Source organism: Erigeron canadensis, chromosome 5 (genome assembly GCF_010389155.1).
Source record: "Erigeron canadensis isolate Cc75 chromosome 5, C_canadensis_v1, whole genome shotgun sequence".
Taxonomy (NCBI): domain Eukaryota; kingdom Viridiplantae; phylum Streptophyta; class Magnoliopsida; order Asterales; family Asteraceae; genus Erigeron; species Erigeron canadensis.
The window spans coordinates 1570588-1642676 of NC_057765.1; the positions used below are offsets into that span (position 1 = coordinate 1570588).

A 72089-nucleotide genomic window follows, 5' to 3' on the forward strand; every position below is an offset into this window, starting at 1 on the left:
ATGTTTGGTAAAAATAGCCGGAGCTAAGAGCTAGGGCTACAACTAAGGCTGAAGTTAAGGGTTAGAGCTGTAAAAATAAAGCTTTCAATTATATAAAACTGTTTAATAAACAAGCTGCAAGATATAGCTAAAAATGTAAAATTACATTAACAGGTATAAAATTTTCACAAGGATAAGATGATCAACCTTGTTTGTACAAAGTGATAAGTTGATGTCATTTGGTATTACGGCTCCACATCATTGAACTACGACTCTTTTTTACTAGTCGGTAGTCATTACCAATGTTTTAAAAACCGGTATTTTAGTTATACCGGCGTGGAAAAAATTTCCGGTATTATCGGTAATACCGGGAATACCGGCCGGTACGACTATTTTAAAATTATTATATTTTTTTGTGTAAAAATCTTACAAAACTTGTTACAATTTAACAAAAATAGTCAAAAATAATACCAAATATGTATTTCATGATAAAATATAGATTTTAAAGTTCACAAATAACAAAAAATAACATTAAAATATCATAAAAAAAAAATTTTTTTAAATCAAAATTTAATTTTTGAAAATATAAAAAATCAAAATTTAATTTTTGAAAATACCGGAAATACCGGTATGGTAATACCGGAAAATACCGGGAATACCGGAAATACCGGCCGGTATTGAATAGTGAAAATACCGAAAAAATACCGGACTTAAAATACCGGCGTGGTCTCCGATACCGATAATACCGGCCGGTATTTACCGGTATTTAAAACATTGTTCATTACTTTTATGGTAACATAGATTGAAAAACTTATTTTGTGGGTCCCTAGTAAAAATGTATCTACCAAAAAACACAAAGCAACTAACGTATGTTTTGTTTTATAGAAAGAACTACAAAACCACACCAAGGAGCCGAAACCTTGATACTCGTTCACCATGCAAAGAAAACAAATGTCCAGGAAGCTAAACTTCAAGTCATAAACGTCTATAACTACGAGCAAAGCCACAAGTCAAATCCTTAGCAGTAGGCGGGGTTATATGTTAACCATCATTATAGATGATTATGAGGGTTCAATAAAAAAACATACATAGATGTGTTACATATGATTATGGATACTATTTTAACAAAATATCAATATAAATTTTTAAATTAAAGAATTTAACAAGTTGGAACTTGAAAGCATGATGTAATGCCTTATGTGAGTATACTTTTATTATAGCTGTTGCATCAGCCATAATATTCTTAGAATCTTAGGTAACTATTCCGAGAAATCCCAATTCAACGCCTATATTATACGATTGTTTAAGCATATATATAAACAGAAAAATAACAATCAAATCAACAAAAAGTAAAAAACAATTCATAAAGTTAGAAACACAATAATTAAGTATTAACTTACCGTAAGTGATAAGCCAAAAGTGAATGTTATGAATAGCCACCGAGAGAGAGAGAGAGATGTGTATAAAGATATGATTATTGATCATGCAAAACTCAATATGAAAAAGGAGTTGTTAAAGCGATTTGGATTACTGGAGCATATGGGAAAAAAATTTAACCAGGGTATAGGGTTTTTATTTTAAGACTTTTTATTTCAAGAGTAGCTTTTATTTAGAAGCCTTACGCCCTAGCCACTAAAAAGCCCATAAAAAAGCCTTCATCCAAATAGACCCAATGTAATGTAACCATTAAAGAAAAACTATCTATATTTTACATTTCGACATTTAATTATTATTTTAATAAATTTTTAATCTACAATTAGTACCTGGTACCTAGTATACATTCTCTAAATAATGCATACAATTTTCTAATAATCGTTATCGTTATTATCTAATAAAGTATGGATTCCTAACCAATTATTTAACATCAGCTTTTAGAAAAAGGTTATACTACTTCATATTTAGTATTGCACACATTTGCATATCAAATATATCAAGTCTTTGTTTACTTTACATCCATCGTCTTCCTAACATACAAATAACCTCTAATACATTGCTCACCAACCTCCTATGTTGTAGATAGCCTCAGTTACTTCGGATTAGTACCAGTATTATAATCGATCTCCATTTTACTCTTATCACCATAACAGAAAACCTGTCTAAACTCCGGTCTATTCTTGTGGCAGAAGAGCTATCTCAATTTCTTGAAGTGTTTTTCCTTTTGTTTCCATGATGTTCCTTTTAACAAATGCTACTCCCACCAAGCAAAATGTACCCAACATCGAGTACAATAGCTGAGGGCCCATTAGCTCGAGTAAGCGTAGAAAGAGTAATCCCACCATGAAATTGAACACCTAGTAAATACATACGACATTTACCAAGAATCATTTTGTCAATCAAACTACAAAAACTGGAGGTGGTAATTTTAACAAATGCTACCCCCGCCAAGCAAAATGTACCCAAGATTGAGTACAATGGCTAAGGACCCACAATATAAAAGAAAGTTTTTGTGTTATAGGATTCAAGGAAAAAGGGACAAAGAAAATGATGGGTAACCCTACCCGTCCCGTTTGACCCATACGAAACTTTTATCCATACTGACCCAAACCCATTTTTAAATATTCCTCAATGCGTCTGAACTACCCATCATCCACCCCAAAGAACTGGAGTTACAGATATACGAGGAGTATTACCCAATGAACTGACATGCAAAAGGCCATGGCTTTTGCTCTTATTCTGCTAGGAAAGATTTCTGAGATGAGGAGACCTGGAACAGGCCCGGCTCCAATAGCAAATGAAAACACAAACCTGCATAAAGATAAGCTACGTTTTACATTTATCATATAAAAGAACGGAGCATTTAGGAAAGATGGGGAGAATTCTAAGCTATTCAGGTGAGAACATGTTAATTTGTAATAATGTCAAATGAGTTTAATGGTTCAAACTTCAAAGTATTGTAACTGGTTAAAAAGCTACCATACTGCTTCATTGACAAAATAAATGTTTTGATCCTTGTATTAATCACAGTTTCTTTGATCATTCATTTTTACACCAACTATTAATAACACTTATGAAATAGACAAGCGAAGTTTTTGACCCTATCCGACCTAATCCGCTTGGAACCCCTCAAAATATTTTACTTGTTACAAACCCGACCAGTTTAAATCCCTATTCCTTAACCCGTCTATATTGCTCCAAATTTTAAGAGATGCATTTGAGACAACCAAGTCAGAACTCAATCAATGCTCTGTCTATATAAAAGCTTAGGGTGTTCCGATTTTCGTTTTGATGGTTATCTGAAGCTTGACCTAACTGAAGCTTAGCTCATTAGCCTTTGCAGGGGTGTGAAGCCCTAACATGCTAGGCTTAAACTTGGCTTGGGCTACCAAGTTCTCTGATGAGGCACTTCATCTTTCTTAAACTACCAAAAGAAATTTTAGAAAACTAAATCTTGACATTAAATTGATCATTTATCAAAAATAATGATCATTTGGATTATTTTAAGGAAGTACAAAGTGGTCTTACATTAGCATACCACCGATAGAGAGGTAAAAAGCCCCAGACGTTGATGCAAACAGACCCGCGCCAACTGCTTGGAAGACCGTAGATATTGCCTGAGCAACAACAATAAAACTTTACAAATCTAGTATCGCAACTTCAGTACTTATGCAATTAAAGAAACATTGCCAGTCCTATGAGCAAATAATGACAAGAGAAAAACAGATGATAAAATTGGCCCTTTTAAGATTGTTCATGGGTGAATTTGGATTACAAGTACATCTAACCTTCGTTTTAAAAGACATAACTTACTGGGGGACTTGGATTTATGCTTTGAAAGAGATTATCTGATGATACTCAAATGTTTTGTATAAAGTTGCTTACATTTGCAGTATTCACTTTTCGATACTTGCTGGATAAACAAATTCTTCAAAGTATCATGTTATGTAGAAGTCATATATGGATATAATTTAGAAAAGCTGCAACATAACTGATTGTCTAAGGATAACAAAAAAAAATTACCTATTAGTAATATCCCTTCTTTTAATCTAATTTGTGAAAATTTTACTCCAATTTCACAAGAAATCTAGCCATTATACAAACACTTTTGATAGCTTTTTTTTCCACTTATTCCTTGAATAATCAGAATTTCTGAAGTACTGAAGCATCTGATGTTTAAACTATCCAACTTCAAATAGCAAAATCACACCAAGACATATCTCCTACATGCGGTTCTATTACAGTTGATTATATGATTAATTAATATCACAAAATCACTTCCAAAACACATCCAAACACGCTTTATACTTATATAGTATATAGCAATACATCCATTTATGCAGTAATAATCTCAATGAGGCATCAACAATTAGGCATACAAAAATTACCATGCCGAAGAAACTCCACAGAAGGAGAACCCTCCTCCCAAGTTTATCCATTAAAAGCAATGCAATGAAAGATCCTGTATAAATGTAAATCTGATGTCAGAAACTATGTGGTGGCTGATAGGTAGATCAGGTAGGCTAACAGGTTAACCACGAGATGTCAGATATAGAGTGATTACCAAATAGGTTGACGATCCCCACAAAGGCGTTGGCAAGGTTTGACGGAATTCCCGCACTTCTAAATACAGTTGAAGAGAAGTAAAAGACAGCATTTATGCCTGATAGCTGTTGTAAAGCAAATAGGGTTGATCCAATAAATACAACTGCAAAACGAGAACGTGAATAACAGTGCAATTTGCAGTGGAGTGAAGAAATCCAAGTAGGTCTGATTGCCCAGATCAAAACTAGGTAGGGGGTATATGCATGATGGTAACCCTATATTTTGCCCTTAATAGTTCACAGTTACCTTTAGAATAACGCCCATAAATAAGTTCTGAAATCGTAACGGTATCACTTTCATCTCCTCTATCTGATTTTAGTAACTCTGCCATTGCTGATCTAACATTTGCAGATCCTAGAAGCTTCTGGAACTCCACTTCCGCTTCAGTATTACGTCCCCTCTATTAAGCATAGGAGGAAATTCACATTAGCTCAAGCACTAGCATGTAGTATGCAAGTAACTTACAGGCTATTTGATGCATATTGGAACTTTTTAAGTCATCTAGTAAATTCGTGCTGTAGTAACGAACAAACTTTTTAGCTGGAAGAAACACGTGCTGATATGTCCAGCAGCATATTACACTGGTTAACTGATAGAAAATGTAGTTTAGGTAACTCGACTGATTAAATTGCTTCGACATAATGTTTAACTATAACCTACACCAAAAGATACTAAATTCATATATCGGTTTGCAGTTCAGTCACAAGTTTACCAGTCAACCAAAATTTATTGAGAGAATGTCTTAATTTCAATTACCCAAAGTAAAAAACTTCAAACAAATAATTATTTTATGTTCCAACATCATCAAAATCCAAAAACGTAATGCCATATTGCCAACTCATACATTATTTGATTTATTAAATAAAGACATTGGTCTATTTGTGGTTGGTCCTATATTAAGTACATAGTAACAACTTTGAAATAGTAAATGCTTTTTTAGTATAAGTTCATAAAGAAGTAGAAAAGGACTTATTGTTCTTCAGATTCTCCAATCTAATTTAGCTTTAGTCTATAAGATGTCTAAAAGAATACATAATGCTATTTTAGTTTTTCGGTTCACGTCCAAACCTAAAATCTTGAACACAAACATAAACTGAAAACTAACCAATCCCATTGCATATTGTTAACTAAAACAAAAATAATAAATAAACAGAAAGAGGTTCAGCTAACCAAACATTTGGTTCAAGTATCTACTGGTTTCGTTATAGTTTTGACACACCTTAGATATGCATGCCATGTGTATAGAGAAGTACATAATACACACAAAAATGTATGCACAAGCAAATTCAGATTAACATAAACCATCTCAAGAAAATATTAATATAGACAACAAACCTTGTAAAGCCAGTGTGGACTCTCAGCACAGAAAATCATAGCAAGAGCAAGCAGCGAGGAAGGAATAGTAGATAACCAGAAGCAAATACGCCACCTGAACAAGCAGATTCGAATGTTGAATCCTATATATTACTACATTTTTTAAGACCTGGACAGCATATTATAAAGTGCAGAGAGAAGGTAGCATCCATTTATATCCTTACCAGCCTGAGATACTCTTAACAGGGATCCCTATCAAAAGAGCCCCCATTAACCCTAAACAAGTTGATATTTGAATGAAGCTGCCATAAGTACCACGGACAGAAGGAGGCGAAACCTTCAAGATATCAAAAAAGGAAGTTAGGTGGCCATCTCAGACCAATTACTTAAGGAAAAGCCATTTGTGTGTATGGCATATCTAAAAGGGTCAAAGAGGTATAGATGAAAGTCAATCAGAAAGGATTAAAGGAAACCGGTAGAACACAAAAATCATCCAAAATGCATTTTTAATGCATAAAACCTCCTAAATCATTATAGACTTGTAGTTAAAAGATCAGATCAGATTAGTAAAACACCCCGACTATTCAATCATACTTGACACACTAATATTTATTAATTTATATAAAGAAGACTAAAATTTAGGACCAAAAGTACTTCAAGTTTAGCAGACAGGTTAACCAGTCCGAAAATGACCAATTTTAAACCATTACCCAACCCACCCGATCCACATGCACATCCATATCTGAACAGGTAGTGCTGTTTGACCTCTGTGATATAGAGAGACGCGACAGGAGGACCAATCCCCAGCCCAATTCCAACGATGAACCTTCCAAGTAGCATCCCCGCCAAATTATTTGTTGTTGCACTGCAAAGATTATTAATTGGCATCTCTTGATCAGACTTTATATGCATAAGTGAAAAGTAGTAAGAGAAAGCATGATCTTTCAGCCAAGGGGCTTAACACACCCATCCCCAAGAAACCTATTGAAGTTCATGCTACATGTATATAATTTGCAGGTCATATTATCTAGAACCAAGTAGCATCAAACATAATTTTTTTTATTTTTTTTTTGAAAGGCAGGTGGGAAGGTTGTTCCATCAAGCTGAGCAGTGACATCCAAACGGGCAGTATGCTCAGGGTTCGAGGCGCCTTACACCGCTGGTATCCCCAAAGGGAGCCCATTTTACACTAAAGAGGTAAATGCCCGAGGTCAATGGGGAATACAAGATTCGATCCAATGACCTCCAAGCCAACATCCCCTCTCGCCAAGATACCCAGAAGGTACCCCGGCTGGCCACGCGCCAGAAGCTAGGTGGTTAGCATCAAACATAATATAGATTGAGTGTCACAAATATATATATTATAGTTCTTCATAGTTGATACTAGTTGGTCTTCCCCATTCCTATTTCACTCACTCCAATATGTATTATGCATAACCCATCTCTTGTTATGAAGCCAAATATAACTTACAATCAGTAAACAGATGAATAATTTATTTGGCTACATGTTTCTTTGATTTGCCCTTGGGTAATCAATGCATATAAATAACTTCAATTATGGTCGAAAACATTCTCTAGTATGTCCCTTTTTTCGAACAATCTCTATTTAATCCTTATTTAGAACCACTTTAGGCATTTAAAATGGTCAAAGATCGGCCAAACATTATCGTTCTTGCAGATATTATTACCTACAAGCAGCACCTATGACCATAGGCAAAGCACATAACTGAAAAGTCCTGCGGCGCCCAAATTCATCAGCGATCCAACCACTGAACAAAGATCCGATAAAGGCACCACCAAGGCAGGTACTAACCACCAAACCTTCATTTACAACAAAGAGAAGTAGCACATAAGACACAGTTTAATTGAATATATCAGAGAAATAGAATAATGATCTTTGTGAGAACAAAAGGATACCCTCGGCTAAGCTATCCCCACTAAAACCAAGATCATGGGAAATGCTTTCAAGCGGTTCATTCACCACCCTGCACATAAATGAACAACGTTTAGTGTTTACATGTCACGGACTTTGAAAGTTTCCTACTATGTGGATTAGATGCTCTTAATTTAATGTAATATCTCTTCTGAATTACACCACATAGAGGACATACAATAAGCAAAGTTATCTGCATTTCTTGTAACGGTCTGTCAAGCATGCAGCGGTTGCCACCACCAATATGCTTTGTGTTATGAGGAATTATCTTCGAACAAACTCAACTTTTTTGTTTTTCAGGGAGAGGCAATAAAAATAAGAAATATAAAGATTGAGAACGAACCCAAGATGGTAACCAAATAGAAACGAGACTATAGAGGCCACAAGTACATGAGGCAAAGAATGTCTTGAAGGTGGGTCAGTGGACTCTGGGACCATATCATCCTGCAAAAACTCTACATGCACAAACAAGATTCAGCATCACAAACAGCCATATTGTAATTGTAAATGTTAATGAGACAACAAAGCACTACAAACACCATAAGCTTCCTTAAGTTTAACTCTCTTCTTTTGTCAAACCCACAAATAATTTGTGTTCTAATTACAAATCTCAATTTAAAGGTTCAACCATCTGAAAGATGCTTCTTTATATATTTTCAAATACATTTGCAACTATAATGATTCCCTAAATTGTTCGTCGATATATAAAGAACATAAATACTTAAGTTGAAACATCCTAAAACTATTATTATATAACATTAAGTTCTCAGATATACAACAGTAGTGATGGTGAATAGCATGATAATTATGGTGGAATACTTTTGTGGAAAATTCTATAGTCCTAATATCAAATGTATTATGTATGATCTAGGCATTTGCATTTTTTTAACTTCAAATGACCTTTTTATAAGAAGAAAAAGCATTGGAATCGAAGCTTGAACAAATATGATAAAGAATTTCTGAGCTTTACCTGAACCATCTTCTTCTTCTAAGTCAGCCGAATATGTACCATCCTTAGACGACATTCGCTTGTACATGGAGGCAGAACCGTGTGGGTGCACCCGCATGCCACAACCTAAGAAAACTTAACTTCTGGATTGGCCAGCTCCCAGGACTAAAAGACACTGTCATAAAACCAATCTACCCATCAAACATAGAGTCATCATATACAAAAATAAGATTCATAACACTAAACTTATGAATGCAATAACCAAGCAAAGTCTTGGATTCAACCCACAAAGATTAACACCTTCCAGATGAAGGTTGGCCCATAATTCCAGAAATTTCTGGACCAACCAAGAAGCTTCAAGGACTATCTAGAGAACTCTATAAAGCCTCCGCATAGTTTTAAGCCTATAGTTTGTTTGTACAGAATATTCAAATGTAAACTTTCACATACTTTATATAATATAATTGAAATAAAATAAGAAACTAAATATACTATACACAAGATATATGTGAGAAAGAAGTTGGTTCACTTCTTTTGTAACTGGCAAAACTGATCCACACACCACACTCAGCCCCACGGGCAAAATACAGAAGGCAAATGTAAACTTGCACTCACTCAACGACCCACAAAGTAAAACGTCCGTGCTCATACTAAAAACATGAACGTATTTGCAACGTCTCCATAACCAGCCGAGCTACGAGTTTGGAAATCCAACTCGTGCAGAATCTCAATAACCAACCAATAGGCTGGATGCTAAAATCAGTCTAAACAATGTCCTCCACATTCTATTCTTAGGGCACGTAGATCGGGTACTGGTGTCGGTCAATTATCAATGTTTTACTAATTCAGCTCAATTACATAAAGTTATGAATCCACGTTACATAGTAATCATTTCGCAAAAATCGAAATTTCGTTATCGATTGTAACATCGACACATAACTAAATAGCATCATGATTACAATACAAATCATTATGTCATTAACATCAAACCATATCATACAAATTACTACTAATATTAATTAAATAATTAGTAACTTTAAAGAATCAAATTAAACTAAACAATCAGTAAATGTGTGCAGTAAAAATCAGACTTGAATTTTTACTAATAATAATAATCAATTCGATAGATAAATTAAAAAAAGAATTAACTGTAAAATTGAAAGCTGCTTACCTACCTAAGGAATATTGATATTATTGATTTGATATGAAGAAATGAATCGAAATTGAATTGAAATCTGAAACAGCAAAATCGCAAGGGATTATTACAAAGTTTCGGAAGTTTCTATACAGATATAGAAAGATATAGATACAGATTATACATACAGTAGTTAATGAGTGAGTGAGTATAGAAGTGTAGAATGTAGAATAATTTGCTATGGCTTTATACGTACGCAAATGTTGAAGGCGGTGGGGTGGCTTATATTTTGTGTGGCTAAAAACCATATGATGCGCCAATTTCTATTTCGCTTTGGCTTTCACCACCCTTTAAAAGGGGTAAACCCAATTTTATCAAACCTATTAAAAATTAGCCAATAAAATTCATCGTTTCATTGTAAGGGGCGGTTTAGTTCACAAAATGTTATTAAGAAATTGTAAATAGAATTGGAATATGAAGGAATTGAAATATGAAAGTTCTAATACGCAACATAGAGCACACACACATTTCCTAAAAAAAAAACCCCGTCATGATTCATCTTTTCCGACAAGGCACCAACACGCAACACCATATTTGAAACCCCGTATTCATCTTTCTTCTGTAGCCTAACCTTATTCATCATGATCTAACACACAAATACACACTACACAGCCAGCGGGGATGTCATTTCGGTAAGCATCAACGGTAGTGGCTGTACTCCGCAGCAACGATATTATTACTCGGTTAGCATCAGCGGTGCTGGCGGCTACTGTTACTCTAATAAACAACAATGATGGTGATTCTTAATCCGATACAGCAGCATTCAGTAGTGGCAACGACTGTGCAGGAGAAGTTTTTTTATGAAAATCCATATGAGATGCAACATCTATAGAGAATTTTCTATGAGACAACAGCCTGGAGAAGAAGTAGAAATGATATGTTACGGTAGAAAGGAAAGTGTATGATTGGAGGGCTTTTTTGTCATAATGTTTGAATTCCAATGAAATCACAAACTTTCCATGTATATGTTAGAAGGAATTTTAAATTCCTTATTTTAAAGAATTGGTAAGAAGTTTTATAATTCCAATTTCTTCCTTTTCCAACCAAACAAGTGAAATAATGGAATTCGAAATCCAATTCCTATGAATTCCAAAGGACTCCAACGAACCAAACAGGACCTAACCTTTCAACTCTTCCAACCAACCCTCTAAACCTTATTCATTGACATTCATTAAAATTTTAACCTTCCCAAAACATTTTTTCTTAATTAAAAGAAAACAATTATTTAAACAACTAAAATACTATTTCATTAAATTAAAAGAAAAACATACATATAAAAAGTCCATAACATAAGCCATAAAATTAAAAATACGATAAAGTCCATTACACAATCAAACTACAAATAAAACATGATAAATTTAAAATTGCACGACCATCCATATGTGTTTGCGAATTGGCATTTCTTCTTGAGCACCCATTCCAACAAAACCGGATCATCAATATCGCGTACGACTCCTTGAAGAACTTGTAGTCATCCCGTTCGGTCTTCTCTTTTTGTTGTACGAGTTGGAGGTTCAAAAGAGCTTGCGTCTTCTCGATGATATCCGCCATCATTTTCTTCTTCACTTCGGCATACGATTGGACGGAGTCAACAATAGTAGTCGTCTTCGATGACGTCTCACCAACTGGTTTCTTGCCTTTCCTTGAACGAGTGGGGGGTATCGTCTTCATTCAAATCCGGAATGATTGTAGCTGGATCATTGCAACTCGACTCATAGTTTCCCCCCTCAGATGACTTTCTTCGCTTGTCGGAACTAGTGGATGAACCGTCGGCGACATGTTGTTGAGTAGTTTATTGGTGAGGAAAGTTTTGCCTACTTTAGTGTCATAATCGGGAAAGGCGTTTTCCAACACGTCAAGATCACTACACCCACTTTCCCACAAACGATACTACAAGATTGTTAAAAATAAAATGTGTTACTACAAGAATACAAAATATGATGACCGAAATAAAAGATAATAGTACAAAGTATTACCACAAAGTATTACTGATTGGTGGTAGAGGACGTTAAACACATTCGTGGCTTTGTTCATGGTACTCCACTTTGTATTTAAACTATGATGAGTTCGAGTTGTTCCTCCCAATAGTGTTAAAAAATGCTCCAAAATCCGTTCCCAAAACTTATCTTGCCCTTGTTCATTCCCGACTACTTTACAAGTCGAGACGTGAATCCATGCCTTGGCCAAAGCCATCTTCTCCTTTTGAGTCCAAGGTTTTTTATCCGCCCGTTTCTTGTATTTCTTCGATGGAACATCTTGCACATTAACTTCTTGAACATCATCATCTACAAATGCAAACAAAAAAAAAGCATTCAGCTTTAAGAACAACAAAAAAAAGAAAAAAAAATAAAATTTCAAGAGTGCGGAATTTTTTTAAACATAAAACCACACTGACTTGCTACTGCCCCTTTCTCAATAACTTGCACATAACTGAATTTCAATATTCTATTGCCACTTTCTTGTATACACATTACCAATTTCAATAACAAAAAATTTGCCGTCTTTATAAAGATTACCAATTTTGCTAGTACCCATTTTTTTAATCTCGAGAATTTTATATATATATATAACATTTAAAGTCTTGCTTAGCTACAAGAAAGTTTTAAAATTTTATTGCGGATTTAATATAAATAAAATCAATACTGTTTGGAAGTTCTTGTTTTACGGGAACAACGTCTTCATCATTGTCGCTCGGCAACTTGTCACGATAGATAAGGAAAGGCTCGAAATCCGCCGTTTGAACAAAACCATAATCCCTGGGATGCACTTGTGGAGCTTCCATATAATGGTTGCGAATTAGCCGGTTGAGGGTAGTATGGTTAAGGAGTCGGCTGTGGTTGAGGAGTCGAGTGATATAAGGATGGTTGAGGCATCATTTGTTGAGGCGTCAAGCGATACAAGGATGGTTGAGACATCGTTTGTTGAGGCACATAACCACGCCCACGACTAGACCCAATTAATCCACGCCCTCGACTAGACCCGACAGTTCCATGCCCTCGATTAAACCTGGGTGCAACTTTCTTTTGTTTGGTAGGATCCATGATGATAGGGGTTAATATTTTGTTGATGCAAGATTAATATGTGTTGTGTGTGAATTTGAAAAGGAAGAAGATGAAGGAGATGTATATATATACAAAAAATATAGGAAAAGGTTTTTTTTATTTAAATAGCCAACGGCTATTTTTGGTCAAACATTCCAAGTTTCAACGGCTAATTTCGCATGTGGGTCCCTTCTTTCCGATTTTATGAGTGGCGGTTTCACAGCCTTTCCTCCATACCGTCGGGGCATAAAGTTACCGCCGGTATGGGATCATAATTTCCTCAACCCGGCCAACACTCCTTACCCCCTTATACGTACGTTAATGGTTAGAAGAAACATATTTTTATCCAAAAATGTGGATTCCCTTAACTCTTTTTCGTAATTTTATTTCTTGATTTTGTCACATATCATGACCTTGCAATTAGGAGGATTTTTAGGAGGCCTTTAGTGACCATCATTTGTTTCAGTTTTTGTTTTCCAAGAAAAATCAAGAAAAACAAAATACCCGATCAAATCATAGTTCTCCAAAAAATAGTTTACAATGGTTTTAACTTTTCAATGGAAAATTAAAAAACACTTTTTTATTTAGTCAACACATTCTATAACCAATTTGTATTTCTTTTTGTTTTTGTATGTATTAAGTTATTCCGTTGGAGTAGATAAAACATTGTATACTTATAGGTGTTTTTTTTTCTCAGTTTGATTAACTGTGTGTTTTGGATTGAGTTTAGCTTATTGTGTTGGCTTATGGGCTTACCGAGTTTTTGGAAAGCTGAAAAGCTCGATATGTACAACTGATTAGCTTATCAACTTAAGCTTATTGTTTGGTTTATCTCTAAAGCTAGTGAATTTGAGCTTATTGATTGTTGGAGATTTTGATAGGTAGATAAAAAAAAAAAATAATTTAAAACAGGTACAATAAACAAGATATTAATCAAGATCTTTTGTGTCGGAAGTCGAAAAGAAGTTGCTACTACGCTGCTTTGATTAAGCGTTCTCGGCTTACTGCATGAGTATGTACAAACATATATGTAGTACCATTTGGCTAATTGATTTCTCAAATGTATGTTGATAGAGTATGACTTGGAATAGTATAACATGGCATTATAAAGATACCCACATTGGAATTTCGAAAGCCTGAAGTAGAACTTAAAGGGATAAATCGTTTGCACTTCGTACCCATTTTGGTTTTTTTGTTGTATAAGTTGTATGGTTATAAATATTTAGAGTTAGTGTTTTAGTTCTGTGTTTTTAGGAAGCATAAAATGACGTTTTCCTAAATGAGATTCCTCAAAGTGTCCTTATTTATTGAATTGAGGGGGGGGGGGGGATATGAGTTATAAAGGCGATTTAAATTTGGTACGTCAATCCATAGGTAGTGTGTTATGTTGCAAATGTGGAACTCTTATGGCCTAAATGCCGCCAATATGTGTGTCAAATGTATACATCCTGAAGTAGTTATAACAGAGGGTCTTCTGAAGTGTATATATATGCATACACATTTCGATATAAATGGCAAATAAAAGAAGAAAAACTAGCAATTTGTAGTACTTTTGTGTCGTCCAAAATCTATTAAATTTATCCGTGACTATTACCTTATTTTTGTACACAAAAATTCGGACATATGGCCCCACACTACAACACAATTCTACAATTTTATTAGGGCACTATCGGAGGCACACCTCCTTCTAACATAATGTAAGTATGGGACCATGTATAAATGTATAATACCATTAGAAATTGAAAAAATATTGTCATTATACATTTTTTTTTATCTTCCATCAATGACATTACCACAATCACACATGATGGTAATCACATGTGAACAATTCTGAGTACAATTTCCTCTAAGAAATTCAACATTCTTTCAAAACTATATACAAAATCTTATTTTCTCTCAAAGAAATTGTAAATCCATGTATAAAATTCAATAATCTTTCAAAACTATATATGATTTTGACCAAAATTAAAAGAAAAATAACATTTTATCTTATTTCTCTTTCTCTTTTCTTTATAATATGTACATGATATATTAAGCCAAAAGTAAACTATATGTTTCAATTATCTAAATAATTTTATATTTAGTCTATATATATTGTTCGAAGACCATCACCACTTCCTCCGTACCCACCAGAGCACCATCGCGTACCCATCGTCGTTCACCAACATGAAGTCCAACAAGCAACCATGGTTGATTTGATCGGATGGTTGTTGTTGTCGATCAGATCGGAAAAAACGTAGATTTATGATTGATCTGATAAAAAGTAGATTTGCTCAAAAAACATCATCTGAAAACGTTGACCTGATCGGAAACATCTCCGTCTTGTATCTAATTGAAAAAGAAGTGATGATTTCTACCATCGATCTGGTTCGAAAAAGGCTCTTGGAATCTTTGTCGGTGATTGGTTAGATATGCCGGAATGTGTTCATAACCAATGTTGATGAGAAAAATGTTAGGGGAGGGGGGAAGTAGGTGGGGGAACGGGGAGAAAATGAAAGGTGGAAGTGAGATAAATTAAAAGGTGAGTGAGATAAGAAAGAGAGAGTAAAACCATGACCGTGTGTACAAAGAAAAAAAAAAGAGGACCACCCTAGTTATAAACAATGGGGATGTGCATGGAGGATGACCCTTTTATTAAGGTACTTAAAAAACAAATTTATAATGGATAAGCCATAATTTTTCTTTTCTTTTTTTTGTGGTACGAATGATAAGAGATAAACAAAACAAAAGTCCACACCCCTATTTCATGCCATAAATAATAAACAAACTCAAGTCCACACTAGTTTCTACTCACTAATCAAACATGTGATAAAATTAAAAGTGATAATCTTTCAATTATAAGATGGTTTGAGAAACAAGGAAAACAAAATATTTTGTCAAATACTTGAGCTTGAAGGACAAGGTTATTAACCCCCCCCCCTTTTTAAAACAATGTCTACCTCACATACAACATAATAATACTACCTTAACTCTCAAGTATTTCTAGCCTATAAATAGCAAGTATTCTTTTTTTCCAATTCACAAATCTCATATAGGTTTCCCGGGAAAATGATCAAGAAAGTGGGTTTTGATATCCAAATTCTAGTGTTCCTCATCAAAGGTCGTTGTAATCTTCAACTGGTCATCAAAAAGAGTGTTCTTAACATTTTCTTGAAATATTAAACTTCATCATATAATCTTCTTCCACCATTTATTATTTCGGATTCTTCTTTTAAGATCATTTTGATCTTAAATTATATAAAGCCCTCTATCATTGTTAGTTTCCATAAAAACCTTGTTCAATACACTCTTTAAATATTTATATAATTATATTAAAATGCTTGTCAACATTGTTTTATACTCAAAATCTAGCTAGCTAAAGAACCCTGGTTGTTTAATACAAATTTTGAATACTGAGAAATGATAATGGTTATATATTATCTATGAAATAATGAAATGTGAATTAATTGATTCAATTTTGTGATGTAGATTGAATAATATATACTTAAAGAATATGTATAAAGATATTTATTAAATTTAATGATAAAAATTTAGAAAGTATATAATAGATTAGATTAATTTAGTTTTATTTGTTATAATGATGAATTATTTAGTGAAAAAGGAAAGAATTTTTTGAAAAACTTTAGAGTTGCCAAATAATATATTTAGACAAAGTGATGATATAATCAAAAATGTATTTTTTATTATAAATAGAAATAGAGATAATACGTGCTTTAGTTATATTTTAGTTAGTTTAATTAAGGAATCGTGACAACCTAAAACCGCCATAGAATTACACACATTGCTAGATTTAGGTATTGCAAGCGTCTCTGTCAACATTTCTGGACTTACCGACTAACTATCCCCAAAAGAACGATTCTTAGCTCCTAAGATTGTATTGGTTAAGAGGTATTCCTTGTACTTTTACAAAATTTGTCAAATACGATCATTTTTATTGAAAAATTAAACGCATCAATGATGAAGGGTTCGACCAGATTGATATGGTTTTCGAGGCAAACAATTTAAGAAGATAAAACTCAAGAGGTAGAAGACAAGGTGGTTCCAAGTTTTACAAATTGAGCCGAGAACAAGGCATGGTCGCCTAAAGAGAAGGAGGCGTTAGCTAATAGGGGCGGAGCCAGGATTTCTAGTTAACGGGGCCGGATGACGAAAAGTCGCATAACTAATTAACTACAATTTTATTATATGATTTTTATTATACACATTGAAACTTATATCCAAAAACAATAACATTAAAAAAGAAAGGGTTATACTGAAGTTCTTAAAATATTGAAAGGTTGAAAATGGAAAAGTAAAATAAAAACATTTATGTACTGGGTAGGGCCCACCTAGCATCTGTCATCACCAATTCACATATACTTCATCTTCAACCTAACTTTCAGCCGACAAACAATTCTGATTTCCAACTTTTTTTTTTAATTGCTAAGATTCCCACCATTTTTTACTCAATACAGAAGCATATATACTATATAAACCTTAAAAAATTTCAGTCCTACCACAGAAAATCCATTTGGGGACTATAGAAAAGGTATACTATATAAACCTATTGGGGGAGGCTTGCCCCCCCCCCCCCCCAACCCCCCCCCCCCCCCCCCCCCCCCCCCCGTCTCCGCCCCTTAATAGCTAAGCTTTGGATTAAAGTTTCGGTTGACAAAGAAGTTGGAGACTGTCAAAAAAGAATAGATATTGGAAGCAAGTTCTAAGACATTATGTATTTCTTATGATGGGATCCACATGTACGAAAGATCAAGTAAAATCGAAATGGGGCAAGATGTAAGCGACTATGATGGTGTTTAACGATTTATAGATCCAAGTAGTAAGATATATATTATTTACCCTTTAGTATATGTTGTTATAGAAACTTATCTTGTTATTGTTATTGTAATAAATATATAGGTGTGAGGTGCGTATCCAACAAAGTGAGTGCAACGATTCACAAATTTCTAAAAGGGCCCATACCGATTACCAAGTTCAACAAAAGAAACTGTTCACGCATGATACAATTTGAAATATTGTTAGAGATCAATAAAAGTGGCTCAAACAACCATTAATAGTTGAAAAATCTGAGGGCCCGATAAAGAAAAGAAAATCGCCCGACTTTAGTAACTTTTCCCAAATGAACGAGCAAGAGTTTGAAGGTTTCTTACCGAAGCTCAATTACCTGTCCATCCAAAGACAAAAAAAAAATGATGATAAAGCTTCAAGTCAAGATTCAATGCATGATGTCGTGTCAGATTACACAAGCGACAAAAAGGTTTTAAAGAGGGGGCAAATGGAAATTCAAAGGAAAAAAGACGAAAAGTATTTGAAGTTGGTGAATATGCAACAAGTATTCGTGAACAAGAAGATGTACAATCGTGTCATGAAGTTCGTTACGGATTCACACACTCATATCAAATACCCGACTTGGTTGGAAGTGTGCTCACTAGGAAACATGTGATATGTCAAAAACATGTTTGACCGGGTAATTTTTAGGTTTTTAAAATAGTATTTGTGTTATTTTAGTTAGTAGTTGAGGTGATTTTAGGTTTTTATGTACTGTTGAATTAGTAATAACAATGATTTTTATTATGTTTTAATTGAAATAATACTGTGTTTTAATTTGGAAATTTATTGTGTTTTAGTTTAAAAATGAAAAATCTAATGTAGTGAAGGTTGAGTCACATAGTATGGTTTGCAATGCCAACACCCGGTTGCAAAGTAATGTAAAGGAAAATAAGACTATGAAATTGTCATCTTTATACCCTTTTAACATTACTTTAAACACTTGTTCCATATACATATTATATGTGAGCAAACTTTACTAACTAAAATTAGTCATTTTAGCTATTTGGAAAGATATATATATATATATATATATATATATAGGGGTTGGGTATTGTAAAACAAGTATTAATGTAAAACAAATAAGACAAGATCTTGACCCTTGAATCATGGTTAAATTGATGCACGAAGATTCACGAAACAAATGATACACAATGATTTTAATGATGCACGATGATTTTCAATGAAGGGAAACGTATTGTTTTATTTATTTTACTTTAATACTTGTTTTATTTTATCTAAAACCTATATATATATATATATTATATCAACATAGTTATATAGTGTATAATTGTTCTGTCTTTCTATTTGTTTTTATATGTATTAATTTATTCAACTAGAGTTTTTTTGGGTTAATTGATGTTACAAATATATATTGGTAGAGTATGACTTGGAATTGTATACCGAACACACATGATATTACAAACAAACCCACATTGTAATTTCAACAACCTGACGTAGAGTTTCGAAGGGATAATCTGTTTGAACTTCGTATTATATATTGCGATCCATTTCATTAATTTTCATAATGTATAAGTTGTATGGTTATAAATATCCACAGTCGAGGACTCTATTATATGAGGTTTTCATAATTTAGTAAGATATCTATTGTTCCTACATGTTAGATCATGTTGATAAAGTTAAACATGCTAATCTAACTTAAAAACATTAAATCTGCATTTAAATTTCGTGTTTTTAGTCGGTATGTTATTATTTGCATATAAGATCTTTTAAAGAATCAACACATAAAACGTTTATGATGAATACCTAAAAACACATATAGTTGTGATTATAGGTAATCATAAGTTAAAATTTTCACTTTATGAGATTCCTCCAAGTCAACGTGTCTTTACCTATTGAATGAAAGAAGCATATCAGTTACACAGGCGATTAAGTTTGTTTTCTTATATTGGCAATGAGGGTTTTTATAAATTGTGTCCTCAAAGCACATGTTAGTGAATAATCAATTACACACTGTTTCTTAAAAAAATTATAATATACATTTAATATAAGAAAATGATAAATCCTCTTAAATAAATAGCTTAAAAATTATTTTAACCATAAGATGATGACATGTAAAAAGGAATAAGATTAGGAAATACATTGAGTGAAATCAACATGTCATCATTTTATTATTTTAGGAGGATTTTTAGATTAATCTTTATAAGGATAATATCATTTCTGATAAACATATGTTAATTAAATCTAAAGTTTTTTTTTTATTATGAAATACTAATGCATAGTTTCAGTTATTTTGGAAAGTCAAAGTGCATTAAATATATATATATATATAAGAAAAGGTTCATGTAAAAACTATTTTAATTGGAAGAACTATGAGAACTTCCAAATTATTACTATGAACTGTCAAGTTATACTTAAAATTATCTATGTTCATTTATGAATAGTTCTCAAATGAACCTTACCCTATATATATATATACTAGGTCTTTTACCCACACGATGTGCGGCAGTTTAATTAATTTATCACAACTATTAATATTGATAATTAATCAAATTTGGTTTAGTTAGCATAATATTAAAGTGTTCTTTATATTTATGGTTATGCGAATACAAATAAAAAAACATATTAGTTGTTTGTAACCTAACTATTACGGTATAAATATTAATAAGAAAACAACTTATCTTAATCTTAATATATAGAATTAATGACTTATTAATGAATCAAATCGTTCAATTTTATCAAATTGTCTATCGCTTATGTCAATCATTTAAATTAACTATAAATTAAAAATCCTAATAATCATTATCCAAATATATTATTATATTAGTATTTATATTATATTAATTTGTAAAAAAAAGTCTCATTAATTTACATTTTTTTTGTTTTTATCAATAATTTACACTTTTTAGCCTCGAATACTTGATTTATATTTATTTTTAACCATAACTTGAGAGAATTTTTTTAAATTTACAATCATATAACTAACTTAAAAGATTTCGACATATGAAGTATTGTCTACAAAAAATTATTTCAAAACCTAATGACTTATTAACAAATATTAGATTAAATCTGTATAAAATATAAATATTTATATTTAGTTTAAAATTTAATATAAATACAATTTGAACTCTAGATACATATTCCAAACATAATAATTGATGACGATATACAATATCTTTATCCAACAGAAGGTTACATGAATATTAAATATTCCAAACATAAATATTAACAAACCACGATTTACAACAGAAGGTTACATGAATATTAAATTCAAATCAATATGAACTTCATTCAAGATTCATTTTATCTCTCAATTAAAAAGGTACATAATTTTCTTCTTTTTTATATATTATTTTTGCGTATTAATGTTTGAAGTTACAATTGTCACTCAAATCTAGAATCCTAATTGTTATCAAAGAATATGAAAATACAATCCTAATTGCTATCTAATTATCATTGGACATGTGATTGAAAATAAACCTATGCGTGTTATATTTTAATTCTTAATTATCTTTCATAATAATATCACATTATAAGTACAATTGGTTTCAAAAAAAAAATTATTATAGAGAAATTATTATAGCATGTGTCTTGTGGAATGACTACGACAAACAATTTCATCAATATGTCTCGGCTAATAATGACAGTGACGAACCTATGATTATTGTATTAAAACTTGCAAAGTATAAAACTTAGAACCGTATATCTTCAAAATTATAAACTTTTATGACTTAAATGTATGATGATTCAATATTGATAAGACACAGTCTAAAATCGAGTAGACCATAAATTGAAAAATAATAAAACAGCACGTCTTGATTTTGAATGCATAATATCTTATAGACTATCTTATCAAAGTTTAATATAATTCTAAAAATATATCGGATGGAGTTATTAATTAGTTTTTTAAATAAATATATTGTAATATTTATTTGATATAATCATTGCCTAATTAATTAATTCAAATGTATTTAAATTAAATAGATATATACAAATAAAATATAGAGTTGCCACATAGGATAAATCCTACATGGCAAATTTTTAGCATAACTTTAACTTTGAAAGGTGCTTCATAAGGCTCGATTAACTACTGTTTTAATATATATATACACTAATATATATCTCGATACTACGTATTCAAAAAGCCAAATGATATTTGTTTTTTTTTTTGAAAAGAGACTTTTATTAGCAACTCGCCAACTCACTCAAATTGAGGAGTAACCACAAAATATTACAAGAAATTACAACTATCTACAAACTCTAATAAAAGTTATAATCCTGTCAATTAAGAGAGCAATTCCTCATTCTATTCTCGTACCAAAGAAAGCTTAAAATTTTTATGTCTTGAAACACTTTCTCAATTCCGATCGTAACCCGTTTCAAACTTCTTCTTGTTTCGGGTCCTCTATAGATACCAACATTCCACAAATATAATTCCTTTGAAAATCTTCATATTTCTCTTATCAAGACCCACATGTTTGTTGATTTCAAACAAGTATCTAGCTGAGAAAAATAAATTAGGACTAACCTTGAACCAAAGGCCAACTCTATACCAAAATGAAACCGCCAAGTCGCAGCAACATAAAACGTGTTTTATAGTTTTCTCGGCTTCTTCGCATAACACAAATCTGGTGCCATCAACAATATACTTCCTAGCCTTGAGAGCCACCATAGTAGGCAACCAATCTATAGAGACTCTCCACATAAATCTTAGTCACTCATTTTGACCACTTGAAAATGAATCTATCACTATAATCAATATCAGTTCTCAAAAAAACTTTAACACTCTTGACCGGAAAACTTTCACCTGTTTGAGCATGAAAAGTGGAGCTCAATCAAATAAAGGATTTGACCAAGAAAATCATCATGATCTCCTACAAAGTAATGCAAACCTAATAAATTCTTAGCGAATCTAAGGTGCATGATGATTTTCCCATAGAGATGTATCAATCTATGGAGGATATTAAATATAATATGGCAATATGTATATTTATGTATGATATTGATTGATGATGAATATTGATGAATATGAATGTACTGCTGCTGCTGTATAATCTCTGCGGTTGCAGAGAATGTTATAAATGTGTGTGTGAATGAGAGAATATGTGTGGAATGAATTGACAGCCCATGATGAGGAGTATTTATAGGCCTCCAATTAGGGTATATTTAAGTACTGGGCCTGTCAGAAATGGGCCCTGGCCCAAATCCCAAGGTACAAGGTAATCAACCTTTGGAATCATGATGTGATGATTTATAAATCATCCTTACCAATATTCATAAATATGAATATATAATGATAACTTTCATATTTATGTCAAGTAGAGGGTGTGAGAGGAAAGTATTGGTCCATTGTCGTGAAGCTTGGGCACCAGCCTAGGAACTTAGCCTTTTCACTGTAAGTTGTGTGGGCTCTCAAGCCTTTATACAAATTAACCTACTTCCATAGTTGGGTCAAGGTCCAATTTCCTAACCTTGACTTATCCTATCCTTTCCTTCCAAGCCTCTTCCTCTTTCTCTCCTCAATCTCCCCCCTCTCTCTCTTGGATTCCAACTAGGAGCCACGGCTGGGGCCCACATTCCTTGCCCTCCAGCCTCGTCCCCTACTCCTTTTGCCTCTCTCTCTCTCTTGCCTCTCTCTCTCTCTTCCTCTTTCCTTGGTCGATTCCCTTTATATATATATAAGAATATTATTGTTATTTCTTATCCTCCTTAGGATTAGCCTCTCTCTCCCTTACTTCTTCTCTCTCTCTCTCTTACTTCTTCTCTCTCTCTCTTCCTTCTTTTCTTTCTCTCCCTCCTTGCAAACCTCGGCCGATCTATGTATATATATACATATATACATGCATATATTAAAATATTTCATCTAGCCTTATCTTCTCCTCATTAGACTTTTACTTTGGATCCTTTTCCTTAGAAAACTCGGTCAAACCATATTTCGAAGGCTAGCTTCAAACCGGCTCGACGGATCGATTAATTCATATATATAAAACTAGGGCTCACCATATCTCATTATCACCCGAGCCCCAATCCAGCTCCATTTGTCTTGATGACAGCCCAAAACAAGAGACGGCAATAAACGAGCAATATTGTTCCATTCCTCATAACCTTGTAGGTTATAGGGTTATGGTTAAAATATAAATAATTTTATTATTTATCATAAAATTTAAAAGTGAAGTCTTAATCTATATCTATATCTATACTTATATTATAAAGAAAATAGCTTTATATTTTTGGAAATGTTAAAATTGTGTAATATTTCACTTAACACCCTTTGAAATATTTTTTCCCTACATTACACCCTTACTATTAATGATTAAACTAGACTATCAATCATTTATCTTTTAAAATATTTTCATTAACCCTTGACATCAATTACTTTTTACCTCAATTATTTTTTACTACATCACCACTAATCGCCTCTACTTTTACATCGTTGTCGCCACAACCACAGCTGCATTGTGCGGTAACATGCTGATATTTTTATTACAATTATATATATTAATGGCTACCATAGTCAAGAGAAAAAAACATTTTAAGTTTTCATCTAGACCATTGAAAATATAACAAAAATCAATCTAAACCATTAAAATACAAAGTCAAAGTCAAAGTTTTATAAATAAGAAAATTTAGAAATTATATACAAATATATTAAACATGATTGCAAAATTAAACGTGAATGAGCCGTTTACAACATAACAGTCAAATGGCTTCTTATTAATATAAGGCAAGTATAATTTTAGTTACAACATTCATGTTTTCCAACCAACAAAGTGACAAAAAAAATAAAAATGCATTTGACTTTAATGAGTACATCTTGAATGTTGACAACAACTTTTTGAAGAACAATGATTCAAAACAAGAACCCGAGGGTAAGGCAAACCTCAAATCAATGAAATTGCATAAGATTATCAATGTTAATGATCTAGGCGATGAAAAAGTAACATTACGTAAATTAATACTTTTTGTAAAAAAGAATAATTTGTAACTCTCTTTTTTACCCTTTTTTTATTGAAGGATGAGGTTGATGGTGCTAAGTTGCTAAAAAATGACATCTATATAATGAAAGATCAAACATATATTCAAAATCATTATATACATCTAATATGTTATAACTTTGCTTATTAATATGTTTATCTAAAATGTATCTAATTTTCTATTATCTCAATTTCTTTTGTAGGATGAATTTTAATTAGGATTGATGATGATATTCACCTCGTATATATAGTTTCGAACCTAGTCAACGACCGGGTATAGATCTAGTTAAGACAGGCTAGTTAGCTATTTAGCATTTTACTAACTTTTATAAATTCAAATATTTAAAAATTTTAAGTTCAAATTCAAATAAGTACCAATGGAAAACAAAAGAAATTCTAGTAATTATATACTTAAGTTTTCTTCTCCCGCGGGTCAACTCCAAATAAGTAAACAAAGATATTTCCATTCCCAAATCTTTTTAATCCAACGGTTTAAAATTAACCAATAGACTTATTTATGAATTACATCCGTTTGATCCAGCTTTCAATATTATCCATTCGATCAGAATACCAATTCTTAATCCACCGTCCATTATTTATAAATATTTAAATTCAAAATCTCAAACAAACAGAGGGAGAGAAGAACAACAAACAACAAACAAAGCAAAAAGAAAAAAAAAACCCCAATTTTTTAAAATCATTCTTTTTTAAAAATCTGAGCTTTTTTTTTTAGTAAGGGTAATAGTTTTTAAAAATATTATATAAGAATTGTTTCTGGGTTTTGTTTTTTTGATTCAAATTGTTTGTGGGTTTTGTTTAAGGTTTTTTTTTTCTTTTCAAATTTCTTTTTTTTCCCCTTCATAATATCTGAGCTTTTTTACTGAAAGTAATAATATCATTCGATATTTTAAAAAAAATCTGTTTCTGGGTTATGTTTTTCGATTCAAATTGTTTGTGGGGTTTGTTTAAATTTCCGAAATTTATGTAAAAAATTGTGTTTTTTTTTGAAAATTTTATATAAAATCTTGAAAAGATAATATAGTAATAATAATAATGGAGAAAAGTGAAGGAAGTGGGGATTTGAATAATTTCCCTCCGAAAAAGAATCTTGCACGGCAGCTGGATTTCAATACCGTCGTTGGCGGCGGTGCCAGTGTACCGGCGCCGCCACCTGTCTTGCCGGAGCACCATCAGCGGCCGGTAGGTATGCCAGTTCAACACTCCGTACCACCGCCGCCACTGCCGAATCAGTTTCATATGCAGCAACAATCTTTAAGGCCTTTGTGAGTTTTCTGCAAATTTTTACAAACAATAATATAGTTTTTAAATTTTTTTATTATAGTTTAATACAGAATCTGTGTGTGTGTGTGTGTATATGTTTATGTATATGTGTATGTGTATATAATTAAATGTAATGTGCTTAAGATTTAATATAGTTGAACAATATATGTAAAATTTGTAATCTACGAGGCTCGATTTCACAAATTTGCTTTAGGCGTGCTTGAGATGCCCGGGAATTAGGCTTTTCGCATACCTTAGAAATTCCAACTTTTTGAAGTTTAGTGCCGATTATTAAGCATATGAATTTAGATCTTGGAAGCGCTATTTTTGCCATTATACTGTTGAAGGTTAAGAAATATAGATATAATGACTGACATGGATCTGTAAAGTTTACAACTTTGCTTTTGAAATGGTCTCAGCAAAGTTTGCAGTCTCTGGAAAGTAGAGAATTTGAATTTAAATGTATCTAATGTGGCTCTTTTTTGGATACGACTGGTTGGTTGTGAGTTATGTTGTGATTTGATATCGTGGTTATTTTGGTGTGCCTTTTTTCGCTTTACTCTTTGTTATAAAGATAAGAAAGAACCAAATTGTATATTTTAGGTTTAATGTTATGAAATATGCATGGGATGTTTGGATGTGAGTTTCTGAATTGATTATGTTAGGAAAATTGGAAATAGTGTTTATATGAGCTAGTATTGCTTAAAGTTGTAAAATCACTTTTGATGGCTTTAAGATGTTAACAAATTTTGACATTTTGTAAGTGATCAAATAAGAGTATGTTAGTCATTTAAAGGTTTGCTACATACTCGTATGTTTTAACTTTTTAATTTAATGGTGTTTGCTTGACTGCTACCTTTTGAGTAAAGTTTCTCCCTGCGTTCTTCTATATTGCCTTCATTTCATTATTTAAAGGAATTTCAGTAGCACTAACACACACGGAGTTTGTTTTTACTTTACAACACAGTATGTATGGGCATGCAGGTGCATACCAAGCTTATAATCACTGTCACTTTTATTACTTTCACTTAATTGTCCGGCTAGAACAAATGCCAACCATTCATTTTGTTCTTGTGATCTTGAATTTACCTTTTAGGTTAATTTATTACTAACTTTTTGTGTTAATCGAACCCATTGGGTGCGATTGTGAACAATGACTCTTCTACATTAATGTACTTGATAGAACATTGTTTCAACTTTCATGCAAGCATGGTGCGTCACTATTAACCCATTTAGTTTTGAATGGGCTGATTTTGGCTGTATTTTATTTCAAATGGATCCAGTAACTTTTGATGCTAAAGGGAACACAATAAACGGGTCAAATGCATATAGCTACCCAAATACTTTAAGATCAAGGTTGCTATTGTCTTTGTAAGCATACGTGACACTATATATATATGCATGAAGATATTATTCATTATTGATTTTGTGTCTGAAATGAGCTATGGTCTACTTGTGAATGCTGAGTTTCTTTATTAATGGTAGAAAACACAATATCTTTTCCAGGAAACCTGAATCTCCAAAAGCCAGACCAAGGCAAACTGTTGAAGTAAAAGATGGTACTCCAAAGAAGCAAAAGCAGTGCAATTGCAAACACTCACGGTGCTTGAAATTGTAAGTGCTCGTTAGCTCTTTAATTTTCTTCTATATTTAACATGTATAATATGTTATCCATTATTGTGCTATAGTTAATTTTTCCTTTGTTGAGTTCACATGCTAGTTAATTTAGGCATATTCGTTATCCAGTAATGGACATGTAAACTACAATTAATTGCAGAGTGCAGACGCTTCTATCGCAAATTAAAGGTCTTTCTGAAATTGCTAATTTCATAGTTGTGTTTACAGTATATAGTTTGAACTTTGAAGTAAACTTTTGATAGTTAAATGTGTACATGCTACTTAAATACTGAGCTTTTCTTTTTTTCAAGATGAAGGTTTCTGTTCAGTCATCGACTTCACTTTTTTTACATAATTGATGGAATCTATATATGTCCTATGCGTTGTCCAAGTAAATATCTCGATTTGAAGATTCTAATCTAGATAACTAGATTATCAGTTGGTTAAAGGCAGTTATAAATACACAATTTTACTTTCTTGTTAACAGTTGTTTTTTTTTATAGTAAGTTATCCGTTAGTTTTTGACTCCATATAATTAAAAAAACGATAAATATACTTAAACATTCAAAAGTGACTGTTGCGTCATCAAGTCATAGTATTAAGTTTGATTCACATCCAAACATCTCTCAAACTGAATCTATGAACTATGAGATACCTTCTCTCTTTTTATAATTTTTTTAAAGCTTATACTTTGCTTCAAATTAGCTAGACGATTTGTTAACAGTGGGAAACTTCTGGAATTTTGTTGGCCAGATATTGTGAATGCTTTGCCGCGGGGGTATATTGTGATGGTTGCAATTGTATCAACTGTCATAACAACGTTGAAAATGAGTCTGCTCGGAGAGATGCTGTGGGAACTACTTTGGAACGCAATCCAAATGCTTTTAGGCCAAAAATTGCCAATAGCCCTCATGGAAAGGGTGATAATAGGGTGAGCCCTTTTCCATTAGTATGTTCATGGACTGTCAGTTATTCATATGGCTAAACTTGACCATAATGATAGATGTGCCTATCAATTATGTGCAAATGCTTCTTCATAAAAAGTTTTAAGGATCCCTGACTTGCTATAATTTGTACATTGCCCATAAAAGTGATAATTTTTCATTTCATTGGTTATATGTCTTTTTCTCGAGAAATGATTAAACATTTGTAATTTTCTAGTACTCATGGGTACTAATTTGCAGTTTGCTTAGTCTGGACCTATCTGGCCTACAAATACGAAATTTAATGATAAGCTTGAATTAAATTTAAACCCATTTCTATAATAATCAATGTTGCTATATCCTTTTGCCTTTAGCCTGCGAAATAGGGGTGACAATCATTACCCGTTTATTATAAATAGATTCTAAGTAAATGGGTAAACTTAAAAGGAAAGTTCTCAGATGGATCGAACGAGTTTAAAGTCATAGAACGTGTATTTTAATGGATAAAAGATCCTAAATCATTTTTTAAAAAAGAATCTAGATCGTAAATTTGGTGAGGACAGCTGTTTTGGGTCAACCCAACACCACCTCCAATATGACCTATTACTGAGTAATTATTTCTTCAACTCAAACATGATTACGCCTGATTGGCCCGTTTTGCCACCTTTAATATTGTGGATCACTTACAAACCTATGCAGGAAGAAAGCGGGGAAGTTGTAATACTTGCAAAGCATAACAAAGGATGTCATTGCAAAAAATCAGGATGCTTGAAAAAATACTGTGAGTGTTTCCAAGCCAACATTCTTTGCTCTGAGAATTGCAAATGCATGGACTGCAAGAACTTTGAAGGAAGTGAAGAACGACAGGCTCTGTTTCATGGAGAGTCTGCTAGTAACATTGCATATCTTCAACAGGCAGCAAATGCTGCCATCACTGGTGCTATTGGAACCTCGGGTTACGGGGCGCCACCAGTTTCCAGGAAGAGAAAAGCCCCAGAACTTATCTTTGGTGGGCCTGCTGCAAAAGATCCGGCTTTTAATAGGCTGTCTCAATTTCAGCAGGTAGTTGTTATTGTTAAGTAAATATCGCAGGGCTTACAAAATTTTCTATTTTATTTTGACTTAATGTTATGCAACCAGACTAATCATGTCAAAGCTTCGGCTCCTTTGTCCCCATGGCCTTCGGTTCCTGGTACGGGTGTTGTTAACAATGCACATATAGGCCCTTCCAAATTTGTGTACCGGTACGTACTCTTAGTCTCTTACTCTTTTATTCGTGATATATTGTTTGCCATAGGTGTTATATTGGTAGTTCAAGCAGATAGAGTAACCAAAAAATGACTAAATTCTAGCACAATCAGAAAGGGCTGCATTGACCCACATCCACTCTCTTTGGAGTTTAGAAATCTCAAAATGAGCATGTAGAGCAGGTTGGGTAAGAGGTCAAAATGGTTCGGGTTCGATCATGTGTTTTCTTAATATGTACTGAAACAGGCCAAGTCAGGTTTGTTTGAACTGCAAACATGTTGGGCGTCTTTTTATCATTTAACTGTTTCTATCCAAATCCAAATTTTTTAAACTTTACTATATGACCCATTAAAGAATAAATTTAATCTAAGTCGACCCAATTATACATTAATCTGTAAAATTGATACCTATGCTGGGCTGTAAGCTAACATGCCGATCTTGGTTGAAGGTCTCTGTTAGCAGATCTTATTCGTTCCAGTGATATGCAAGAGCTTTGTGCTGTTTTGGTGGTTTACGCAAACGAAGCAGCCCGGGTATTTACAGGTATGTGTATATATATATATATATATATTATTATAGCTTACTTATTTAAGAATCAGAATCAGAGATTTGGTGGAGGTTAAGGATAATTGGTTCATTATACATTTCGCGGTAGTATCCATGTGTACATTAGCTGCTCCCCATCAGGGTTCAAGTCCTACTCAGAAATAAGGTGTAGATGCATTTCAAGAAAAAAGAAATAAGTTGTAGATTGGGAATTGGGGGTATAAGTGTGCTGCTAAAAATATCATAAAAAAGTTGGTTTATGGATAAACAGTTCTGAGCCACTAATGAGTTTTAAAGATTCTATCGTTAATATTTGTACTTGAAATTACAGATGAAAGAAATGTGAATGACAATGTGACATCAAACAATAATGAAGAAATCCCGAAGGCATCTGATGCCCAAAAGACCGTGCCAGATGAATCTTTAAATGGGGTCCAAGGAGATAAACCGGGTCCTGATGAGTCAGGTTCGGATGGCGCTGATGGTTCAAGGTCGAGGCCTATGTCACCTGGAACTCTAGCCTTAATGTGTGATGAACACGACAATGTGTTTACCAATTCTGCTTCAAATGGATCAAAAGACCATGGTGCGGACATAGATGGTCATTTACCGAATGGGAAAGTAATAACTGAAGCTTATGCTGAGCAGGAGAAGACTGTCTTGACAACATTCCGGGATTGTCTTAACAAACTCATTACTTTAGGAGAATTAAAAGGTAAGCGACTACCATTATCCATTATCCATTTTCTTGTTATTATTATTATTATTTTGACGGTTGTTTGGATGTGTTTTTGAAAGATATTGATATCAAGTAGATCTCAGCTTTCAGCAACTGGCTCTATGATTCTTAATCTCTATAATTACTTAACATATGCATGGCCAGCCACCCTTTATCAGCTTCTATACCTAAAATTTTGATTCTAATTTGGTTGGATATTGCAGAAACACAATGTTCTTCGATGGCAAGAAGTGATTCTGGAAGTCAAAGTCAGGTGGAAGCAGTCAGAAGTCCTACAAATGCTCGATGGAATCCTTTCATCAACGGTTTCCTAAGGTCAGGGTCAGGTGGTGAACCCACAACACAACCGACCCAAAACAACGATAACAACACACATTCAAGAATTCCATTTCATGCTGAAAACCAAGATTTGAAACTAAAACCTGAGAAAGATGTGTCATAAGAATCACATCATTGTATTACTAGGCCTCCTTTTATATAACTAATCAATTACTCTATTGATTTACCAGTTCTTGATTAAAGTTTTAGTGTTTTAAGTAGTTGTTCTTACTTCCTAATGCTATAACTAACAGTCCTCTTTTAGCTTCTTATTATTGGGGTTAAATTTGATATTGTCAATAAAATGGTTGACCGAGAACCTTTTATTTTATTTACTGACCCGAAAGTCACAATTTGATGCATGACTCTTTGGTATGTTAGGGAAGCTTGTTTATATACTATTGCAATTGTATGTTGATATCAAAAGCAGATTTAACAAGCAGCTATGTCACTATGTGAACATTTAATCTCGCCCTCAATTATTGAACTTAGTATTTCTTTATTTCATAACCAAAGAAACAATAATCGTTCCACTAAAAAACAAAGGATCGGTACCAAAAGGCACTGGGCATACTTATTTTGTAGTTAGAGTATACAGAATAGAACATGTGTATATAACAATCATCCTCATGTAAGTTCCCCAATATATATATATATATGCATTATCACTTGTTTACAATCGGGCCTTAGAGCTTGCAGTTGTAGGTGCCGAAACAGGTGCACTCTGCAAATTTGAAGAATGTGATTAATAGTGGCAATATGGAAAGGTCGAATGGGTTCGATAAGGAGTTGGGTACTTGGGTCAGCCATATACATTTTTTGCGTGAAAATGTAGTCGTTTTTTGTATTTGATATAACGGTGGGTCAGATGTGTTTTATTTATAGTTTAAAGAAAATGCTAATCAGTTCTAAACTGTTAGTTTACATGTACAAAAAGATTGTACCTTCCATATCAAAAGTCCTACAATTATTTTATGCACCTTAAGGGTTGTATTTAGCAAGACCCTATTTTTAAATAGAATGATTTAGGAGATTTTATGCATTAATGACCAGCTTATATTGACATTTGCTACTTCTACAATTCATGACCAGTTTCCTTTTAAATCAACTTCATTCCCCATATTGGTTTTATAAGCAAATGAGCTTATATTGCCACAATACATGAATCGATAAACAAGGTAGGAAGACTAAGATTTCTCACCAGAGGGACATCATTCAATGCTCGTTCTTCCAAGAATCTTGATGGTTTATAGAAGTTGCCATATTTTTCAGCCCATTTGTTGAGACTTGTATATATGTGTTTGCATCCTACCAAATCTGCCCAAAAGACAATGCCACCACTGCACCGGAAAACAGAAAAGTAATAACTTTTCAAAACATCAAACCGTTGTCTTTTGTTGCAATGAAGCCCTTAAAATTCTCTTTAACAAGAAGCAGAAATATACCACTGGTTATAATTTTAAACGATCAATGACAATTGTGGAAAGGCTGGTGGCGAAAGAACCATATCAGCCATTAACCAATAACCTTTTTCTCTAAAATTGTTATCTTGCCAATTATGTGAAGGTTTTTATCCCAAAGGAACTATTTTATTCTGTTGTATTTGTCTAAAATTGCTTATTTTTGCAAGATGTACAGTTTTTCCTTGCCCACGCTAGGACAATGATCTGCTTGCAAGAAAAAACTCATTGCAATAAATAAAAAAGTTAACTCTTGGGTAGAAGTGGCAATGGGCAAATTAAACGGCTTATATGGGTCAACATGGGATGGGCTGTCCCAAAACAGTTTTGTTAAAAAACATATACAAAATATCTTTTAATTAAGGGAATATCAAAGCTGCAGTAACAGCAGCTATGGTTGGGCTGTCGTTAGCAATAAACTAGAGGAGAACCCGCGCAAAGCGGCAATGGTGATGACGGCAGCTACTGGCGGTGGCGATGGTGGTGGCAAGTAGTGTTGGTTATTGATGTAAAAGGGGTGGTTTAGTATATTTATTTTAGGAGTTGGGGAATAAGATTTGTACATTATATCATTAAGGATATTTTTGGAACATTACTTAAGAAGGCAAGTGTAATGATATGATTATCAAGTAATAAGCTGCAGCTGACTGCAGCTATGGTTGGTTGCTGTTAATATAATTTTCACATATGATGCTAACACTATTATTTCACTAATAATTTTAACTTTTCTTAAATGAAATGATTTTCAAGGTTTTATGGTTTCCTTTTTAGCTTAAGTTTTGTCGTTACCAATTTGACCCATTAGAGATGATTTGATAAGGCCATACCCAAATGATTTCATTCATGAATATGATATACCAAATAACTATCAGGCAAGAAAAACAAGCCAGGACTTAAAATATGGACATACCGGTATGAAGGAAAACTCATCCCCAAAACAGATGCAATGTCAAGATCCGATGCTCGAACAACAATTCCTTCTTCTAGAACACGACATGCTTCATTCACTACTGGAAACAATACCATCTCTACTATCTCTTGGTCGGTCACAGATATGGGCTGCCACATATAATTCAAGTATATACATTATTTATAAAGTCATTCAAACTTTGAAGTAGCGGGTGCTTTTCAACGTATATAGAAATGAGAAGAAATTTTTAGAGCAAATGGTAATAGGTGAAACCGCGCTTCAATAACAGACGAGCAAAAAGTTCAAGACTATATTAAATAGTTTTTTCACCCTAAAATCAAATCTGGTCTGCCACCACTGTGAGAACTAGAGAGAGCAAATTGGGCAGGTTAAGTAAACAGGCAAATGGCAGGGCCTGATTGAAACTGTGAGAGTCAGGTTGGGTCAACCCAAAACACTTTCTGTTTAAAATACATATTTTTAGGTAAATAATTTACTCGTCTAAAAATGTGATTTCGAAAGCTGGAATATTTCCAGTGTAATCATAAAAAGTTAAATTTTCAAGAATTTTAGACCAAGATTCTAATAAACTTTCATTTTCGGCTAACCCAGCGTAACTCTTCTATATATTTCTTGCTGGAACTGGTCCCATTGATAACGAGTAGGGCCAAATAATTTGATGCGGGTAGTCGCTGAACCATACTACATAGTTCCAGCAACAAAAACTATTCGAATAATTATCTATGTTTTGATTTTTGTACAAAATATAGAAGGTTTTTGCATTAAAATTTATTTGGGAATTTTTTCCCCGTCAGATACAACTGCTTTCTATCCTTTTAAGCCGACTTCTTTTTCATTCAACCTGTTTGAACCCAACACATAACCTGAAGCGATTAATTCATAAGTAAATGAGTTGAAATTACCTTTCCCTGTGGCATAAGATTGGCTAGTCTTCTTGACTCCTCTATAATTGGTAGCACCATGGGATCGGGTTTTGGCTTGCTACCTTTTTCGTAAATGTAATACCCTTTTCCATTCTTTTTACCTGACAACAATTTCAAGTAATCAAAGACACATGCATGAAAGATGACATTAAATGAAGCATAATCACGTATGCTAAGAAACTACCATTTCGTCCACTTTTAATTAGAAGGTCGACTACTGGAGAAGAGAATGTGCGATCAGCAAAAGCCGTAACAAATTCTTTCGCTATGGAAACAGATACACCATATCCAACCAGGTCTTCAAGCCTACAATCACGAGTTCAGATAAATAGTGTTTAGAATATCGCAAACAGTTGGTGTTTAGATTTGGATTTTAGAACTGATTATTTGATAATTACAACTTGAGGTAATGAAGTCACTAATCATTTTTTAATGTTTGGTTAAACTTATTTTGCTCTTGATTATCTGATATTATTCAATTACGCTTCAATCTCATTCCTGCCATAACGAAACCGAGTTATCTTGAGGCAATATTAGTGTACCAACAACTAACAAGGGTCTCTCCTTTTTTCACAACATCCTTTTCGGTCATTAAATTTTAACACCTTAAACAAGTACAAATTATCAAACACTCAAACACTTTATCATCCAACAATTACTTCAAACCGTATGTCATGGTAATCACTATTTGATGGTAGGATAAACAACTTTTGCTTTTAAATTTTAAGGGGATGAGATGATGCAACATAGCATATGATTTAAGAAACAAATGAATCACCCACTCTACAAATCAGATAAACTTTAACTCTCATTTCACAAAGAACCGCTACTTTATTTTCACAGAAATATATTTCTTGGTTTATTGGATAATTACAAACGAAAGTACAACTAAACACATAATCACTTTAACAAAACAGACTCAGACACCCAGACAATGTAAGATTTATAGTGCAAGAACTTACTGAAACGGGCCCATTGGGAGCCCGAAGTTGCTGATCAATCTGTCAATTCTAAACAAATCCACACCTAAATGGAGCAACATGTGTGCACCCTGTTTGTATGGAAAGAATGTACGATTAACAGCAAACCCGGTGCAGTTTCCCACAACAACAGGAACCTTTTTAATAATCTTTCCAACTGTCATAAGATCAAGGATCACTTGAGCAGAAGTCTTCTCTGTTCGAACAATCTCCAGGAGAGGCATCACATGCGCGGGACTGTAATCATTTCAGGAAAATGCAAATGTGGTTCAGCACTCTTGTTAGAGGTCGCAAGTTTGATCCATTTTCTTATGAAAGGATCAATTCGGGTATCTATAATGATTCAAACAGATTAAATGAAATAAATAATGGGTCAAAATATGGTCAACATGTAATTTCTAAATGCATTGAATCTGAGAACTATTAGATTCAAATAATTATACTATTGAAACTATATAGCTTTTCTAATCATACTTGACAAAATAACTATTTATATACTAGTGTTTATAAAATTTTTGGGCAAGATGTAATTCAGGTTTATAGACCCATTCAACCCTCACACAAATTACATGTTCTTACCAGAATTCGTCTGAAAGACCCATTTTTTTAACATATCTACTCTTGATCATGCTCAGATAACATGGCATGACTGGACCTACATGGTCTATTTGATATGCAGGTGCATGCCCCAGAAAAAAACTTATATTCTGGAAGTTAAAACTTAATGGAATAAGTATCTTGTAATGTAACAAACTTTGAACGAATGTCTATAGTAGGAAATAACTAAAGTTGTGTGTATTGTATGTAAACAACTCGAAATAATGTTTATTGTATGTAAGAAAATGTATTTAACCAATTAAAATCAGACAAGTGGCACCTCTATATGGTTGCCACGTATGTTTTCTTACATACAATAAACATTTTTTAAAGTTGTTTACATACAATACACAAAACTTTAGTTATTTCCTACTATAGACATTCGTCCAAAGTTTGTTACATTTCAGGATACTTATCCCAAACTTAAAAGCATAGAAAAGCTGTTTTTCTAGTGCATCCCATGTACTTATGGTAGTATTTACCCTGATCAGAAATCCTGGATCGGCCAGTAAATGGCATCCTGCCTCACTTTTTGATATTTGAGAGATGGCAATTTCGACCCACGTATGAACAAGACAATTCAAGTTATAACTTATCTCTAATAGATCAAATAGTAGATTTGAAAAAACTAACTAAAAAGGAAATGGGTCAAACGCGTCAAACAGGTAGAAAGTCGATCAAGTGTTACAAAATATTGAACTTTTGGGACAAAAAGTATCATGGGTCCCGACCCAAGTTGACCATTCTAAAAGTTACCCGCCTTGACCTAAATTTGACTTGACTCGTTACCCAGCCTACCAACCTCCCGTTTTGCAATCTCTTCTGTTTAAATATCTGAACTCCATTACGTCCTCCTATAATAATTGCTTTCATAACTTCTTTGAAGTATATGTAGAATAAAAGCTGCTGATTATGTTCCTTGACCTGAAGAAATGCGCACCCACAACCCGGTCTTGAGATCTTAGCTTCTCTCCAACTAAATTGAGGTCAATGGTAGATGTATTAGTTGCCAAAATGCAGCGAGGGGGGCATATCTTCTCAATCTCACTAAAGATGTTTTGCTTTAACTGTACGTTTTCGATAACCGCCTGTCATTAAAAATAATCAATCAAACAGCTACTAACTCAAATATTTTAATCTACATGAGCATTCAAAAGAATATTATATAACTCTTTAATTGCAAGCTTCTTTTTCAATTCACTTTATGATATTATATTATTATTGTGTGGCTAATATGAATAGTATTCTCAAGATACAACTTGTCTTATATGTCATACTGGACATGTTCAGCATAATATATGATACATGGAACCTTTTAGAATTATATATGAATTAGATTTATCGTAAAAATCTTGTTGTACTTTATGCATCATAGTTTTCAATGGAACGTTAATTGCATTAAAGAAACAGCTTTGTTTCAATCTTGTATGAGCTGTTTCCATTTTCTTCTGAAGGGACGCTTACTTATAGGATGATAAACTGGAGAGTAAGATGAATTGAGTAAAGGGTCAAAACATGTTTAGCAACAGGTAATTTTAGATATGGATCGGGTTGACCTGCAACCATTTTAACCCTTCTGTCTTGATTTCTATAAATGATTAATACATTATCTAATTATGATTTTGAAAGCTAGTTAGAATTTATGCTCCCAACTTTTTCCTTTTTTTTTTATAGTATCAATCTATTACTTACAACAAGGATATTATATAGCGGGTAACTATCATAACAGAACATACCTCGATGACCATATCCACGTCCTTGAATTCTGAGTAGTCCAGTACCCCTTTAATCATTGACAATGCTTTGTCAGCACTAGACTCTGCCAGCTTTTTCCTTGCAACCAAACCTCGGACGTTCGCTACAAGCAATCTCTCTATTATTTACAAGGAATGAACTAAAAGTGTATGTGGGTCAACCACACCCCAACATAACGAAACACATAACAAAAATGACCTGTGCCCAACCCTCCTGATTCATCCATTTTTCCATCTCTAAAGTGCATACTTAAGTCGTCAATGTAAAGATGCTACCTTCTATGGTTTTTAACCCTTTCATGAGGTACTCTGAGTTGACTTCCTTAAGAAAAACATGTATATTACTGATAATAAGGGCTGTAGCTATTCCTGAACCCATTAAACCTCCACCAATGACAGCTACTTTCTTGACAGCCCTCGGCTTGAGCCCAATATCAGTAACCTTAGGCACCTGCCGGTAATTAAAACAAAGTTTATCATGTAGAAAGTAATCAAAAAAAAAGAGAAAATTTTGTCCAGATAAGATGGACTTTCTTACCTTTGAGGTTGCACGTTGTGAAAAGAACACATGACAAAGACCTTTTGATGTGTCTGAAACAAGCAGCTTGTTAAAAACTTCGAACTCCTGAAGAATAGACATTTATTGTAAATTTTAGGGTATATGCGAAAAAGTATATTATTTCTCTAATAAACTGTCTGTTTAAATAGATTAATTTAGGAGATTTTAAGCTAGGTGAGTACACTGTGGATGACTCTCAACCAATTTTCTACTATAGCAAGTTCTTTTTTTTTTCTTTTGAAAGGTGGATTTCGCTGGAAACTTTGTGTCGCGATTCGACAACGGGAGGTCTAGCATACGTTGTCTAAACCGGGTCTGCGTTAGAGAGCTCCCTCGAAGTAAAAATGCCTATTTCAAATACCCGATGGGGGGAAAACCCCCTACTAATCCGCCCGAAGGCACAATGATTAATAGGGGTAAACCCAGCCCTCTCAGACTTGAACCTAGGTATACCCAAGCCAAGTCCTCATAAAGGTACTTAAATGCTATGTCCTCCCTAAGGCTTGAACACAAGACCTCATGCAAGGGGGGTGGTTTTTCAACCATTGAGCTCAACGACTATAGCAAGTTATTCTTACCCATTTGAGATAAAACTTGACCCTGACCAACCCCATTCAATAATAAATTGATTAGCATTGCCACCTCTAGTAATAATGTACAAAGTGATACGAAGCCATCCCATAATAGGCTCGTATCATGCCACAAGCTAGGTGTAGAACTCACTCCCAAAAGCTAGCTCAAAGGAGGAGGGGACACCTAGGCTTATAAACCACCAACCAATCCCATACTTGGCCGATTTGGAATCATATCACAAAGACATGTTAGAATGATAAAAACAAGTTTTAGGCCCAAACATTATGCACCCACCAACAAGGGAGAACACCTGTACTCTCTTGCCTCCGAAGAAAATTGTAACACTTGATGGGGCCCATAGTTTAAAGAACATATTGAAGTCACATTCAAATATCTACGATGCTTAACATTAGCTATCCAGCATATAAACACATATGCATACCCCTATATTTTGTAGCATTACGAAATGTGAAAAGGTAAGAAAAACTTAAATAAACATTTGTTGTTGTAGAGCATCTACTGAAACGATGTTAAGCTAGTGTATTCTCTTGTCAAAAAGATTAACATATATAACTCAAATATTATTCATGGATTCCTTTCAATCAGAATGTGAAAGAGTGGGAGTCTCTAAGAGATAGGGGTTGCAGGAGAATAATACCTAGTGCTAATGATTCTTGGTAGTTTTTATGCCGTTTTGATCAGAGTGTGCACTCGCCTTAACTTAACAATGACAGTGGAGCAACAGCAGTGGCATTCATATCTTAAAAAGACTACTAATGTTTAAAAGGGTATGCAACTTATTTTGGGAATGGAAGGAAGACAAACAAACATACCTTTAACATACCAGGGTATCCTCCATGCACAATACCTTCTTCAATTACATCAAGACATGCCTGGTGCTGTGGCATATTAACCACAGTCCGTTTGATTTGTTGACCAGCGATCCTAAGTATTTCATGTGCTTCAGATAGGGAACCAATCTTGTCTATGCAGTGAAGGGACCGGATCCATGGTTTACGTTTTTCTGCAATGTCTAATGCCCATTGCCTAGAAACTACCAGTAAATCTTGAGAAGGCACAATAGCATCAACGAGGCCTAGCTTTTTCCCTTCTTCAGAACGAATAGGTTTCGAGGTCTGCAAAAGAGATATTCCAAAACTATAGGTGGGAATTTCATTCTATTTACTTGTGAATGGATTATGTTAAAAGAGGTGAAACTAAAGAATTTAGCTAAAAATACAGGTCAAAAGTAACTAAAAGTTTATCTCAAATGCATAACCCCTAAATCAAAGGTTTTAATGCTAGATCATTGTTGACATCATATAGTTATTATTAGCATATGTAATACACTAAATATCCACATAATAATTTGACCCGAATGCGTCACTGAACCCTTCTTACCTGCCAATGCTGCCACCTCTACCTATAATCATATTCATATCTATGATTCACCAGAAAGAAATAATGTTTTTGCTTTACAACAGTTTTGTTATCAAAGCCTTTATTTAGAGAATCTAACGTCAGAAATATCATCTTTACCCGAAAAAAGTTGATTTAGGTTATAAAAACTTATCTGCAACAAGTCAGTTGGGTAATACACAAAAACTTGGCTATAGACAGGAAGGATCAAAAATTTATTCAAATGCTTACAGCCTCCTAAATAACTTTATAAACAAATTAAATAACTATTTTAACAGCAAGTTATTCATTATAGTTTAAAAATCGGGGATCACCGTTGGTGTGTCAACCAAAAAATATCCAACCTATTTATGACCCATAATAAACATTTCCCAAATTGACCTATTTCCTGCTACCTCTACACATTTTGCCACCTCCAAAGAAGTTATATCAGAATGATCGAATCATCCATAACTAACCCAGATTAAAAGGATGATAAATGGCCAAACAAACGATTTTTGCAATGTTAAAATTAACTGCATGTGAGTGGAACTCACCATCATCATTTCAATTGCCTTTGATAACCCGACAAGCCTAGGAAGTCGTTGGGTACCTTCAAAAGCATGAACAAGCACAATCATGACCAAAAGCATATTTATTGGACTTAAATCCAAAGATATTACAAGTATACAAGTCGCTGTATCTCATACCTCCAGCCCCAGGGATAACTCCAAGAGACAATTCGGGCAGGCCAAGTTGTGCCTTTGGAGTTGCAATGCGTGCATGACATCCCTGTTTATGACAACTTAATGAGAACACTTGCACAAACATAACTTGCCAAAAAAAAATGATATCATTTTTAATGCCCAAAGTGACAAACCATTGCAACTTCTAATCCAGCCCCAAATGCAATTCCTTCTATTGCAACAACTATAGGTTTCTTTGCATCTAAGTTTACAAAACAGTATAAATTCATCAGAAATTAAACTAAAGTAATCCTTTGGTACTTAATACTTATGAATAAGGATGTATATGCAACAACCTTCAAGTTTATTGATCACAAGGTCAAATGATATATCGGGTAGATAAGATAAATTTCCTGCAAGTCCAAGACGATGCTTGATTGTCAAAGAACACATCCAAGCAAAGAATACTGGCTTAGTGAAAATATGGTAACTAAAAATTTCCTACCGGTCTGTTGAATTTTCTGGAACACATTAATGTCAAATCCACCTGTAAACCTGCCATTTTTTCCTATAGGAAAAAAAAAAACACAATTTACATACAATATGCAAAAAGTGCCAATTTCTGATTTAGGCCTCATTATTTCACAAATAACATACATGAGACTACAACTTGTTTTCGTTAATGTTAACGCACAAATTCGTCACACCTCCTGGCTATCATTTGTTGCAACTTTTTACAAGTAAATAACTACACAAGACACTAAATGTTATTATAGTCATGTTTTAGTTAATCAAAAGTGCCACTTTTTAGCTGCAGTTACTAGTGGAGTCTACTATATGACACTTAAAGAAGATAATCAACGAAAAGTGATACAGAGGTTCTAGATTTGTAAAAAGTACTATTAAGTTATGGATTTTGCTAACCATAGCTTTGGGTTATGATTAACTCAGCAAAAAAAAAAAAAGCGATACATTACGATTTTGATCATTACTTTAGGGGGGGGGCGCAATTATTTTCATTTACGAAATCTTTAGACTTTTAGTCATTATACATTAACAAACACTAAAATACAATTAGAAAACAAAAAAAGTTACCACTTACCAGTCAAAACAACAGCTTTCACATCATCTCTGCTCATAGCTTCATCAAGTTTCTCCTTTAGCCAAGCAATAACTAAACAGATAACAAAAAGATTTAATCTTTAACATCATAACTAACATAAAATAACAAAGTAAACAAAACCCAGTTCACAAAAAAAAAAAAAAAAAAGATTGAACAAAAAAGCAACTTACTTTGAACAGCTAAGGCATTAACAGGTGGATTGGAGAAGGTGATCACAGCAACACCATCATGACCCACTTCCAGTTTCACTTCCATTTCTTGGTCAATTAAAAGTCAACGCAAGACAAATGATGATCAAGGGTTTTATAGTTGAAAATGATCAAAGGTTTTATATAGATAGATACAGAGTTACAGACAGTGGGAAATATGACAAAGTAGCAGTTGTTAGGCAATTATTTTTTGTATTTGCTTTTAGGGGTTTAAAGTTCCCTTTAATTGTATTTCATAGCATAAATAAACTGGATACTAATTAGTAATTACCAAGTTTAGTGTAACAAAGGATTACTTTTAAATGAACCAACTTAAATACTTGGGGACAACTGTTTTTTATCATTCACAACAAATATATATTTGTTGTAATGTACAGTGTACAACTGTATAAAGCATGTATTGTTGTGAATGACTAAAAATTGTTGTAGATATATCACTTCCCTAAATACTGAGGATATATTTAAGATTAAAAAGAAAATATTGAAAATATACTTTTAACAAAATTTGAATATTTGGTAGAAAACTCTAAAATATAAATATCTTATTAATAAGTCACCAATCCACTAATATGTGTGTTTTGTGAAAAAAAATACAAAATAACGAGCCATAATAGAAAACTAACGATACAATACATGATGATAACCATAGAAAAGTTTCACTTGATAATTATAGATGTTCCAAACACATATCCCTACAAGTTTTTATACTCATATTTAATATTTGGGAAAGGTAAATTTCATGTACCTATATTTGGTATATAACTTTTCATATACTATTTTTTATTTAAATGGGATAGATTCTATACCTAAACTATATACATGTGTTATATTTTCACCTCTCTTAATATTTATGATAAATACTAAATCATATGTATAAACTCAGAATCAATAACTTATATGTTATCTAAATTCAATTTTTATCTGTATTATATTAACAAACTTCTAATAACAGCTTACACAAACAACACCATACATTTTAATGTGTAGATACATTATGCTCTTTATGGTTATTCGATCCCGGAAGACATACAAATGTTTATTGCTTTTTTTGAGTTTTAGTAATACTTCATATTAAAATTGTATAATTGCAACAAACTGAATATACTTTGATGTTATTTTCGGCCATCAGCCCATCAGTTATACATTATAGGCCACTGTTCTTTGATAAAGTGATAATGGGTAAAATGGATTTGTACTTTTTAGTCAGTTTTAGTGAGCCCATGTTATTTGATAGAATAATACTAAGGCCCAAATTTTATTGACGAAGATTTGTCATGCAACACTAAAATGTTTTTAACTTTACACAAAGAAGTTCCGACGATATTTCAACCAAGTTTAAGGTCGAGCTTTGCCTTATCATTTGTGGTAATTTTTGCCTCTACATTTTCTCATTGGTCCTTTTTCTTTTATCAGAATTTAATTATTTTTTAACTTATTTTTTTTCCTCAAAATTCTTGTAACAATAAAAAGCTTCATTTTTTGTTTTTCCTTACAAATTGTATTGTACGCCTGATTGTTTGTAATCAATCATATATTTTGGTTATAAAAATTTTCGTACTAAGATATACATAAGATCAAGTATATATGGATTATATACCTAAAATATTTGACCACTAAGGGGGTGTTTGGTATGATGGAATGGAAAAGGGAGAAAGGGAATGGGAAAGACTTCCCTTATTTGTTTGCGACGAAGATAGGGAATGAGAAATGAGAAAGAGGAATCAATTCCATTCTCTCAATTCTCTACAAATTGTAGAGAATGGGTGAGAATGGAAAAAAAAATTTTTTTTTTTAAGATGTTATATGTAATAAATGTATTATTATTTAAAATTTTTATATATATATATATTCATTCTCTGTTGGTACCAAACAACGGCATCCATTCTCTTTCCAAATACTCAAACTCTTTCTCACTATTTTCATTCTCTATTACATTTCCATTCTCTATGATTTCCTCCTACCAAACACCCCCTAATATCGATAATAACTTGAGATTATGTATTTTGTGTGACTATGTTTTATCATAATAACCCCTAGATTAGGATGATCACTACAAATATCAAAAGAATACTTTTATAATACATGTCTCATCATTAGGTTACAAATAGAGAAACCAAATGGATGTATATGTAATAGATCATGTTCGAATTTTATTTGCTTTACACAATAAATGGATCGTACCATACTAGATTTTATACCCGTATCAAATACACGGGTTTACATCACGGAGCTCTAATTTGCCCAAAATTTCGCATCATGCTATTGACATTTACGGATTTTAAGGCCTAGTGTTTCTCATGCAAGTCAAGTATACAATTAAGTAGAAGCTGATCTATGTTCATTTGCAGATTATATTAATATACCGTTATGTTGGCCTTTTTTTTGTGATGTTGTGGTGTAAAGTTGTTAGATGGATGACCATGTCTACTGCATTCTAAATTGCAAACATGTAAGACCGATTATTTAATAGTATATTAACGAATGAAACTTGTATAATTAAGTTGAGATGATCATACCTGAAATGTTGTTTGTTTCTTGGTAAGTGATTGAGACTTCATATAATGACGATTCGTTGTCGGGGTTTGTTTCCATGACATTTGGTATGTGTAACTTTCTTTTTCTTTTTTTGGATGTCTGTTTTTCATGAATCTTCGTTGTGAGAAAACAATTTGATTTTAATAACAGTGCTTTTAAGTTCTAACAACATGGACCAGATTGGAATGTATCGTTGTTGTCAAATAAATAAAACTATTTATATAGTCGTACCCTCACAAATCGTCTACAATTTGTGAAAAGTAACTAAAGAGCAGAATTCTTACAGCTCTATAAAAAGCTACAAGACACACAACACTTTTGAAAAAGTAAAAGAAAACATAAAGTAATTTGATCGAATAATACTTATTTATTGCTCAAGTTCTATACGGTTTTAACATTAATTTTTATCCTACTCTAATTACAATTGGTAGCTATAAATCATCTAAGATTACTTATTTTTTTTATTATATAAGATTGAAGATTTGTGTAAAAATAATATTCAACTCAATGGAGTATTGGTTACTTAAAGAAGCCTCCATGTGCATAACATTCTTATTCAACCCAACCTTGGCTTACAAAGGTGTCATTCCATCACATTAAATTTAATGTTGGACAATTATTATCTTTTAATAACCATGATGTCTATTAATTGACCTGTTAAAAATGAGCTTCAGTCGTTATATAATAGTCCAGTGTTAAAAGGAAGTCCTTCTAATGAAGGCTTGAATTCAGAAAGATTTTGGTTTAAGTCCCGATTGGTCAAAATTTACCCTTATTAATTTTTGTGTCTTTGGACGAATAAATAAAGGGTTTTTCTCCTACTATGTATTAGACACTTTAGCGTGAATCTGGTTAAAATAACATTATCTAGACCTTTCATTGTGATATTCGATCGGCACATGTCAAAAAAATCTGAGCTCCATGTCACATACTTTATGTGTAAGCATGCAACGTTCTGTTTTATGCAAAAGCCAACTTATGTAGTAGTGTGCATACGAAAAATATTAATCCTATTATTTTCTTGATATTTATGGCAGTTGCCAAAAGTTTTTCGCAACATTTTAACAACATTTGTTTGATTTCAAGATTAGTGGCGGACCACATGCCAGTCAAGATTGGTCATATTCACCCACAAAACATCTATAAAACTCTATATTTTCTATATCTTGAATTGAATTTTTAAATTTATTAATTTTAGTAAAGTGTTCGGCTTCTTAGTAAAAAAAATGGGTCCCTAAACATTAATTTCTGGCTATGTAACTGGTCTAAATTTGACAACAAAAAGAAAAGAAGATTGTGGGCCGGCTAAATATCGACATTAAAATGTTTTGCGTTAACAATTAGAATAGGTTGCTACTTAATTTAATTGTGTTATAGGTAATTGGCTTGCCAATGCAGTCTAAGCGAACAAGTAAATGGATCACACTGAAAGTTCGTGTTTTCTACGAGGAGTTGGCGACATGTTGGAAATCAACCTCATGACGTACATCTTTAAAATATCTTGTACGTATTTTGGAAATTATTAACAGTATTCTTAACTTAAAGGTTAAATAATTCAAAGATATAAACTATTAACATTAAACTTACATGTGATATGTGGGTCCTTTAGAACTATGATGATTTACTCCTATCACATGCTTAATTTTAATATTCTCTTTTTTTTTGGGTGATTATTATTCACCTTTTGAGTGCTTTTAACGTTCGTACTCATATCTTATTAACTATTTCACTTTTTTATTTTTTTTAAAGACTACTACGAATAAATGACTAACATCTTTCATGAGGATGCGTCCATGCCGATTCGAATCTTGACAATGCCCTAAAGTGTTTGCTCTCATATGTTAGGTGAATATAGTATTGCTAATGCCTTCTCGCACATTTGCATGTGACAAGATTCGAACCTGAGACCCTCAAGAAGAAATCACTGCACTTTGTGGAAAACCCCCTAATCACTGGGCTAACACGATAATTCAATCATCATCCAACAAACTTTCTAAATATTTAAATTTATTATTTTTTTTAAATTGAATTTCGTTGCAAACTTCGTATTGCAATTCGACAGTAAGATGTCTAATATACCGGGTAAAAAAACTCAAATATCATAACGGACAGTAAATTATAATTTGTTAAGTTAGATATAACATGATGTCATAATTTAACTTACAAAAATAATTCATTACCATTTGGGTACAAAAAAATAAATATAATAAACCTGCCTTTAAATTCTTGTACTGTATACACTTGAGATTTCGAGAATCCTCACATCATTTTCATGAGTTCACAAGTTAAATTTGACATATTATATTTAGCTTAATAAGATTAATTTACTGTCATCTTTTTCAATTTCTTTGAGTTACGCGATGGTTTATATATGAAAACAAATTTTAAATTGTTTTTGGTTAACTAAGACATAAAGATGTAAAATAGTTAAAGAAGAAAAATGAAAAAATAACTTCCTATTTTCAATCATTACCCAACTAATAATTTGCTTCTTTGATAATCAAGATATAATAAATGAAAACAAAATAAAGATATAGCTTATAGGAACCAAACAAGCTTCATTACAAAACTCAATTCAGCTGTATCATTTCTTCTTTTATTTAAGAGCACTTTTTTGGTCTAATTAATAGCTCTATTAGTGACTATATATTATATTACCTTGTGATATTTAAGAGCATGCGCACTTTTTTGGTCTATTTTACGACTGGGCAAGCTCTAACCCTCTATTTTTTTTAAGGTGAATCTCGCTGGAAATTTCGTGTCGCAATTCGACAACGAGGGGTCTAACATACGTTGTCTAAATCGGGTCCATGCTAGAAAGCTTATTCGAAGTAGAAATGTCTATTTCAAATACCCAATGGGTGGAAAAAAACCTCTACTAATCCGTCCAAAGACACGACGATTAATAGGGGTACCCTCTGTCCCCTCAGACTTGAACCTAAGTATACCTAAGTCAAGCTTTCATAAAGGGACTTAATTTCTATGTCCTCCCAAGGCTTGAACACAAGGCCTCATACAGTCATACCCTCTATCTATCAACTTCTATTCATTATCTAATTATCTTACATATATATGAATGACTAGCTATTTAAATGTAATACCATAAAGGTTTCCATTACCCTAATAATGATTTCTGGTTTTTAAATATACGTTCTTGAGTAATTACTAGCTTGTCAACGTTGGATAGGACAGTTTGTCAAAGACATAAAAGGATTTTTTTTCTTAAATTTATTAGAATTTGAGTTCGAGTTTTGTGGCTACTTCTTTATAAAAAATTATAAGTATTTTTTCCCCGAAGAATAGATTCTATGATTATAAATTGTTTTCAAAGAAAAAAAAGGTGAAAGAAAATAAAAAGAAAAGAAGAAGTTGAAACCACAAAAGTGTCACGAGATGGAAGTGGTGAACTGGCCAAAAAATTGTCATTTTGTTGGATGTACAATTGTGTGCCATGCCAGACAACGTACATATCCTTATTTTGTCTCTCGAAAAACTAATTATTTCTTTTGATAAATAATACTTTGTACAGTAAAATTGAAAGGCTAGAACGTTCATCTTTGATTTATAAATACAAACTAAGTATTGTTATCCGCGCTTCGTGGCGACATAAAAGGACTTTACGGAATAAAATCAGCTCAGAAATTAAGCGAATCTATGTTTGGCGGTCATTCTATCTATAACGTTAAAGACTAACCATCAAATACCTTTATATGAAAATCATATCTATAAAAGTAAGAAGCATTTCAAGTGTGATAAGGTAAAGTTGTATATGGAAATCTTTTGATATATATCGATCATATCGAGTAGACAAAACAACCAAGGAATTATATAAAATGTAAAAGTAATTACTACATTTACAAGGCTACAATAAATCATCTGTGTAAGTAAAACATATAGAAGAGGTAAATAAAAATAATACAGAAACACCATAAAAGACGAAGCTTTGAAAGTTAGTCATGTCGCAATTTGACATAAGCGAAGTTTTATATTAAAGAAAAGGAACGGATAGAAATACATACGTAGGTGTATATATAACTTTAAACAGACAGCCAAATATTTTGCAAATGGGAGAAAGATAAAAAGATATATATGTAGTCAAAGAGAGAAGAAACTTATGACAAAAAAGAAAAATCGGATTGTTACTATTAGTTTTCTACCGTAAAGCGAAAAATAAGACACGTCAACCAAAAGAAACACGTGGCCAATAATATAGTGAAATGTGTGTCATGCAGTAACTATTATACATAAGGCATAAAAAAGAGTAATAATTAGGAACAGTAAAATTTACTCACAAAGCAAATTTGGTTTTTAAAATATATAAATGTTTAGCAATATGATTATGGACTTCATAATAAAACATGTAAAAAATAAACACTACCCACATAACTTAAATATACTAATTTAGATATGTTTTCTAACTTATAACTTGGCTACTTCGAAAATAATTTTACTATCGACTGATTAAAACTTTTCTGAAGTGATCAGCCTGTATTCCGATCAGTTTGGGTCTGGGTCAGTTTGGGTTCTGATCATTTTGGTTGGTCAGTTTGGTCAGCCTGGGTTCTGATCAGCTTGGGTCTGGGTCAGCTTGGTTGGTCAACATAATCAGTTTGGTCAGCTTGGGTCTGGGTCAGGTTGTGTCAGGTTGGGGTCTGTTCAGGTTGGGTCAGCTTGACACAATTTACACATAATCTACACAAATGTAGATTATGGGTTTTGGGTCAGCTTGGGTTCTGGGTTGGGTCAGGTTTGAGTCAGCTTGGGTTCTGATTAGCTTAGTTGGTCAGCATGATCAGTTTGGTCAGATTGGGGTCAGGGTCTGATTGAGTCAGGTTGTGGTTAGGTTGGGTCAGGTTTGGTTAGCTTGGGGTTGGGTCAGGTTGGGTCAGGTTGGGGTTGGGTTGGGTCAGCTTGGGGTCTGGGTCAGGTTGGGTCAGCTTAGTTAGCTTGGGTTGGGTCAGGTTGACACAACCTACACAAATGTAAATTAATCTACACAAATGTAGATTATGGGTTTTGGGTCAGCTTGGGATTGGGTTGGGTCAGCTTGGGGTCTGCTTCAGGTTGGGTCAGATTGGGTCAGCTTGGTTAGCTTGGATTAGGTCAGCTTGACACAATCTACACAAATGTAGATAATGGGTTTTAGATCAGCTTAGGGTTGGGTTGGGTTGGGTTAGCTTGGGGTTTGGGTCAGGTTGGGTCAGCTTGGTTAGCTTAGGTTGGGTCAGCTTGACACATAACTACACATAATCTACACAAATGTAGATCCCAAGTTGACCCAGATTCCAGGCTGACCAAGCTGACCCATAACCCAGGCTGACCAATCTGACCCAACCAAGCTGACTAACCAAGCTGATCAGAACCCAAACTGACCAACCAAGCTGATTATAACCCAAGCTGACCCAGACACAGGCTGATCCAGAAACACGCTCACAAAAGTTTGATTTGTTTACAAAAATGTCACTGCGTTTTTTTTTTTAAATCCACATGTCACGTTCTGATTGGTTCATAAGACCTTCTCTCTCTTCTCTCCTAAAGACACCTTCTTATTTGATCTTTCTTATATATATATATATATATATATTGTAGACACACATCTTAGCAGCAAGATTGGGAGAACAAATGATATGATATATTAAAGGTTTTAGTTACAGAAAAATAGACAAAAAACATTAGAAATTACATCGGATTAAACTTAGGGTTTCAAACGGTAAAGTGTATGCTTAGTTGCTTACGGATTAAACAACCTATACAACGATATTTACGATTAACAATATCGAAAAAGACGGCAACTGAAAGAGTTGTTCTTGATATATTGGCAGAGCATTTGAGGAGGCCTTTTAATTCATACCATTGACAACTCGTCAAAATGTAATGATTTTGAGGACACGTACTTGGCATCAAGAGAAGCTGGGTAGCTCTATAATCTGTAAAGGTGATGGAAGAGTTCCTAAGCTAGAGAGTTGCTCCCACCTTTTCTTGTAAAAACGGATTGGAGAAAGGACATACTATATTTTTAAAAGTATTTCAATTCATGAATTTTTTTTCCTCTGTGCTGGAGTAGTTAGGCTAAAAAAAAAAATACACTAACTTCATTTTTTTTAATGATTTAGAGTTAGCTTACTTTCTAACTTTTATACATCCTTCATATGTAGAAGTGCCAAAAGCTATTGGGTCGGTAACATGCATGGGAGGGTCGAATTTGTGAGTGTGGTTTCATACATGCTCTGCTATAGATTTGAGTTTTTATATCTAATCTTTAAGATTTAAAAAATTGTTTACTATTATTATAATTATTGATTGATATGTTATGAAGATCTGTAAGTGGATATTTAGGTTGGTTAGAGATGATGATTAATTGATTATGATGTTGGGAATAGATCTAAAAAAGGAGAGGGCAAATAGAGTATGGCTGTTTTAGGGATAAAAGGACCAGAATGCCCCCATGTGCAATGCACATGTGAAATTTAACGGCTAAAATTAACCGAAGTTAATGTCAGGGACCATTAACAATGAAACTGGAAAACCCAAGGACCATTAGCAACGAAAAAAAAAACAAAAGGGGCAAAGTACAAATATAACAAACCACAAAGACTATTTGTGACATTTTCTCTAAATTCAAAGTGACCGGTGGAAAACATCCAATCAAAACCGATAGTTGTGATTCATCACAACCCCCACGTAAGCCCCTATGCCAATCACATGTCTAACCATTGGCAAAGATGTGCTCCGAAGAAATGAGACAATCACGTCTCTAAACTATAGCATAAAGATGTGGGTACCTGCTGGACATATTTGATTCCCCGACACTGATAACACTTTGATGTAGGCCGAAATGTGGATGGGAAAGCTATTTTGTATTTGGAGATTCAAGATAATAGGGTTAGAAAAGGGGCCTAACTAAAATGGCCATATATTTTGCTACATGACTCCGTTTGTAGCATATGACCAGTCGAAACGATGGTTGAGACGAGGAACACGTTTGCAAAAGTTGCCAATTAAAGGAAGTATGGGTCAGCCTATGGGCCCAAAAATACCATTTTCTATGAGTTATGGACCTTTTTATATGTTTTTCGGAATTTTTTTGACTTTATTTTTGTAATAACTTTCGGCATATTAATGTTTTTAAGTCCGTTCGAATTTTGCATGTCTATTTATATGTCTGTAAACATAGGGAAATGATCAGTTTTCATTATATACAAAAATCATTTTTTCTCTATCACGAGTGTGATTAGTGTGAAAAATCATAGATTATCAGTATTCAGTATGAATCAACGATAATTTAAAGTATTGTTTCTGACATTATTTAAATCAATAGATTCGATTGTTAATTTCAATTTGCGATCAGGGTCACACTTTAGAGATAATTTCAATTTGTTAATTTTACTTAACCATTTTGTAAAATTGATATTTGCTTTAGAGATAATTTATATCTTAGATCATATCTTACTCATTAATTTTTTCACTCAATAAGTTATCTCAAAATCTCAAAATCATTACATAAAGATGAGATTAGGCTATGTTGTCATAACTATGCATGCTATACAACAAAGTGAATTCTCAAGAAAAATTAAACCCATCAGAAACTTTGCCAACAATAAGACTCAAACTCAAGTTTAAAAAAAAAATACATGACGTACAGCCGGGCTTGTCTTCTTTGGCTTTTGGGCATGTACTTATATGTTGATGTATAACATTGAAACCAAATTTAAGTTGTATTATGAGGGTAGTGTCTTCCATAAAGAATATGTTATAAAGAATCAGTTATTATATGGTACCTATTAATTTTTATAATATATGTTAAATGTTAATGCAAACCAACAAAATAAGTACTAATCAGTTCAGTTAACCTATGTGCTTTTTGTCATACATAAATACACATACATATCCATGTGTATATGTTTCACAAAAAAAATAATTGTTTCATTTAACACCTCAAAGTCTCAAACAATACCCTACCTCAAACACATGCACACAAACTCATATATATGTATATATAAAGTGACAAGTATAGAGCAAGTTAAGACAATTGTAAAAAGTGCAAGCAATAAGATAATGGAGGAAGATTCAAATTCATCTCATAATTCAGAGCATTCTGAAATTGAACCTCAAAGTTACTCAAAATTCAGCAATTCCATCAAAGTAAGGACTCCAATTCAGCTTCATGTTCATAGTGTTACAAAGTATTTTCATCATTTTATTTTGTTAATACATCAAAATATTTGTGTTAATCATATTAAGTTTTGTTTTGAAGGAACTCAAGGATTTGTGCTCACAACTTCATGCAGCAGCAGGATATTGTGAATCTACTTTTATGAGTTCTAGTCATAAGCACTTGTGAGTATCTTTTCATCATCTTCCTTTTTATTACTTACTTGTTGGATGAAGAAAATTTCACTACTTGCTAAAAAACGAAAAACTGCGATGCAATTTGTTGCTCGTTTCACTACTGTATTTTTCATGTAAAATGTAATTAATGTACATGAATGAATTTGAATTGATGGCTTTGAAAACCACCATGTTTCAAAATAAAATCCAATTAATGAAATGTAACAAAATGACAATAGCTACTTAGCTAGACATTATATATTTCAAAACTGTACAAGAGCTTTGGATTTCCTCCTAAAAGGTATTTGGAGACGATCACGTGGCACCTTTCCTCCCAAAAAGTATTTGGGGATGATCGCGTGGCTGTCACTGATTGCAAAAGGTGCTGTCGTGAGTGATCTGAATTGCATTTAAAAAAAAAAAAAATTCAAAACTGACTATATATATATATATATACTGATAAATGACAACGGACGAGATGTTCATTAACTATATGAGTGTTTGATAAGTACAACTTTACTCGATTATAGTGTTGTATGAATACATTGTAACATGAGTTGCCGAAGATCTTTTCAAAAACATCTCTTTATTATCAGGTAAAGTATACACGGTTTATACCTCACTACTTCCATACTTTATTGTTTTAATGTGATTAGATAATGTTTTTGACGTCGTCATAGGACAAAAAATAAAAAACTAAAGTAGTGTTTCAAAATTAAGAGCGCACACTGACATAGAAACTTAGCCAAGTGTCAAATTGAGAGTGATAGCAGATTGCTATATATTTTGACCCGTGAGCCATCACATATGTCCAATATTTTATTATCATTATTATTTATCTATGTACTACCATATTTCATATTTAAAAGTACAATTACTACTTTTATAATTGTAGCATGACACAAAGTGTGCTCACGGATTATGAAATATCACCGAGATGAAATTTTATGGCTGTTTTATGTCCTTTATATATGTACAATATGTTTTATATTTTAAGGTCAACGAGACAAAATGAAGAAAAAGTATATATAACCGAAATCACGTCACGTGTGAGTAAATTATATCATACGTCTTAATTATATTTAATTAAGTGTTAAAAAATGTTGCAGTTTTTAATACATACATAGCAGTTAGGTTCTTTTAAGCCCATAGGTGTCATCCTCTCTTAAGCCCATACACTCCATTAAAGCCCATTGTTGTTGCAAACAATCAGCCCCACTAAGATTAGTCCAGTCCAAGTTAAGTCCAATATTTATCACGAGCCCGAATTATCATATTCCGGTCTCTATTCAAGAATTAGCAAACCATGAGTATGACCCACAAATACACAATAACAATGTCAAATGTATTATATGATATGTATATTGAACCAAAAGATCGTATATCAATCATAGATTTAACAATAAGGTCTTTTACATATATGCGTATGCAGAGTTGTGGAGAACACAAAGGAATATGTTTGTAAGGCAGTGGTGGCAGTTGTGGATCATCTTGGAAGTGTTTCAGCAAATCTGGACTACCATATTTCGAAAACAGATACAGAAACAATATGCATAACCCAAGTTAAAATCGATTCCCTTAAACAGGTATATATATATCAAATATTATATCATCATATCTAAAACTATGTACCTTTATTTACATATTTACAAAATAATGATACTTTTCATGTTTATTTACAAAATTAACAGAAGCTTTTTACCTGCCAAGAATATTCAGACAAGCTTGCTCAAGCTAAACTAACTTGGAAGGCAGATACCCCTCGATATAATTCTCGTTACCTAAAATCACGTAAGATATGTATTTTCTTTTTACATTTACAAACATATGTCATTCTTAAAAGTTTTAGTGTTTGATTTGCTACTTTTCACTTATCAGCTGGCTCAGATGTTTTAAATTTGAACAAACAGCATTCAAGGTACGTAATTACATTTTTTTTTTTGAAAAGTAAACTTTTATTCACAAACATCCGAACCCACAAATCGTGGGCCAGCAACAAGTATTACATGGCTACATTATTTACAACTTCAAACCGATTCCAACTATCCAAACTAATTGTACAAACATCTTGATCGATTCTTATACCAAAAGAAAGTAGTCGCCTTTATTTCTTGAAATACCTTGTCGCCATTCGTCTCCTCATTATTAAATCTTTTATTATTCCTTGCACGCCATAGGCACCAACAAGTCACAAAAACAATGCCTTTGAAGACCTCTTTTGTGTTCCCTCTAAGACCCAAGTGTTCTTCGATTTCAAATATATCTTTCACTGAGAAAAAGAAGATTGGTCTTACTTTGCACCAAACACCGATCCTGTACCAAACAGCCATCGCCAAGTCGCAAGAGCATAGAATATGTTCCAAGGTTTCTTCAGTAGCATCGCAAGATACGCAGCCGACCCTATCAAAGCTCACGTTCCTGTTCTTAAGGGCAGCCATGGTTGGTAACCGATCCATGGATGCCCTCCACATTAAAATGTAACAGTCCTTGGTTATCCATTTCGGCCAATCAAAGATAAAACGATCGCTAAAATCTTTCTCATTTCTAAGGAAATCTTTGACTCCTTTAACTGAGAATGACGTTCCCTTCCCCCCATCCATCTCCATCTCCTTTAACTGAGAATTACATTTTTTTTTTATTTCTGTTGACTTCACTATTTTGAAGACTTTTTTCCTTTTGAATTAGATCATTGCTCATATCTACTTCTATATATTGTGTGTTTTTTTTTACTTGTAAAGGGACGCAGGGAGTGAGATTGTTGTAAATAACGTAAACAACACTAAGCTTGAGTTTAAGATAGATGAAGATATTCCGCTATTGTTTTACACTTGTATTTCCAAATTGCCGTCATTATCACAATCCGAGGAATCAACATCTGAAAAGGGGGAAAAGACAATAAACTCCTCCTCATCAGGTATGTATCATATCATTTTGAAACATGAACATCAAAGTCACTATATATAGATACAAGTAAGTGAGGTGAAAGAATTTGACATTAATGAGGTCAGTTGTTTGATTGGAAGGGACCGATTAAAAAAAATAATGTTGATTTAACCTTTTAAATGACCAGACCACATAAGGCTATCTCCAATGCTAAGGACGCTTAAGGGCGTCCTTGAGCTGCCACATCATATCCTTACAAATCCTTACACATCCTTATAAATCCTTAAAATCCTATAATTTTATCTCCAACCATACAAACATTCTTACATATCCTTTAACTCCATTAAAAACAAAAAAAATTTAAGTTATGGCACCTAAGGGCATACCCTTGGGTAAGGGTATGCATCAAAAAATCTTTAGGTTTGGACAACTTCAACCGCAAAGGATATCCAAGGGCACCCAAGGGCGCCCAAAATCCAGTGGCGGAACTTGAACCACATTACTGGGGGGTAAAATCACGCATTCACGTACAGTTTTCTGCATCTATCTTTTATCTCTGACTTTCAGAGGGGGTAAAATCACACAAAAAAATTTTTTTACCCTTAAATAATATATAATTGCTAGATAAGACTCAAAAGTTTGGAGGGACCATTACCTCTTTTGGCCCTTATTATCTTCCGCCCTTGCCCAAAAACATTCTCATTGGATATAGTCTAAGTAAGAAGTTGTGTTACTTGAAGGGTCTCAGCATTCAGTACCCTCTGGTCCACTAGCTCCGCCTCTAGATACAAGTGTATATATTGTAACTTAATAGTTGATATGTATGTTGTTTACGTAACAGCTATACCAGTGCGCGATAACTTGTCAATTCAATCAAAACCACAAGCCTTGTCGTTCCAGTTACAGGTGATGTGTGTTCCTATTTATCATCATTATATAGATTTCTCCAAACAAATATACAAAACACTTTGAGTATTCCACAACTAAAAGAACGTTGATCGATTTAATGTTTGACAGGACAAGCGTAAGAGTAAGCGCGGCACGTTGTTTAGAAAGTCCATGACGAGCAACGAGATACTCTCAATCATTCGGAGGAGAAGATAATTTAACCTTCATTATAAGTATATATTTAACATTTTAATAAATGGATTGGTATTTTAATTACATCAACCTTCTTGTGGCTGGTTGGTTTTATATTCTATTGTAAATTTTAATGTTTGTATAAGAGGATTGGTGTTTCCATTTTACGTTTTATGCTTTGTTTGAATTAACACCACAAAATGATACAGTATTACTTATTCAAATTTTCCTATAGAAATTACTTTAGATACATCAGATAAATATAATCGTGTGCTAGCTCTAGCCTTTCTTTTCGTAATAAATGAATTAAGGCATTTATGATACTTCTATGAATTAAGACATTTATGGATATAGTTTTAGTCAATCATCATTATTCTTTTTTTATTCATTTTAGTTGAAAGCCCAGGCCCAACACAGTTCGTAAGTATGAAGAGTTAAAGAGAAAACTCAGGCCCAACACATAAAATTGTTAGCCAACACGGGTGATAAAAAACTGATTTGTAAGTTTGAAATTTGAATTATCTTTTGAGTTTTTTGTTTGTTACTAAGATTGATTCATTCAAGAGTGAAGCAATGGCTTATCTTAAATTCTTAATACATTATAAACAATGCTCAATACTTATGTGAGAAGAAGTGTGTTTGCACATTTAACTTAAGTTTAATGACGAAGAGCATAAACCAAAAAGATTGAAATAGTTATAGTCTTCGATAACTAGTAATTATGAAGGTCATATCATCGATCCATCACCCACACGGATATTAAGTGCAACAACGTGAAAACTCATGGAATATTATGGACATTCAAAAAGTCTAAGGGTTAAAATATCAAAATCTTTAAATATTTTGCTTTTGCTATTACCCTTATTTTGATTGCAGCACAATTGCACAAATAATAATCTCAATTATGAAATATTGTCATGGGACCGATGTTTTTGGAGTATATTGATAAATTTATTTGAGCAAGTACATAGAAGTGCAAGCGAATGACACATGATATACAGAGTATTTGAAATCATTGACACAAAGAGTTAAATTAACCTAGGGACATTTTGCTGAAGGTAAATTATTTAGTCCATTTTAATTATAAGCTCAACTACCATTCACAAGTATTGTATGTTTAACCTACACATTTTTCTTCATTTATGTGATTATGTCATTCTACTAATCGTAACGAAAAGTTTAAACATCATATTATTCACATAATCAGATGATTGATTGACTTGTTTTATGTGGATTTATAAGAGATTTGTAGTATAAATTCATTATTCATCTATATATGTTAGACAATTACTATCACCAAAATGCCAGCATATGCCACTTCATGGGTTACACGTCTGTTATCTCACCTTCATTTTCTAATAAAACATCTAACTAAATCTGTCTTAATATGGTAACATCCGACTTATAAATTGGAACACATGGGTTTTTCTAACATGTTACATGTGTTGTACGACACATGATAGGAGATATTAAATGAAGTTAATCTTTTCAAAAGTATAATTTTACTAGACTTTTGAAATGACAACCCATGTATTGTCATTATCTTGTATATAAAAAAAAATATTATTTTTATCACAAAATCCATAGTGAACATGTTATATAATTGACAACCAAGATTGTCGTCATCAAAATCATTTTACTTATCCTAAATGGTAAAAATAATGAATCATTAATGTGTGTTAATTGTTTTTGATAATATCTTTAGACTATTAGGAAGAAGGCGTCTGTCTCCCAAAAAACACCCAGGAACGCTTGGAGAACGCCAGGAACACCATCCCCGGCGGCGTTCTCGAAGGAAATTCGGCAGGTAGCGGCTCTTCAGGGACGGGAGGAAGCTGAGAGTCTCTATGCAAATTTGAACGTTACAAATGGCCATTTTAATTATTTTTCTTTTCTTCCTCATAGAACCCCTTCCAAGAAACTTTTTCCAAAGAATCTCTTACAGCCTTACTCCAAAGAAACCCCTTCCTTCATGGTGGCATCCTACATGGCAACAAAAGTACAAGAACCCCTCACTTGAGAAGCCCTTACTCTTAATAGCTTTAGGAGACAACAAAAAAAAAAAATAAAATTGAGTTTTTATATTGATGTATGCGGTCTATACTTGTTGTCGTTTTCTAAATTAAACTTTTTACTTTCTGACAATTTTAAAATGTTTATTAAGTGAAGTTGAATTGGGTCTCTTTTGAGACCTTAAGGATGAATTTTCACTAGATCACTTGCAGATATAGTTATTTGTTTTTTCTATCTTATGATTTTGTTTTCAACTTCTTTATATATACTTAAACTCCATCCATTATTAAATCCATCACCAATCCTATTATTAAACAAAAACCACCTTAAATAGTACTGTATAAAAAACCCCACCCACTTATTTTATTTGGGTTTTTGTGGTCCCTTTCCCCTTTGAGCAAATAATGGATCTACTTTACTTAAAAATCATGGTGATATATTCTTTTAGTTTTAAAAGAATTTCTTGTGCGTATCATTATCTTGGAAGCATTTCTTTATTAATTAAGTAGTTCCTAATATAGTAAGGGTTGTTATTAATACTATATATTAACACTAATTTAATCATATAAAATTCGAAGATTAAACTCTAGCCATGCAATTTAGTAGTATGATGCATGTCTTCTCTTGATTGGCTGCTCAATATCCAAACAATTAGTTTTTCGTCATTGGTTTTCAAACAATGATTATCATTAGTATGCTGTCTTCTTTTGGCTGGTTGATATAAACAATTAGTCTTAAATTTTATCGTTAACCTTTCAGCAATGTAAAGATAGTCCACTTGAACAAAAGAAACAAAAGACAGTCTTAAATTTTTACTTAATTACTTGGAAACAAATAGGTCACCTTGTTAATTTTTTGGCAAATACATTTTGATTACCCTCGTTTGAAAGCACTATTACACAAAAACACTTTTTTGCCAATAAATTAAAGAAGAGACAAATCGTTCCAAAATACTAAGATTAAGCTATAATTGGATGCAGAATTCCCACATATCAGTAGGTTATGGCACAATTTCGTAAAAGATTTTGAACATAAATGGATTAAAAGTTATATATGGGTTGAAACTAAAAATAAACACTAATTAACTAAAATCTTTACATGTTATGTTAATTATAACATATGAATATTTTATAAATTCCTATTCCCGGATGGCTAAAATTGATATTTCATCTCTATGTAATAGAAGAAGAGATTTATGCAATTTATTTATGGAAATGATTAATCATCCTAATCAAATAGCCTAATAATCCTCCTAATTATGAGATGATGATATGTGAAAAAATCAGAAGGCAAGATTAGGAAAGAGAATTAGTGGATATCACATGTCACCTTTTTAATACATTAAAAGGATTATTAGGCTATTTGGTTAAAAAGATTTATCATTATGCAGTTTATTTTTTCTAATAAAATCAAAATAAATACATGCGAATTATAAAATGAAGAAAGGGCCATAGTAGACCCCATATCGACCAATAATATCTTGGCAACAGGTGGTCCTATCACAACCCTGCTCCAAGTTGTAAAATATGTGTCCATTTACATCATCGAATAAGAAAATATGTATATAATAATTCTTTGTTGTTGTGAGTCATCAATGACTATTTGTGTTGTGAAATCTAAATTATATTTTAATGATGATAGATTAAGATCTTCTAGCTAAACTAAATCAACCAATGGTTTTCTTTTTGTTGAATGTTAAAACAACCAATAGTCATAGAGACGTGAATCCGAATTTTATACTGTTATAAAATGTTGTTATATATATGATGATGATGATAATCTTCATAAATAATGTCTAGTCATATCTTACTCGTAAATCACCCTAATATATTACTAAATCCACTATTGTTAAGGATTGAATAATGTATTTTAGTGTGTATTTAAATTAGATCAGAACATGATTTCTCTAAAATTCTTTTATTTATAAGAACGTTAAATGTAAAAATTGAGTTTTAATAATACTAAGAAAGTCGTATAATATACAAGATAACCAGGTAAGTATTAAAGGAACGTTTATTGAATATTAAAAAAAGAAAACTTACATCCTTTTTCAAAACCACATGTTCCGAATCGCCCCAATGGCCTTATATGAGATCACTTAGGTGGAGTTTGTTTTCGACTTAATAAATTAATTAAAAATATTTAATCCATTGAATCATCAAAAGTGTTTGTTTTTTTACTTAATAAACAAAAAACAACTGTATTGACTTAATTCATACAGACATTACTAATCCATTCAGTCACTTAATGGTTAAAAAAAAAACAGGCATTTAGTGTAAAATACATTGTTTTAACATGCATACGTTACAACAAAATTAATTCCTAAAAAAAACTTGCCAAAAACTTGTCATCCACAAGATTCGGACCCAAGGTTTGGGGCAGGCTGAGACAAAAACTTATTATCCAAGCATTTATAGCTTTCTAAAACCTAAATAAAACACAGTAAAAGTTAATTATGGGTGTTTATCAAACCGTCAAAAGGGACCAAATCGAGGTATATGGATTGGTTTGGTCGGATTGAGTTGTTAAAATTTGGTCCGACAATTTATATTTTGAAAAACCGGGTTCATTGGTTCGATTACGATTTAAAAAAAGGAAAAAACCGTCCTAAACCGGACCGGACCAAAAAATATATATGTAGATATCTGATAATATTTAGCCATTCAAAAAAAGAAGAAAAATACAGATATATATATCTTGCGATAATGTGTTCGTACTACAATGTATATAATATATATTATGTAAATATTTGCTTCGACCTTGTATGTTTTTATAAAAATTAAACTTTCTCTAAATTAAATTATGTGAGATCTATATGGGATATATTATATGATGAATGTCTTCTGATTGTTGGATCAAACAGGTATTGTGTTCCAATAATGTGATAAATGTTCAAATTTGAAATGTTCGTTATGACTCCTTGTCACAAGTCTTTACAAATATCACAAGATTATATAGAAGTAAAAGAAAGAGAAATAAGAATCTAATACCGTCAAACCGGCTAAACTAGGCCAGCTCACATGGTTTGGTCTGGTGCGGTTTAACAACATACTTGGTCTAATTTGATTTAATATATGTTAAAACCAGAAATGCGGTTTGGTTTGAGATTTAGTCAAAACCGGACCAAGCCGGTCCGCGAACACCCCTAGCTTGTAAAGTTGTGATCATATGTGATCAAAGTTTCAGTTGTAATCACATATGTACTATTTAACCTTATAAATATATATTAATTTTGGTTCGGAAAGTTTAGAATTATAACTATGATTAAACTACTATAATCTTATGAATTAACTAACAAGTAAAGTTTAATTTGTTTAAGTGAAATTAATAAGCTTTTGTTATGATTAACCAAAATTTTGATATATTTAGGTTTTGGGTAGTAACTGAACCATGTATACTCACCTATAGATGTTTACTACTCGTATATCAAATGTAAAAGACCTCAAAGATACAAGAAATTACCAATAATTAACTATGCTCTTTGGAGTTTTAATTTGTGAGTGATTATTTATTATTTTGAACTACATCGAAATTTTATTTTTATCTTTGGTAATAATAGACCCTAATATGTTGACTCATTTGATAGGGAGTGGTCCTTGTCGTATATCAAGGCTATCTTTCTTCATCGAATCATTTCTTTTTAATGAATTTTGTTGGATCAAACACACATATTATAACACACACAATTCATCTCTAGCTTTTGCTTCTAGTTCATATATATATCCGGTTTAAAAGAAGAAGAAACCCATATATATATGAACTTGATTCGTTCATATATCGGTATGTTGATGCAATAATAATGGAATCTAACGAAGTAATCGCACCATTTGTCATGAAAACTTATCAAATGGTGAATGATTCATCCTTGGATAACCTAATCCGTTGGGGAACATCCAACAATAGCTTCATGGTCGTCGATTCGTTACGATTCTCACAACACCTCTTGCCCACTTTCTTCAAACACAACAATTTCTCTAGTTTCATTCGCCAACTCAATACTTATGTAAGCAACCTACTACTTATATATATCTCAAGATATTTTGTGTCTTTCGGTCTTTCGCCGAAAGTCCAGTACTATTAATCCAATCTATTAATTGTTATAAAGAAAAAAAAAAGCCCTTATGTATAATATCTTAATATAATAATAATTGTATCAAATCTTGATGTACTCTATATGATATAATATAAGATATATGTATGTATATATAGTTAATTTAATAATTACATGTTGATAATTTATTAATTTGTTGTGTTTTATTTTTCTATAGGGATTTAGAAAAGTAGACCCGGATAAATGGGAGTTTGCAAACGAGCATTTTCTAAGAGGTCAAATACATTTACTAAAAAATATCGGAAGAAGAAGACAAGTAACTAGTAGTAGAGGAAAATATTCATCAAATATGACACGAATAATAGACGATGACGAAGATGATGAAGAAGAAGAAGAGATGTTAATGGAGATAGCAAGATTGAAACAAGAACAAAAAGTTTTAGAGCAAGAGATAGTACTTATGAACAAAAGGCTAGAGGTGACAGAAAGACGGCCCGAACAAATGATGTCTTTACTTTGTAAAGTTGCTGAAGATCCAGACATTTTACAACGTATGATGCACGAAAAAGTCACACGAGCTAAGCGATTGGTGGATAAGAAGAAACGACGAATGTTAGTCACTCCCCAACTACAGGCTACGACATCTTCTAGTATGGAAACATCGAGCAATTATAATTTTATTAAACGTGAGGAAGATGAATTATATGATCAAACGATTTGGCTATGGAACAAGCCTGATTGTGATCATACTATGGAATCTAAGGCGGTGAACACAAGTAATAAAAGGTATGTAGACAGTACAGAAGGAGGTAGTAGTGGCAGCAGCGGTGGTGATACTATATATTTTGGTAACGGATTGCCTGAGCCAGATGTCAGACCGGCTCCGACATATCCGTTTTCTTTGCTTGGTGGTGGGTTTTAAGCTTTAGTTTATTTTGTTTGTTGAATGCTAATTGGGAAAATTTTCTATCAAAAAAAGGAAAAAAAAATGTTTATCAGGAGTTAGCTAGTAATCTAAAGTGAACTATCTATCATATTGAGTCTTTTCAAGAATAGAAATATATCAATCATATATTTAGTAAGTCATACTATTTTCGTATATATGGTTCTAAAATATTCTTAGTACTAGAAGGTAGAAAATAGCAAATTGTACAACTAAATCATAGATTTCTCAATTATTGTGCTTGGTTATTATTATTATTATTATTATTATTATTATTATTATTATTATTATTATTATTATTATTATTATTATTATTATTATTATTATTATTATATACGAGTAATATACAACACATTTAATCGGGTACATATTAACCATAGCCCTTAAATTTCTGGTTTCTGGCCTTGCAATATTTAAGGTTATCCATCAAGCAAAAGGAGGTTATGGTATCTAATTCTGTTGCTAGTAGATATATGTGATGTGTAACATTGTTATATTTATTTTAGAAAAAAGGGGAAACAATACAATGTATAAATCATTTTGTTAAATGACACTTCCTCTATCTTTTGATCTTAATTATCTTGCTAATTAAGTGCCAAATCTTGATGTGGATGAAGTTTTAGAAGTGTATTGTTACTATAAACAAAATGTTCCATTAGACTCAACAGTACTATGGGATTAGACTATCGTTTTAGGTACCTAAAATTTTAAGACCTCAATATATTGTATATTATACCTAATGTTTGGATTTTATACTAAATACCATTATATAATATGTATTGGGGTAACACCATTTTGATATATGCATCAACATTTGCATATATTTTATTACCTATTACTTCAATAACAATAACAAAAGTCGAGCTATTTCTTTTTAGTTTATTTGGTTTTTAACTAGACCTCCAAAATTGATCTTATTTAGTGTCTCTAAAAACCTTAAGCCGTCACTGTCTATAAGTTTAATAGTATGTATATATATATATATATATATGTATACATATCACTTATGACATATCACCTCCTATGACCTATCACACTCTATAACCTATCACTCTCACTATCTCGCCGCCGCAACGCGCGGGTACTTGCTCTTGTATATATATATATATATATATATATATATCTTATTTTGAAAGATGAAATAATTATCTTGAAAAACGATTTATATGTATAGAACAAAATCACATAAATATATATGGTCCCTTCATAGACAATATCAACATCAATAATTTTATTATGAAATGACAAAAATAATGAATTTGATGTCACAAACGTTTGGTTCTCGCTTTCGCTTTCGTTCAGTCCCCATCTTTTGTCAATTGCATAACCTTTGTAATTTGTTTTGACGTGTTGTGGTCACATTGTTACTGATACTATTTAATGCAAAAGGCCAGCAGAAATATCTTTAACATAGCAATAACTTTAGTGGGATTTATTAAATAGAGTCCTTTGGGCTGTATTTAAGGTGTATAAATTATTTGTATATTTATTATAAAATTCAGGGATGAGCTTTTAATATGAAAAATACAAGTTTTTTATACATATTAAATATAACACTAAGGGCTGTATTTAGCATTTCGTCCCAACTTTATTTGATACGTTTAAGTTAAAGATTTGTTCAATAACTTAAAATAAAAATAACGGTATCTCATGAGCAAATTTGGTAACTAGCTGGAGAATTTCGACTTGGTATACCATGATCCAATACGGAAAACACCGTTTCGTGAGTGAATTTGGTAACTAGCTCAATTCCTTTATTTCATATCGATATTGATGAGTAAGTTGGTTTGTATTTCTATGTTGTAACTTCCTTCAATTTTTTTTAAAAAAGTAATTTGATCAATATATTTAAACAAGTTAGACAAAGATGCGAATACAATCTAAATTGAAGTGGAAAAATTAAAAGGTTTTCCGTGCGGTTAATAAATAAATATATAAAATATGGAGAATGAATTTTTTTCATGTGGGCAGCTGTTAGCTTGTTATTGCCTTATTGGCCAGAAATGGAAGTCAACCCCTGCTACGTACTACTACTACCACCAAGTCACCAACCAAATAAATTTTATCTTACTTAAGAAGAATACATATTCTCCTTTTCTCAATTATAAATAAAATACTAGAAGGAGCTTACCCAACACTGTGATAATAGTAGAAATGGCGCTATGGTGCGGCGATAGCGATTGGTGTTATTGATAGCAACGACAAGTAGTGTAAATAATTAACATAAAGGTTATTAGGTTATCTTTAATTGGGGTGTCTTTGTCCTTTGGGTGCTCTTAGGTGTCCTTACATATCCTTTTTCGTTGAAACTTGTTCAAAACTAAGGTTGAAGGATGTCTTTACCTAAGGACATGCCCTTACTTGTCCTTACCTAATATATTTTTGTTTTTAATTGAAGGTAAAGGATATGAAAGGATGTTTGTATGGTTGAAGATATAATTATAATTTTTTAAGTATTTATAAGGATATATAATGATTTTTAAGGATATGATGTAGCAGTTCAAGATGTCTAATGACGTCCTCAACATTGTAGATAACCTTAATATCTTATGAGCATAGTAGAAAACTAATCTAAAGGTATAATAATTAATCAATATTAAGGGGATAATATAAAGGTAATTAGTGAGCGTAAAAAAATGTGGAAATTTCTAACCTTTAAAACGTGTAACAACGGAAGTGATATTTGTACCACACAACTTGATTAGTTCATCACAAAGTACAAATATTACAAGACATTGTACAAAAAGCTAAAACATAATTGTGATAATTTAATCAAATTATGTGGTATTAATATCACTTCCTTTTTAACAATCGCATGAAATTCCAACTAAGAATTGTAAGATGCTTGTGAATAGGAATTACAATAATAAGTTAGAAATTACTGAAACAAAAAATTAATGAAACAATAGCTCCACGAGGTGTTGTGAGTTCAGAACTCTTATTGATAATAAGATTGATCGTTCATTATTTGAAATTTGAATCATATCTTTGACCTTTGCTATTTGTTTAGTACAAGTATATGTTAGACTGTTAGTGACTTAGGCCGTAGCCAACCCCGGTGTGGGGTGCTCGGCGTTGGGTGGTCATGCTCTTCTTGCGTTGGCACCTTGCTCTTCTTGAGCTCTTCCTTGATTGCCTCTTCCCTACACCGCCGAGTGAAGAAGAGGTGTGGTAGTCCCGGATGCAATGTAAACTAAAAAAGAAAAACCTTTTTTGTTTAAATAATATATATATATATATATATATATATATATATATATATATATATATATTTGGTGAGGAAGAGGTAAGGTGGTAGTGAGTAAGAAGAGGTGATTTAAAAAGAGAGAAAAGCTGATGTGACAGTGAAGAAAAGCCAGAAAAAGCTGCAGGGTTGGCTAAGACCTTGGTGTTGTGAAAATAGATACAAAGATATCCATATATGCTTTTTGGTTGACAAAAATCTGTACTTTCGTTTTACCAAAATGACATATACCCGATAAAATGAAACACTAGACATGGACACATGGTCATATTTTGTTTCTATATTGATTATGTATGATTTATCTTGAATAGACTTGGTGTACATGTAAGGGTTATCTTCTTACATTTTGGTGATCAACTAATAATACATCCCTTTCAGCGGAAATAATAAAAAGTGATGAAAGTGATATAGCAGATTTCAATACATCAATTATTTAATGCCATATTTAAGATATATATATTTAGATGGTGTTTGCCATATTTAAGATATTTATATTTCAATACATCCATTTGATTCCAATACATCAAATGGATGCGGAGGTATAAAACAGAGCCGAACAATCTGTGGAGGAGAGTAATCAACAATATTCATGAGACCAAGAGAGCGTGGAATTTCATTCCAATCAATAATTACATGCCAGGGGTGTGGAGGAATATTGTGAAGAGTATAGAATCGGTAAAAGTGGCCGAGGTCGGACTTAAAGAGATGCTAAAAGGGGAACTTGGTAATGGAAAAGATATCAGTTTTTGGCTTGATAGATGGGCCTGCAATATGCCATTAAAAGAGAGATTTCCTCTCCTCTTCAAACTCGAAAAGGAGAAGATGATTAAAGTAGGGGATCGATTTAACGTAGAGACTAATAACTTCAGTGGCAGATGGAAATGAGCGAGAAATTCGATGTCAACCCAAGAAACTGGGGAGCGAAATGAATTGATGGCGCTGCTGAATGGGATGATAGTGGTGAATAGACCGGATAGATGGGTGTGGCAAGGGGCTAAAGAGAACGTCTTCTCGGTCAAAGATGTTAAGAAGTTCTTGGAAAAAAGGAAAGACTACACGAATAGGTACTTTATGGAATGGTGCAATTGGGTCCCAAAAAAATGCAATGTGTTTGTTTGGCGAGCCGCGATTGACAGGATCCCAACAAAGGGGGCGTTGAAGAATCGCAATTGTTGGAATGGGGATACTTCCCACGCACTTTGTGGGGAGGGATCAGAAACCACGAAACATATTTTTTGCGAGTGTGAAATTTTTGCCCGGGTATGGCACTTCATTAGCTGCTGGAGCAAGTCTGCTCCTTTCTTTGTGTTCGATGTATCCGATATTCTGGAACTATACAAACAGCAAGGAAGAGGAAAGACAGAGGCAATGGTTATCAAAGGTATTATTATTACTAGCGTTGTACTCGCGCGATGCAGCGGGAAATAAGAAAAAAAGTCGATGGTTTTGATGGTGGTTTGTGGGGCGGCGGCGATGAAAAAGAAAAAAAAATAAGCCGGCGGTGGTGGATGGTGGTTTTTTGGGCGGTGGTGGATGGTGTTTATGGGGGGATAGCGTACATAGAAGGTGGATTGCGGCGGTGGATGGTGGTATTTGGGGCAGTGGTGGATGGTGTTTATGGGGGGGAGAAAATCAGAGAAGGGGGGAGGGAGAGAAAATCGAAAATCAGATGAACGTATGTGTGTGTAATGAGCGTGATGGAGAAAAAATAGGGTAGTGTAAATTAGGAGGGCATAAAAGACATTTTAAAGGTAGAGGTGTTAAAAGAGGGGTGGGGTAGTTTGCTTATTAAGGGAGTATAGATTAGTTGTTGGTGTATTTGGAAAGCCCGAAACGCGAAGATCTTCGATAATATGGAGGTCAACACTACTGGGATCATTCAGAACATTAAAGCACTTGGTTTTCTTTGGTTCAAACATAGATCGAGACATAGGAATTTATCTTGGAACGATTGGTGTAATTTCAATTTCGTTTAAATATTGTATATAACTACCGCCGGTGTTTGGCTGGGGTATATATGAATAGAAGTTTACTTTCAAAAAAAAAAAATGAATTTTTATGCGTGAAACGGGTTCTGGTTTGAAACCCACCCCTGTTGATAGGTTTTATATATGGTTAGATCTAAAAATCTTATATCCAATTTATAATTTCGATATGATAAATCAAACACTTTTGTTAAGTATCTCTACTACATTATAAAACATTTATTCCCTCCAAAATTTTTCAACTTTCAACTTTTTAACCACTTATTTTCATCTATCTCTCCTTAAATTTTGACCACTCATTTTTTTTTTTCTCTCATCCATAAATCATTTTATCTCTCTAATTCATTCAAAATCTTCTATCTCAAAAACCGTACATCGATAAATTATAAAAACTATATGGGTGTTCTTAAAGTTTCATTCTTTTTCATTAAAGAGGTCATTTGATATACTTTCAACGAAAGGTTGGGCCGCTAATTCGCTAACTAGTAAGTAACTGCTCAGTGCCGCCTTCCACAGGTTTTGAGCCCCAATACCTCGACGATGTATGAGGGAGGTTAAGATTTAGGCAGACCTTACCTCTACCTAAGTAGAGAGGCTGCTTCCAGTTTCTACCTAAATGGTAGAAAAGGCCCTCCAACCTTTGCATGGGATGAGGATCGAACTCATGACCTTTGTCTCCAGATGCAAGGGTGTTTACCACTGATCCAACCATGGTGCTTACTGTATTACTCATTAATTCGCTAACTGAAGTACTCAATTATGGCATGCACTTTATCATATATATCTTACATCTACCAATAAACTAAAACAGGATTGACATGTTCTTGAATTGACACGCGGCATAATCCTTGATCGACACGTGTTCTTTTAATTTATTTATTTTGTTAAATTAACTTTTTTAGTTGTTTATAAATTCAATTTCTTTATTAGAAAATTAAACTCAAACTCTTAGCTTATTAATACAAAATATATTATAACCTTTATTTGATTGATCGTTTTCTTATTAACAAATTGTCTCTTTTTCTTTATCAATTCTTCAACTCATAATACTTATATTATTATAATAAGTTATTAACATGAAGACTTCAAAAATTGAGTTTACGATCCGAAATCATAAGGCTATTTCCCATCACGCACTATGCCTACAAGTTCCGATTTTGATGTGGTTTTAAAAATTTAAGGTAAATCCAAAACTCTAACTAAACATATATTATATTTATCGTTACTGTTTATGCTAATTTAGTTTCGATTATCGATTTAGTTTAACCACAATTTATTTCATAGTCACGAATCATGTATGATGCATATTCAAATTTTTTATGATACAATGAACAATCTATATAGCTACCGTGTATCGTACGTGTACTAGGATTAGTTTGTATATATATCATTCGGTTAGGTGCAGTACTTTTAGGGGGAGAGAGTGGTCACCCCTCCCCCAATTTTTACCACTTTTTCACATCATCATTAAACAATAAAAACTTTCTACTTTAATTTTCTCCAAAGTTTCCCAAATCACTGGCGCCACTCTCCCTAAACTTTCCCCAATCTTCACCTCATCATTTTTTTTCCATTTATTTGTAATACTATATAATTTTAAAAAGTATATAAACTAAAACTATATAAAATACTAACTTTAAACTGAATATATCAAACAAATAAAGTTTCTATAATAGTTTAGGGGCAAAAACTGAAACATTTAAACTATACAAAATTATTATTCTGTAGTTACATTACATAAAAGTATAAGGACTAAAACAGAATATATATATATATATATATATATATATATATATATATATATATATTAAATAACAAAAAAAAAATCTCGTCTTCTTCCTCTGCAACCTCTATACATATAAATTACATATAGATACAAAAACCTTAAAAAACACACATACATACATATAAAAATTAATACAAAACAATACAAAAAAGAAGGAAAGAATAAGAAAAGATCGTTAAAGGCCCCACATGCACGAACTCAGCGCTCTCTCTCTTCTCAGTGAAGTTCTCCTATTTCTACCTTCTCTCTCCTTCGGTGAACCACCGGCGGCGGATCGGCAAACTTGTTTGCCGAGTCCCACTCCCCCCCCCCCTTAATGGCTAATTTACTAGAATAGAAGGTTATATTTCTAACTACTAATTAAGTCAAACACAAATTTATACATTTTTTCTAATAAGCTAGAAAAAGAGTAACCGAAATATATCTAAAAACTATAAGTAGATAAAAGCTAAAAATGCTTTTCAAAACCAAAGAATTGAAACGACTCAACTCAAATTAATAGAAAAATAAAGATTTTTTTTTAAGAGATATCCAGTTGCGCCGCAGTGGGAGGGTGCATTCCCCACTGCGCTGCAGTGGAAACAAAGCATCACCCGGACCGTAAATTCCCACTGCGCTGCAATGGGAGTGCTCATGCCCACTGCGCCGCAGTGGGAGTCCTGTACAA

General features: G+C 32.8%; 6 protein-coding genes across 7 annotated transcripts; 4 read left to right on the forward strand and 2 right to left on the reverse strand.

Moving 5' to 3' along the window:
- Positions 1–1848: 1848 nt before the first annotated feature.
- Positions 1849–10110, reverse strand: LOC122600034 (probable plastidic glucose transporter 2). Of its 2 annotated transcripts, none has more exons than XM_043772678.1 (15): positions 10038–10110; positions 9890–9949; positions 8736–8889; positions 8109–8220; positions 7750–7817; positions 7521–7653; positions 6598–6697; positions 6057–6169; positions 5854–5947; positions 4765–4918; positions 4478–4621; positions 4302–4375; positions 3442–3530; positions 2610–2724; positions 1849–2270 (listed from the first exon to the last, which is right to left on the reverse strand). In XM_043772678.1, exons 3-15 carry the CDS (start codon positions 8830–8832, stop codon positions 2088–2090), a joined length of 1476 nt encoding a protein of 491 aa, XP_043628613.1. In that variant the 5' UTR covers positions 8833–8889; positions 9890–9949; positions 10038–10110; the 3' UTR covers positions 1849–2087. The 2 variants fall into 2 exon arrangements, with proteins under 2 accessions (XP_043628613.1, XP_043628611.1); XM_043772676.1 differs by having other exon boundaries at positions 9886–9949.
- Positions 10111–25573: 15463 nt separating this feature from the next.
- On the forward strand, positions 25574–31712 carry LOC122600152 (protein tesmin/TSO1-like CXC 5). The gene is made up of 8 exons (XM_043772819.1): positions 25574–25992; positions 27497–27604; positions 28361–28538; positions 29230–29592; positions 29671–29774; positions 30227–30321; positions 30656–31039; positions 31267–31712. The coding sequence occupies exons 1-8, from the start codon at positions 25763–25765 to the stop codon at positions 31503–31505; spliced, it is 1701 nt and encodes a 566-aa protein (XP_043628754.1). The 5' UTR covers positions 25574–25762; the 3' UTR covers positions 31506–31712.
- A 148-nt stretch (positions 31713–31860) lies between these two features.
- LOC122599397 (peroxisomal fatty acid beta-oxidation multifunctional protein AIM1-like) lies at positions 31861–42736 on the reverse strand. The gene is made up of 18 exons (XM_043771903.1): positions 42536–42736; positions 42345–42416; positions 41748–41810; positions 41599–41655; positions 41437–41504; positions 41267–41348; positions 41114–41169; positions 39992–40294; positions 38565–38651; positions 38303–38477; positions 38009–38130; positions 37197–37360; positions 35658–35912; positions 34880–35001; positions 34675–34796; positions 33752–33900; positions 32583–32721; positions 31861–32105 (listed from the first exon to the last, which is right to left on the reverse strand). Exons 1-18 carry the CDS (start codon positions 42618–42620, stop codon positions 32055–32057), a joined length of 2172 nt encoding a protein of 723 aa, XP_043627838.1. The 5' UTR covers positions 42621–42736; the 3' UTR covers positions 31861–32054.
- A 10366-nt stretch (positions 42737–53102) lies between these two features.
- Positions 53103–57567, forward strand: LOC122600614 (probable protein ABIL5). Its single transcript, XM_043773359.1, has 8 exons — positions 53103–53251; positions 53364–53446; positions 54870–55023; positions 55129–55228; positions 55316–55355; positions 56176–56351; positions 57162–57226; positions 57338–57567. Exons 1-8 carry the CDS (start codon positions 53165–53167, stop codon positions 57422–57424), a joined length of 792 nt encoding a protein of 263 aa, XP_043629294.1. The 5' UTR covers positions 53103–53164; the 3' UTR covers positions 57425–57567.
- Positions 57568–63080: 5513 nt separating this feature from the next.
- Positions 63081–64546, forward strand: LOC122600781 (heat stress transcription factor C-1). Its single transcript, XM_043773542.1, has 2 exons — positions 63081–63416; positions 63682–64546. Exons 1-2 carry the CDS (start codon positions 63213–63215, stop codon positions 64384–64386), a joined length of 909 nt encoding a protein of 302 aa, XP_043629477.1. The 5' UTR covers positions 63081–63212; the 3' UTR covers positions 64387–64546.
- Positions 64547–68548: 4002 nt separating this feature from the next.
- LOC122599462 lies at positions 68549–69079 on the forward strand. Its single transcript, XM_043771978.1, has one exon. It carries the CDS (start codon positions 68549–68551, stop codon positions 69077–69079), a length of 531 nt encoding a protein of 176 aa, XP_043627913.1.
- Positions 69080–72089: the final 3010 nt, after the last annotated feature.

Coding starts and splice junctions, on each gene's coding strand:
- LOC122600152 (XM_043772819.1), top strand. CDS start 25,763: ATGGAGAAAAGTGAAGGAAGTGGGGATTTGAATAATTTCCCTCCGAAA. Junction 29,775..30,226: donor CCTTCCAAATTTGTGTACCG/GTACGTACTCTT, acceptor TCTTGGTTGAAG/GTCTCTGTTAGCAGATCTTA. Junction 31,040..31,266: donor TACTTTAGGAGAATTAAAAG/GTAAGCGACTAC, acceptor TGGATATTGCAG/AAACACAATGTTCTTCGATG.
- LOC122599462 (XM_043771978.1), top strand. CDS start 68,549: ATGTCAACCCAAGAAACTGGGGAGCGAAATGAATTGATGGCGCTGCTG.
- LOC122600034 (XM_043772678.1), bottom strand. CDS start 8,832: ATGCGGGTGCACCCACACGGTTCTGCCTCCATGTACAAGCGAATGTCG. Junction 8,221..8,735: donor AGAAGAAGAAGATGGTTCAG/GTAAAGCTCAGA, acceptor TTGTGCATGTAG/AGTTTTTGCAGGATGATATG. Junction 7,818..8,108: donor CTATTTGGTTACCATCTTGG/GTTCGTTCTCAA, acceptor ATTTATGTGCAG/GGTGGTGAATGAACCGCTTG.
- LOC122600781 (XM_043773542.1), top strand. CDS start 63,213: ATGGAATCTAACGAAGTAATCGCACCATTTGTCATGAAAACTTATCAA. Junction 63,417..63,681: donor TTCGCCAACTCAATACTTAT/GTAAGCAACCTA, acceptor ATTTTTCTATAG/GGATTTAGAAAAGTAGACCC.
- LOC122600614 (XM_043773359.1), top strand. CDS start 53,165: ATGGAGGAAGATTCAAATTCATCTCATAATTCAGAGCATTCTGAAATT. Junction 55,024..55,128: donor AAATCGATTCCCTTAAACAG/GTATATATATAT, acceptor CAAAATTAACAG/AAGCTTTTTACCTGCCAAGA. Junction 56,352..57,161: donor AATAAACTCCTCCTCATCAG/GTATGTATCATA, acceptor TTTACGTAACAG/CTATACCAGTGCGCGATAAC.
- LOC122599397 (XM_043771903.1), bottom strand. CDS start 42,620: ATGGAAGTGAAACTGGAAGTGGGTCATGATGGTGTTGCTGTGATCACC. Junction 41,170..41,266: donor AGTTATCCCTGGGGCTGGAG/GTATGAGATACA, acceptor ATGCTTTTGAAG/GTACCCAACGACTTCCTAGG. Junction 38,478..38,564: donor CACAACGTGCAACCTCAAAG/GTAAGAAAGTCC, acceptor AATTACCGGCAG/GTGCCTAAGGTTACTGATAT.